The sequence below is a fragment of the Monodelphis domestica genome, chromosome 7 (genome assembly GCF_027887165.1).
Source record: "Monodelphis domestica isolate mMonDom1 chromosome 7, mMonDom1.pri, whole genome shotgun sequence".
Taxonomy (NCBI): Eukaryota; Metazoa; Chordata; class Mammalia; order Didelphimorphia; family Didelphidae; genus Monodelphis; species Monodelphis domestica.
In genome coordinates this window covers 119,825,525-119,897,613 of record NC_077233.1, presented here as the reverse complement: position 1 = coordinate 119,897,613, position 72,089 = coordinate 119,825,525, and positions in this window count along the sequence as shown.

Here is a 72,089-nt window from a genome sequence, read left to right as displayed (position 1 = left end):
CTAGGCTAAAATTTTGAGAAGTTCTCATCCAATCTAGCAGTTGCCATAACTGTAAAGATTAAAATTTAGGGGGAAACTGAGGCAGGGTAGAAATTAGTTTCTCTCTGCAAGGAATATTATATTTTTAGAGGTTTATTAAAGGTTAAGGATTAAAGAAAATACAGAATAAGAAAGCACGTGTATAGGCCCAGTGAGGCCTAGACAACCTCACCTACATTATGAAAAGAGATGTGTCTGCTTGGAAGAGGCAACAGGAAAAAGGAAAGAGAGTCCAGAAGCCTTTCCAATCAGGTTAAATACCCCATCTTGATCTCGGCCCAGGTGAGAATTCAGTGATATTAGAAAGCATTCTGGGGAAGTGGAACAAGGACTTCTGGGGATTGAAGTCCTGGATTCAAGTCTCCATTTTTACAAGACTCTACCTTAGAACATTTGGTTAAGGCTATTCCCCATTTAAACAATGGAGGTACTTCATCAGGAATGTATTGGGAACTCTATTACTCCATCCATACTTAGGCATACTTTAGGGGAAGATAAAGTTGTAAACTCCTGATGGAACAATGAGAAAAAGTCCCGAACCCATACCTATAGTGAGGCAAAAGCCCTTAAGCTAGGTCTATTTTTGGATCTAATACAAAATGCTGTTAAGTACCTATGAAGGTTAAATTAATCACTAAAAGGTCAGGCAACTTACAAAGGGCAAGCTTAGCAAGAGATACGAAGTTTTGGTCTGCTCAGGGAAGGTGATTAACAAAAGAAGGTGTGAATTAAGAATGGTCAGTCCTATGGAAAAAGTCTGCTGTGATTGGTAGATGTGAAAATTTAGGGGAGGTGACATAAGAGAAAATTCTCTTTAAAAGGAGCTGGCTCTCTCAACTTAGAGTTAGTTGGATCTCAGACTAGTTGGAGTAGCTGGGCCTCTGAACTTAGTTGGAGTTTTGCTTGGGACAAAAATCTTGTGGTGAGTGGATAAAAGACTGACTTAGTTTCTCTCCTAAAGACAAAGGCCTAGGCCATTTGGCCTAGGCTCTAGCCTTCCTACTATTTCCTTTTACTCTGTCTCTCTCCCTTCCCTTAATTCCTTCATTCCTATTAATTAAAATCTCCATAAAACCCAACTGACTTGGGTATTTCATATTTGGGAATTTTTCCCATGGAGACCACTTAATTTTGATTTAAAATCAAGACACTAAAAATTATCTTTGCAGTTTTGGCAATTCATAGTCTTGAAACCCATATTTTTGTGGTCACAGTGGGTATTTATCTATCCATCGCTCAATCCATCTATCTATCTATCTATCTATCTATCTATCTATCTATCAAACTATCCATTTTTGTCTATCTATATATACACAGAGAGACACCTATATATGTATGCATAAGAATAGTCATATGTGTATATAACATTTTATTAGTTATATTTATATGTGTACATATGTAGAAAATATTAACATGCTATATACATTTTCCTGATAAATTATTATCAAAACCTAGTAAAAGCAAAATAAGATAAAACCACTATTATGAAGGTCTTTTCATTGAGAGGACCAATAGCTTAAATACCTATTAGACTAAGTTTCTCATTTACCTTGCTCATTAGAAAGCTTTCAGAAACTTTGAGAACTAGTCGTTCTGCTGGTGCTGGAGTTTTACACTCAGATAAAAGGGATATATCTGTCAATATGTTTTCACAGTTCTTTGATCTCCATGTGGAAATTACTCCAAAGTTAATATGTGTGGTTGCAAATTTTTCTTTAGAGTGCTTCACAGATTGTTTTAAGAAAGTGAAAAATGTGTCTTATTGGACAAGAAATTTCTTTACACTCTATGCATATATTTTCCTTGTGGAAATGTATCAAGCCATAAAATATATGGCTATTGAATACCATAAAAAAGGAACTTGGGTTCATCATAGATATTTTCAAGGTTTAAATTTAACTCTTATTTAAATAAAAACATTGTTAAGCAGAGTTAGATTATATCAATCTAGGAATGCTAACTTTTGAGAGCTTATGGAAGCCCAAGTTTGATATAATTTAATAAAATATTGATATATGATTAATATAACATGTGCATATAGATCCTGCTTTTGCCTCCATTATGGTATTTTCTTCCATATATATGTATACATATTAATATTTCTATTAGATAAATCAGGATTATAAATTATGTTTCTGTTCTTCTAAATTAATGTATGAAAAACAGGAATAATGGATGGATTTATGTGTCCTTAGCTCCATACCAATGTATGCTGACTTTGTATTTCCATTGCTTTTTTTTAATTATAAAAAATACTTTGAAATTTCAAAATTACAGATTGTTGAACTTGAAAGAGTCATGAAAGCATTTGATTATTTTTTTCCAAATAAGGAAATGTAGGATCTGAGAATAAAAATGACCTTCCAAATTCATATGATTACCAAAAGGCAAATTTTCAAGTCAAAGGATCTTTCCATTTTTTTACTCCTGGGGCTTCTCTTTCTGAAGCTATTGCTCTTCTCCATGAAAACAAAATATTCAAATCCAATTTTTAGAAAATATCTAAATTAATTTCATCTTTCTAATTGGAGTGATAGTTTTCCTTTATCTTAGTGAATCCAGTGTTGACAATAATTGTGTTTGGATTCTCAAGCAAGACATAAAAAACATAATCATAGCTAAATGTTTGCAAATACAATACCTGGATTCTATGATTAGACTGCTCATGTCAACTTCTTCATAGTCCAGAAACACAGGCAATTGTAGGAAATCTCAATATTAAAGATAAAATGGGTTGAATGGCAATTGGAGTTTTAGATTCTCTTTTCTTTTTCTTAGTCAAACAAACATAACTAATATGACAATGTTAAAATATAACCCAAATCATAAAATTAATGCATTTCATGAGAAAAATGATTTAAATTTTAAATGCGCCTGAAGAATTGATATAAAAATAGATGATATATTGAGTTTTACTAGCAGTATAAAAACATTATTCCCTTTAGTAGCTATTTGACCTTATAAATGACAGAAGTGACATCAACAGAATGATAGCATATCTTGGGTTTGCAGATACTGAGGCTTCTCTGCAAAATTTTAAATGATCTATTCTTCTAATATACATTAATGCTGAAAGGTAAATAAAAAAAGAATCAATTACCATATGTATTCAAAAAAGTTGTCATTTAACATATCATCCATTATATTAGGTTATATGAGTTGTATGCACTCTATTTCTTCTCTATCATAACTCTCTATTACCATTTCATTTTAATTTGTCAATTCCTTTCCCATCACCACCAATCCCCAATGCACACAGTCTCTTCAATGACTACCACACAAGTCTAGTGTAAGAGGGGGAAAATATGAGGCATAGGGGTTTTACAAAGCTTGATATGATCTTTAGTATGGGTGGGGCTTCAAGAACCCTTTGCTAAGCCAAAGGATCTGGGCTATTTATGTCCAATATAAACTTCTTTAAGCAGGAGTTGTTTCATTTTTGTTCTTGTATGCCTAGCTTTTAGCAAAGTGCATGTCACATAGTAGGCACTTAATGACTATTTTAAAAATTAAATTAAAATTTATTTTATCAAGTATATTATATTTTATTTTTATATATAATATAAAATATTATAAATAATAAAATTTAAAAATAACTAGAATGAAAGTTTCAAAGTTGAGAAGACTTGAGTTTGATTATTGCCTCAAATGCTTACTGACTTGTTTGACCCTGAAGAAGTGATTTTACCTTTCTGTGTCTCAGTTTCCCTATCTTCTAAATATGGATTAGAATAACACCTATATGCTAGGGTTATTGGGAGTATCAAAAGAGTTAACACATGCAAAGTAATTTGAAAATCTTAAAGGAGTATGTAAATAAGGGCTGTTATAATTAGCTATATTATCGTTGCTATTCTAAATCTCCATTGTTGATTTCCCTGAGGTCTGAGGTTCTTTTTTGTGTTAGTGTCCCTTTGGCATTTGAGTGAAGCTTATGCATGTATTCTCAGAATAATGGTTAAAAATGCATAAAATAAAATGCATGGAATTACAAAGGAAACCAATTATAGTTAGAGTCATCAAAAATGTTAATTGAAAGATAATTTTAGACCCTCAGAAATGTATCTTCATACATCTTGGGTATCTGGGGATCCAAGATTAATGTCTCTTGTTTTATGACTTTTCTGCCCTTGAAAGGTAGAAGGTAGAGTATGGAAGATTAGAGGAAACATTTAAATTTTTCCAGTGGAACCATTCATGCCACTTTATTGTAACCATGGATATATATTTTTGGGGCAGGATTGCAACCACCTAAAATAAAATGCTAAATATCATGTGAAGAATAAGAATAAAAAAAATAGATTTTGATTCTAAGGATGCAAGTAAAACTACTAAGAAGGCACATACATAACCATTCTTCTCCCTTCTGGCCCCAAAGTGGGCCTGAATTAGGAAGGAACTTTGGGGTAGATTCAGAGCATGGAGAGGTCACTATAATGGGAAAGGGATTTAAAGTCAAGAACCATGCATTCTACTCCTGGCTCTGAAATTTATTTTCTTTTTTAATCAATCCAAACATCTGATTTTTTGAGTTTATCAGTGTAGAGTTGCCAGTGAGGAACTCCCTCTATCAATGCTGACTGGCATCCCTGCTGCAGCTTGAATTCTTCGTTTGCCAGATATGCTGAGAGACAATTCCTTGGTCATCCTACTTAGTATCTATAAGATCATGGATATTTTTACTTTCTTCAATGGGCTTCAGTTTATTCATGTGTAAAATGAAGATAATAATTCACAACCTAGTCCAGAGATTTGTTGTAAGAAAAATGCTTTGTGAAACCTGTAAAATCGCAAAAATAGACAGACATGCAAATATGTTGTTATATTCTTGTATAATGAGTCAAATATCAAATAAAATATGATGTCAAAAGCTGGTAATTGGCTGATTATGAACATCTCTTTTTGTATTAATCATTTGTGAATTCCTTTTCCTCAGTTTCAGTGATGGAGACAAGACTTGTAGTCATGTAGAGGAATGTTTGTATCCTACATCTAGTTCTTGGAGGCAGAGTCAAGATGGCAGCTTAGAGACAGCAAAAGTTCAGACCTTTGCAAACCCATCCTCACTGAATCTAAAACATAATGATTCCAAGACACTGAAAACCAAATCTAACAAACAGCAGGACAGAGCTAGGGAACCCTCCTGCTGAATTCAACTTAAAAGGTACATGCCCCCCAAAATCCTGAAGTCTAGAATATGAAAGTTTAGGGGGAGGAAGAAGGAAGGTCCCAGGACCCTTCCCCCATCTTCAGCACTGAGCCTCCAGTGGTGGCTGGAATTTCTGGGTGGAGAAAGGTGATCATCCTGAGGGAGTACCTTGCTGGTACAGCTGTGCCAGGCTCAGGACATTGAACACAAGTGGCATAGAGGAATCTGGAGGAGAAGCTCAGAGCAGGCAGCCTAGCCACAACCAAGACACTCCATCTTGCCCTCCCTCCCCCGTTCACAGGGTTTTGACCTTAGGGCATAGTCAGCTTTGCAGATCACTCCACCCTGGCTCAATCTCATCAATAGGGCAAATAAGAAGCCTTCAGAGGGAAGGGAAGTTCAGACTCCAACACCCATCCCCGACAGATTGATCTGAGAGCCTTGCTGACTAAGCTTCTAGGGCAAAGACTAAAATAAACTATAAGCAACAAACTTGATAACAGAGCAGGAATCCCAGCTCTTTTCCAGCTTCTGCTGTCAACTAGGGAAGACCTGACTAACCCAATCAATTAGCAGAACAGAGAAGAATCCCCTTCAAGACAGAACAGCCCAAACCCACAGAACCATCACATAATGAGAGGAGCAAGATTACAGACAACAACAGGGGGGAAAGAAGGGGAAAATATGAGTTAACAACAGAAAAAGAAAAATGAATTTGCAATTGACAACTTCTATCCAGGCAATGAACAAAGTGCAAATGGAAGAGAGGAGGATCAAGGAACACCTAGGGAAAAAAAAAAAAACCAGAAACTCCAGAGAATTGAATACATGCTTGGGAAGAGCTCAAAATAAATTCACAACATAATTAAGAGAGACTGAAGATAAATGGGAAAAGAACCTCAAAAGCAAGATAAGTCATCTGGAAACAGAGGCAATTGAACAAAAATGAGAAAATACCGTCTTGAAAGCCAAAATTAATCAGCTTGAAATTGAATCAAAGGAGATGAAAGATCATAAGGAAAAGGATGACCAAAAAGCCAGGGATGAAGTTCAGTCTTTAAAAACAAGAATAAAGCAATTAGAAGTGGGTGACTTCAAAAGGCAGCAGGAAATTATAAAACACAATCAAAAGAATGAAAAAACTGAGGAAAATATTAAACATCTCATCCACAAAACAGAATATTTAGAAAACAGATCTAGGAGAGACAACATAAGAATCATTGGTCTACCTGAATAACATGACAAAAGAAAAACCCTAGACATCATTATACAGGAAATTATCCAAAAAAACTGCCACAAAATTCTAGAACAAGAGGGAAAAATAGAGATGAAAAGAATCCACAGATCACGTCCTGTATTTAATCCCCAACTGACAACAACCATGAATGTTATAGCCAAATTCAAGAACTACCAGACCAAGGAAAAACTATTGCAAGCTGCTATGAAGAAGTCATTCAGTTATTATGGAACTTCAGGGAGGATAACACAGGATCTGGCTGCAAAAACACTGAAGGACCAAAAGACATAAAATATGATATCCCAGAAAGCAAAGGAACTAAGACTACAACCAAGAATCAACTACCTAGCAAAACTGACTATATTCTTATGTGGGAAAGTATGGCCATTTAATAAAATAGAAGAATTCCAAGCATTCATGAAGAAAAGACCAGACCTGAACAGAAAATTTGATGCCCAAACACAGAACTCAAGAAAATTATCAAAAGGTAATTAAGAAAGGGTGAAAAACAAAAACAAAACAAAACAAAAAACAAACAAACTCTTCTTAAGGAACCCAATAAGTTAAAAAGATATATATCCCTACAAGAAAAGAAGATATTGGTAACTCTTAAAAATTGTTATTATCACCTGGGTATCTAGAAGAATTATACTTAGAGGGAACAGTGACACACTGTATAGGATGAAATGCCAAGAAATAAATATGTATATAGATATAGGTATACATAAATATATATACATGTGTATAAACATACACATGTATATATATTTATGTATACCTATATCTATTTATTTATGTATTTATGCATGCACCTATATGTACATGCATGTACACTTTTAAAAAATAGGTTAGTACCAAGAGAAATGTGAAAAGAAACAAAATGGGGTAAATTTGTATGTCACAGAAGCACATGACAGGAGGGGGGGAGAATATCAATACACTAGAAGAGTAAAGAGGTTGGAGATGGGAAATACTCAATTCTTGAAATTGACTCAAAAAGGAAAGAAATTGAAATTGACTCATAGAGGGAAGAACAATCAAATACATTGGGACAGAGAACTGATTTGTGCCCAATAGTTAAGTAGAAAGGTAATAAACAGACTGGTGGGGAGGGAAGCAATACAAGAGACAGAGAGGGTGGGGAATAGCTTTAAAAGACTGTATAGAAAATGAAAGGGGAAGAGGGGGTAGAAAGAGAAGTAAAATAAGGGTAGGAATTAGGGGGACCAATTAAAATCCAAACACTGGTGTAGAAGTAAAGAGTGAAAGTAGAAATGGCAGGACTAGGAGTGGAAATCAAAATGCTGGGAAATAAACAGCTGGTAATCATAACTCTGAATGTGAATAGAATGAATTCATCAAAATGCAAACAAAAAGGAGAGTGGATTAGAAACCAAAACCCTACCATATGCTATCTACAAGAAACACACATGAGGAAGATCGACAGGTATTGGGTAAAAATAAGAGGACAGAGTCAAATCTATTGGGCATCAACTGATAAAAAGAAGGCAGGAGTCACAATCATGATATCTGAAAAAGACAAAGTAAAAATACATCTAGTTAGAAGAGATAGGGAAGATAATTGCATCCTGATAAAAAGCAGTATAGACAATGAGGAAATATCAGTACTCAACATATGAGCACAAAATGGCATAGCATCCAAATTTCTAAAGGAGAAACTAATAGAGCTCAAGAATGAAATAAATTAAAAAAAAAACTATACTGGTGGGAGACCTGAACTTTCATCTATCAGAAAGAGATAAATCAAACCAAAAAATAAATAAGAAAAAGATAAAATAATTGAATGAAATCTTAGAAAAATTAGAGTTAGTAGATATATGGAGAAAAATAAATGGGATCAAAAAAGAAATATACCTTCTTTTCAGCAGCACTTGGTACATTTACAAAGACTGACTATGTACTTGGGCATGAAAATTTTGTAAACAAGTGCAAAAGAGCAGAAATAATAAATGCAACCTTCTCAGATCACAATGCAATGAAAATAATAATCAGGAAGGGTATATGGAGAGTCAAATCAAAAATTAATTGGAAATTAAACAATATGATTCTTCAAAATCAGTTAAAGAACAAATCATAGAAACAATTTCATTGAAAAAATGACAATTATGAGATATCCTTTCTAAATCTGTGGGATGCAGTCAAAGCAGGACTCAGGGGGAAATTGATATCCTTGAGTTGATTAATTAACAAATTAGGGAGGGCAGAGGTCAATGAATTGGGCATGCAATTAAAAAAAATTGAAAGCAAACGAATTAAAAATCTTCAGATGAAGACTAAATTAGAAATCCTAAAATTCAAAGGAGAAATCAATAAAATTGAGTCAAAGAACTATTGATTTATTAAATAAGACTAGAAGCTGGACCTTTGGAAAAAAAAACCAAATAAAATACACAAAGTAGTGGTCAATATAATTGAAAAAAGGAAAGAAGAAAACCAAATTGACAATATCCAAGATGAAAAGGGAGACTTCACCTCTAATGAAGAGGAAATTAAGGCAATAATTAAAAATTATTATGCCCAATTATATGGCAGTAAATATGGCAATCTAAGTAATATGGATGAGTATTTAAAAAAGAAGGAAGGAATAGACTAGCTAAACAACCCCATATCAGAAAAAGAATTTGAACAAGACATTAAAGAACTCACTAAGAAAAAATCCCCAGGACTAGATAGATTTACAAATGAATTCTATCAAACATTCAAAGAACAACTACTCCCAGTATTATACAAACCATTTGACAGAATAAGCAAAGAGGGAGCTCTACCAAATTCCTTTTACAACAAAGATATGGTACTGATTCCAAAACCAAGCAGGTAAAACTAGAGAAAGAAAACTATAGACCAAACTCCCTAATGAATATAGACACAAAAATCTTAAAAAGCATACTTTAACTTAAAAAGCATAGAAAAAGACTCCAGCAAGTGATTATGGGGGTTATTCATTATGATCAGGTAGGATTTACACCAGGAATATAAGGATAGTTCAATATTAGGAAAACAATTCACATAATTGACTATATCAACAAGTAAACTATCAAAAATCATATGATTATCTGTATAGATGCTGAAAAGTATTTGACAAAATACAACACTCATTCCTATTGAAAACACTAGGAATCATAAGAATAGACAGGCCTTTCCTAAAAATAATAAACAGTATATACACATCAGCAAACATCATCTGCAATGGGGACAAACTAGAAGTTTCCCAGTGAGATCAGGAGTAAAACAAGGATGCCCATCATCACCTCTTATTTAGCATTATACTAGAAACACTAGAATTAGCAATTAGAGAAGAAAAAGAAATTGAAGATGTTAAAATAGGCAATGAGGAGACCAAACTATCAATCTTTGTAGGTGATATGATGGTTGTAAACCTTAAAATTTCTTAGACTTATAAATGTTGGAAATTTCACCATTGGGAAATTTCATACTTTAAAAATTTCCTATTGAGAGTGGGAACTCTATTGGAATGTGAACCCCATTGGCATGGGAGGTTCCTCCTCCTCCCTTCTTAAGATTACTTTAGGACAGAAACCTTTTGCTGAACAATGGAAAGGGCTTTGACCTATGCTTAAGCATAGAACAGGAATTTCTTTGAGTCATGATTGATTTTAGAATTGATACAATGGAGATACTTGGAATGACAGAACCAGGTCTTGGAAATTGCAATCTCCACCCTACTCAGTCCTAACAGGATTTAGGAAGGGCTGTAGCATAGATCAAAATTTAATTATTCCAATCTCTACCCTACTCAGGGTAACAGGATTTAGGAAGGGCTGTAGCAAAAGATCAAGATTTAATTATTTGAGAATATGACCTTCAACAGACATGTGCAAAGCCACAGACCTCTGGGAGGTCCTGGGTTAAGCTAGAGCCACCATTGGCACAGGGAAAATGATGGACAGTGATTGGTAGATGTGAGAACTGAGGGGAGGGAACTTGGATGGTTTCCTTAAAGATAGAGGAGTCTGAGGACTGAGGGTTGGTTGGAGAGTTTTGGCTCTGAATGGTTGGGGAGGTGCTCTGAGAAGCTTGCTCTGAAGGAAGCTGGAGGTGGAGGCCCTTGAGACTGTTTCTCCATTTTGGTCACGTGAGTAATAGGGACTGATCTCCTTTCTTTGCCCCAGCTATCTAAGGGCTTGGGCCTTTTGGCCCAGCCTAAACAGAAGGGGTATTTAAGCCCTATTCCCTTCTCTCCCCTTTCTCTCTCCCTCTCTCTCTCTATCTCTAATTCCTTTCTTCCTCCTGTTTGTAATTAAACTCTATAAAAGGTTGAAGGCTGACTTGAGTTTTCATTTAGGAATTACATAGCTGAATTCCTTGGCGACCTTAAATTAATATATATCAGACTTTTAAAGTGATTTCCTTGTCACATGGTCTACTTAAAGAATCCTAGAGAATCAAGTAAAAAGCTAGTTTAAATTATCAACAAATTTAGCAAAGTTGCAGAATACAAATAAACCCATATAAATCATCAGCATTTCTACATATTTCCAACACATCTCAGCAGGAAGAATTAGAAAGAGAAATTCCATTTAAAATCATCCTCGACAATATAAAATACTTAGAAATCTATCTGCCAAGACAAACATAGGAACTATATGAACAAAACTATAAAACGCTCTCCACACAACTAAAATTATATCAAAACAGTTGGAAAAACATTGATTGCTCATGGGTAGGATGAGTTAACATAATAAAAATGATAATACCACCCAAATTAATTTACTTATTTAGTGCCATACCCATTGAACTACCAAAAACCTTTTTTACTGAATTAGAAAAAAAAAACATAACAAAGGTCATTTGGAAGAAGAAAAGATCAAGGATATCCAGGGAAATAGTGAAAAAAATGTGAAGGAAGGGGGCCTTGCATTCTCAAAATATACTATAAAGCAGGGGTCATTGTGAATCTTAAAAACTACTCAGACTATACTATAGAAGATTTTATTTAGCTATTTCCTTATTGTAACAATGGAGATACTTGGTCTAACAAGAATCAGGAATGTGTTGGGAACTTTACATTACTCCACCCATACTTAGACATACTTTGGGGGAAGATAAAGCTGTAAACTCCTGATTAAACAATGAAGGTACTTAAGTCATACCTTATAGTAAAGCTAGAACCTTAAACTAAATCTATTTTTAGATCTAATACAAAAAGGTGTTAAGTACCTGTAATGGTTAAATTAATCAGAAAAAGGTCAAGTAACTCACAAAAGGCAAAGCTTAACAAAGAAGTGTGAAATAATCAGAAGATATAATCTCACCAGAGAAGGTGAGAACTAAAGAATGATGAGAACTAAGAGTGGGTAGTCTTGGAAAAAAAGTGTCTACTGTGATTTAGGGGAGGAGACATAAGAGAAAATTTATTTTAAAGGAAGGGGTAAAAAGTCAGTTGAGGGAATTCAGTTCTGAGTAGAATTCAGTTCTGAACTCAGTTCAGGAGATTGAGTTCAGTGGAGGACTGAAGCTTCATTGGAGATGGTCTCAAGGTGAATGATAAGACTGACTCCCTTTCCTTTAGACTCAGGAAGGCCATTTTGGCCAAGGCCTTTAACTACTGCCTGGCTCAATCTGAGCCACAGCAGTTTAAATTAATTCTCTCTCTCTCTCTCTCTCTCTCTCTCTCTCTTTTCCCTTAATTCCTTCTCTGTATACTAATTCAAATCTCCATAATTCCCAGCTGACTTGGGTATTTTATTATTTGGGAATCATCTCTGGTGACCAAATTATTTAGACATAAGTCAGAAAACTAAAATTATCCTTACATCATCAAAACAATTGGGTACTGGCTAAGAGACAGAAAGGAGGATCAGTGGAATACACTTGGAGTCAGTGACCACAGAAATACAGTCTATGATAAGCACAAAGTTCTCAGCTTTGGGGACCAAAATCCACCATTTGATAAAAACTGCTGGGAAAATTGGAAGACAGTGTGGGATAGATTAGGTTTAGATCAATATCTCACACCCTACACCAAGATAAACTCAGAATGGGTGAATGACTTGAATATAAAGAAGGAAACTATAAACCAATTAGGTGAACACAGAAGAGTATACTTGTCAGACCTTTGTGAAAGGAAAGACTTTAAAACCAAGCAAGGGCTAGAAAAAAATCACAAAATGTAAAATCAATAATTTTGATTATATCAAATTAAAAAGTTTCTGTAGAAACAAAAACAATGCAACAAAAATTAGAAGGGAAGAACAAATTGGGATACAATCTTCATAACAAAAACCTCTGACAAAGGTCTAATTACTCAAATTTATAAAGAGCTAAACCAATTGTACAAAAAAAAAAAACCCAAGCCATTCTCCAGTTGATATTTGGGCAAGGTACATGAATAGGCACTTTTCAGTTAAAGAAATCAAAACTATTAATAAGTATATGAAAAAATGTTCTAAATCACTTATAATCTGAGAGATGCAAATAAAAACAACTTTGAGGTATCACCTCACACCTAGCAGATTGGCTATCATGACAGCAACAGAAAGCAATGAATGCAGGAGGGGATCTGGCAAAGTCAGGACATTAATGCACTGCTGATGGAGTTGTGAATCGATCCAACCATTTTGGAGGGCAATTTGGAACTATGCCCAAAGGGCACTAAAAGATCGTCTATTCTTTCATCCAGCCATGGCACTTCTGGGTTTATACCCCAAAGAAATAATAAGGAAAAAGACCTGCCCAAGAATATCCATAGATGTGCTCTTTGTGTTTGCCAAAAATTGGAAAATGAGTGTATGACCTTCAATTGGGGAATGGCTGAACAAATTGTGGTATATGTTGGTAATGGAATACTATTGTGCTCAAATGAATAATAAAGAGGAAGAATTCAATTGGAAATGGAACAACCTCCAGGAACTGATGCAGAGTCAAAGGAGCAGAACCAGAACACTGTACACAGAAACTTATAAACTGGTACAACAGAATATAATGGATTTCTCCTTTAGTGGCAATGCAGTGATCCTGAACAATTTGGTGAGATCTACAAGAAAGAATACTATCCACATTCAGAGGAAAAAAATATGGGAGTAAAAATACCAAAGAAAACAACTACTTGGTTACATGGGTAAAATCCAGTGAAATTGCCTCTTGGCTACAGAAAGGTATTGTGGAAGGGCAGGAAGAGAAAGAATATGATTCTTTTAACCAAGGAATAATGTTCTAAATTGACTAAATGATATTAAAATAAACAATTAAAAGAGGCTTAAGACAACTGGGAAAAGAACTTAAAAAGAAAAATAAGTCATCTGGAAACATGTCTTGAAAGTCAAAATAAATCAGGTTGAAAATCAGGTAATGCAGATGAAAGATCAGAATAAGGATGACCAAAAATCCAGGGATGAAATTCAGGTTTTCAAAACTAGAATTCAATAACTAGAAGCAAATGACTTCCCAAGGCAGAAGGAAGCTATAAAACTAAATTAAAAGAATGAAAAAAAATGAGGAAAATATGAAATACTTCCTCCACAAAACAGAGGATCTAGAAAACAGGTACAGGGGAGACAACTTAATAATTATTGATCTATCAAATCATTGGTCTATACAAAAAAAAATGATTCCTGAACATCGTTCTACAGGAAATCATCTAAGATAACTGTCCTGACATTTTAGAGCAAGATGGAAAAGTGGAGATTGAAAGAATCCACAGATCACCCCCTGTACTTAATCCTCAATTGACAATACACAGGAACGTCATAGCCAAATTCAAGAGCTACCAGACCAAGGAAAAAATATTACAAGCTGCTAAGAAGAAGTCACTCAGATACCATGTAACTACAGTTAGGATGGAAATGGGTTTTGATCAAGGACTCATAAAATCATGTGGAATTGCGCATTAGTTACGGAAAGGGGTGGGGTAAGGAGAGGGAAAGGATTTGATTCTTATAACTGAGGAATAATGTTCTAAATTGACTAAATACAATTTTAAACAAAAAAAAAACTGACTATAATCTTGCAGGGGAAAGTATGGTCATTTAATTAAATAGGAGACTTCCAAGCATTCATAAAGAAAAAACCAGACTTGAACAGAAAATTTGATACCCAAGAGAATTACCAAACAGTAATTAAAAAGGGGGAAAAAACAACAAGAAAGAAACCTTTTTTTAGGGACTCAATAAGTTAAAATTATTTGTATTCCTTCAAGAAAAGAGGATATTGGTAACTTTTTTTTTAGATCCTTACCTTCCTTCTTGAAGTCAATGCTATGTATTGGCTCCAAGGCAGAAGAGTGGTAAGGGCTAGGGAATGGTGGTCAAATGACTTGACCAGGGTCACATAGCTGATATTGGTAACTCTTAAAACTTGTTATTATCACCTGGGTAGCTAGAACAGTGTATCCTTCATCTAACACATATTACCATGGACACATATTAAATCACTCTGAACTTCACCTCTCTCATCTATAATTATTTCTAATGTCTATATAGCACTTAATATCTGCCTGGTACTCTGCTAAGCACTTTTCATTTATCATCTCATTTGATCCTCACAACAGCCCAATAAGATGTGCTATTATTATCTCCATTTTACAATTGAAGAAACTGACACAAACAGATTAAGTGACTTGCTCAGGGTCACAAAGCTAGTCAGTATGTGAGGCCGAATTTGAATTCAGGTATTCCTGATTTAAGGACTGATGTTTTGACCACTATGCTACTCCCTCACAGAGTTGTAGTGACTCTCATATGACCATATTATAAATGAGGAATTTCAATTATTATTCATTGGAAAATCACAAATTTGTGACATCACAAGTATTGGCATTAATATCTTTCATTACCTGTCGTAGTTATAACCTGTGGAATTTGGGAGATACAGTCTATGAACTGGCTTGCTTTTCTGTCTTTGTTTTTAAGTTATTTCTTTCTTTACTCTGTTTCTAAATGGCTTCAACTACCATTATACCATCCCCATTTTGGAGATTGCCTCCATCTGTTGCTGAGCAGATTATGGCTTTCTAACCAAGCATTTAACTAAAAACAGTAGCTTTTCTTGGCTATGTACTATCACCTCCTAAAGAGCTAGGGGCCTGATTAGCAATTCAGTTGTTAAATGCTCAGGCATTAAGTCTTTGCTAAAGCAATCTTTAATCTTGTTATGTTTAAGAAGTGGCTTAATTTCCCAATATCATTGCTTTCCAGAAAATAACTCTTTGGCTTTGTCTTACAAATTGTCCTTCTATTAGAAATGTAGGAAAGTTTTGGTGTCAGTCCATTTCCAAACAGATGTTCACAATTGCAAAGTATACCCTCTTTGGCAGCACTATCATAAGGGGCAAGGGATGAAAGGAGGATAAATTGTTCCTAGCTCTTTCTTTATCAGCATTCTAATACAAACAATGTGGAAATAAAACTTCTTAGGGCAAGATTATACAATAAGACAATCATAACAACTCCTCATATTAAGACATCTTTCCTCAAAATTAATCTGGGTAGTATAAGAATAATAAATCCAATTTTATAATTTAGAGAGTTATAGAAAAGATAATTCAATTGATGTACCAATTAGAATTCAACTAATAACTATAAGAATTGGAATTTTAATACTAATCTTCTGGCAAATTCATTATTCTTGCCATTCTTACATGGTGCTTACAGATCATTTTGTGTTGTCATTTTCCTCTAATGAATGAATGAATGAATTAAGGGATTAAATCATTGATTAAATTATTAAGCCCTGAGCTAAGTATTAGGTACACAAACAAATATAGAAGGAAAACAGTTTTTTGTTTTGTTTTATTTTTACTTCAAGGAGCTTACATTTTAATGGGAGAGACAATGCATATAGAGAGAAAGGTCAAAGAAGAAAGTTGTGGTCCAGGAAGTCAGAGATGGTAAATGGAATAATAAGGCAATTGAGGCAATGTCATGTTGATTTCATGATGATAGAGAGCCTGTACATTACACTGGTATCTTTGTGAGCTAAAAAAGAGCAGGAGTGCATGCAGTCTGAAGGTTGATTAGTGAATATCCTATGGCACACAAGGGATCTTAAGAAGATAGTCACATAGGGCAGACAGGTATGTGTGATATGCATATTTGAAAGGAACACCAATAGCAGCAAGATTACAGGATCATTGGAATATTGAAAATATTGAATACCAGGCTCTCAACCCATATTGTTTTTTGGAAACTATTGTCAGTTTGTCATTTTGCTTTTACTAATTCACATAAAAAACTATAAAAGAGATTATTGATAAACTTACCCAAATAGTAAGATGTTTTGTTGTTATTGTTGTGTGTGTGTTTTTTTCGATCTTGAGAAAAAAATATTATGTTCACTATAATTATGTTTTCCCATCTTACACAGTGGAGAGTCAGTTTTGAACAGGTGAAAATTATATTTCATCTCTTCAAATGATTTGTTTCTATTTCTGACATCAAAAAAAGATGTTGTTAATGTTGAAATAAAGGAACTGGCCAGGAGGGGGAAAATAGAATCTAGGCATAATTTATAAAATCCATGTTGTTTGAAAACAAAAGTGGCAAAGATTAAAATGAATATGTTTATTATTATAATGTGTATATCTTTCTATTTTTTTTTCTTGAACTGTTTTCAAATCATCAAAAACAGCAAAAAAAAATGTGAATCCTTACAGAAAAATTGATAGAGAATTTTTATCTTAAGGGTATTTAAATCCTGATTACCAACATGATATAATGGAATGTGACAGACCCAGAAGGAGAAAATGTAAGTTTCAATTCTGGCTCAGTCAGGTGGTAGTCTGGTAGCCTAGGAAAATTCTGTAAGTTCCTTAAATCTTTGTTTTCTCATATGTAAATCAGAAATAAATCTAGAAGCTCATTGAAAGGGTTGTCAAAAGGTGAGTTTTTTATAATCTTTACAGCATTATAAAAACATTTTCCATTTTCATCAGACAGTTGTTCTCAGTAGTTTAAAGAATTCACTATAGACACACTGATTTGAAAGATTTACTTCCTACTTTATTAGATACTGATATAAATTTAATATAATAAAAGATATGGTTCCATCCTTGAACAATTTACATCCCAATAGGAAGATGATTCATTCATAAATATAGTATATATGATTTACATGATGAATGAATGTTTCAATTTATGGATGGATTAATGAAAAAAAGCTGTTAAACATTTCTTGCGTGCAAAACATTGTTTTAAAAAATTGGGCATACAAATTAAAAAGGAAAACATTTCCTGCTTTCAGGAATCTTGAATTCCATTAGGAAGAGACAAGAAATTTGAGATTTCAACTGAATATCAGATGTAAAGTCACTGAGGTTGTTAGGATAACAGAAAGTTAATTGGTAAATTATCTCCTTTTATACATAAAAACTATATCCCTTTCATATTTCATTTGATGTAGTGGAGCCATTTGGCAATGCCAAGTATTTTATTGGAAAAAATCTTCTTTTCCAGCTCTTCTGTAGCAGTGGTAGGAATAGAAGAGAGTTTTAGCACCTGCTGAAACATTTGACAAGTCAAGTCTTCTAGGGTCTACTTTCCTGGACCATAGTTACAAAGGATTTAGAAATGTGAAAATGTTATTTGTGTTCTCTCTGAGAAAATAGATGCTGATTGGGAATGCCAGGGAATTTAGAGAATTGGTAATCATCACTGTTTTACTAATAGCGGTAGCATTTATATAATGCCTCATGGCATTGTGAAGGAACATTTTGGTGGAAATATTCAATTTGACAAAGGAGACATTCATATGAGTTGGTTTACAAATGATGTATTTATAAGAAATTTAGATCAAATTCAGGCCTCTGCATAGTATCTAGTAATTTTACCAATTTCACGTAAGATATATGTTTAGGAGCACAACATTTCTGTGATAACAAACTTTATTAAAATCACCAAACTTTATCATGAAAGGCAAGGAGAAATATATAGGTCCTCAGGCCTACTATAAAAATGGAATTAGGGGGAATTCCCTACTTAAGGTAAAGAATTGAAGTAAGTCATTTGTTTTCTTGCATAATACAAATACTTTTTTTCAATTATCTTTCACTAATATAACCCTTTGGTGGAGACACTTAGAAAAATGGCTTACAAAAATAGAATATAGTGTCCTTTTCTCCATTAAAAAAATCTCCAATATTTATTCTCCCTACTATTTAAATCAGTTGTACTCTCCTAAGTTGGCAAAATTATCACAAAAGTCTAGACTCACATTAGATTTAAATATGTGCATGAAAACCAGATATTTTTAAAAAGCTAATAGATGACTTATTAAAAATTATGGATATTTACTTAGTGATTTTCTTTAAGGAATCAAAGTACTTCAGAAAGTATAAACTAATAATTTTTCCAATGTGTAGTAGTGTGACTGAGAGGGCCTAAAGTATTGAATTAAGGCTTCAGTCTCCTCAAGGGCATGGATTCATATCCTACTGTTGCCATTCAAAACTTTTTTGGGGGGTCAGCTATGTGGTGCAAAGGAAAGAGTGCTAGGCCTGGAGTAGGAAAGACTCATCCTGCATTCAAATCTCACCTCAGATATTTACTAGCTGCATGACCTCAGGCAAGTCACTTAATTGCAGTTTGTCTGAGTTTTCTTATCTGTAAAATGCGGACACACTGAAATGAAAAACTATTTCAGTATCTCCACCAAGAAAACCCCAAATGGGGTCATAAAGTGTCAGACATAACTGAAAATGCCAACAATAAGAATGAAAATTGTAAGTTTTTGAAAAGTATAATTTTTAACTTTTTTTATTCCTTCCATTTTTAGTGCTTATGAAATAAAAATGGAGATCTTATTCTTGATTGAATTCTGTCATGTTTCCAAACATACAAATTCTGTTAAATTAATCTTTTATAATAGTCATCTTTGTTCTTCACACAAATGGAAGCTAGTGGTCTTAAAGGGCAAAACAATAGTATACTAATGTCTCAGAACACACACACACACAAAAAAAATAAACAAGCCAACAAAAGACCTTCCACTGAAAGAATCATCAAAATGAATATCATACTGAAGGTGTGGTATATTTGTAGAAAATTTTCTGAATTTTTTCTCTCAATTTTTATTTGGATTAGCCACCTGGGTTCCTAGAAGGCACCTTTTATTTTTCCTTAGGATATTAGGTTTAACACGAAAAGGGTGAGGAAGAAATTTTATTTATTTTTTCTTTTTTTTTTTCCTTTGGAATATTTTCCCATGGTTATGTGATTCATCATCCTCCCCCCCCCCCCCCATTTTCCCCTCTTCCCTCACAGAGTTGAAAAGCAGTTCCACTGGGTTATGTATGTATCACTGTTCAAAGCCAAGTTCCATATTAGTCATATTCACAGTAGAGTGATTTTTTACCATTAAAACCCCAATCATATCTCTATTGAAGTACGTGATCTATCATGTTTTTCCTTCTGTGTTTCTGCTCCTAATGTTCTTTCTCTAGATGTGTATAGTATTCTTTCTCATAAGTCCCTCAGAATTGTCCTGAGTCATTGCATTGCTGCTAGTAGAGAAGTCCATTACATTTGATTGTACCACAGTGTATCAATCTCTGTGTACAATGTTCTCCTGGTTCTGCTCCTTTCACTCTGCATCAATTCCTAGAGGTCATTCCAGTTCACATGGAATTCCTTCATCTTTCCTTTCAGCACAAGAGTATTCCATCACCATTAGATACCACAATTTGCTCAGTCATTCCTCAATCAATGGACACTCCCTCATTTTCCAATTTTTTGCCAGCACAAAAATCACAGCTATAAATATTCTTATAGAAGTCTTTTTCCTTATTATGTCTTTGGGGTACAAACCCAGCAGTGCTATGGCTGGATTAAAGGGCAGACAGTCTTTTAAAGCCCTTTTAGCATAATTCCAAATTGCCCTCCAGAATGGTTGGAGCAATTCACAACTCCACCAGCAGTGTATTAGTGTCCCAATTTTGCCACATCCCCCAGGACAGGATTTTCTAATATTATACCCTAGGAGCTTCCATTGGCATGTTTCTTCCATTGGTTATTATGTATTATCAAATGGTCAGTCAGACAATATTAGCTTTTAGAAAGAAATATTTGCCAAGATGGTAGAACTAGAAAATCTAGTACAAAATATTTCCTCCCAACTCACTATTGTCATACATTCCCCTTTAGTATATGCAGAATCTTGGGGAAATTGTATTCAGGAAGATTCCTCTAAGATTTCTGAAATTGACTTTACTAAATGCCTGATTGTAATTGTCTCCTGAAACAGATACTGTTGCTCTCCACTACTATTCAAGAAACTCTCTTAGGACACCTATAAGAATTTCCTTATAATCTCTCCACCTTAAATTCAGAAGGTCATTCACTGAGTGGGAAGAGAAAACAAGTCTCATTCTGATATTCCACAATGTTTCCTTTCCAACAGCTTTGTTTGGTAATTATCATTTAGCTTGCAATTTTATCCAAAATAACTGACTCAAACATCCTGAATATACTTTAGGTGAAGTATCACTCCTTTTCATTCAATGGCTTTCAAGGACTTCAAAATTGTTTAAGAACTTTCCCCACACAATTTAAGTCTATATTGATTTATTGGTTATCTAGGCTTTATCCCTATCTACTCTAGACCTCTTATTGATTTAATTGACAGGGTTATTTTTTTTTCTTAACAAAAGCATCAGAACCTTGAAGGTTATTTTGGATGGGTTAGGGATGATTTGAATAACTGATTCAATCAACCTCTCCAACATCCCTAAATTTTTATTTCTATAAAAATGACAGAGAATGAGTGAATGGCTATTTTTCATAATGTACCTGATAAATAGCAAGGGGCTTCCTAATACTATATCAGTGCCCACATAATAGCCTTCCACGTGAGTGAGGAGTAACAATTCTTTTTTTCACTAGATGTAGCTACAAAGACTAATAACAGCAAAGTTTCGTAATATAATATATTATAGCTAATTTTTATAATATAATGGAACCCACACTTAATGCACAATTCTCCTCAGTGTCACAGTCACTTGCTTTTTCCTTGGTATGAAAATGAGATTATTAAAAAGGTATATAAATTCATATACTTAGAGGATATCATTATACCATTTACTGTTGCTTTTGAAATAAGCATACAACATGCCTATTAGATACTAGATACTGTTCTGAAGATACAAAGACAAAATTTAAGGAAAAATAGTTCCAGCCCTCACAACATTTTGTTTCTACTGAAATATTATGCTAATACCAAATGGCAGGCAATGGGGAAACAGAAGGCATTAAGTTGTTTTTTTTTTGGTATGTATTCATATAAACACTTAAAAAAAAAAGGAAGTAGTCAATATTATTAAGTATTAGAGCAGTGACCTGGGAGGTAGGAAGACTTGGTTTAGATCCAGCTCCTAATATTTATTAGTTGTGTTCCATTGCAAAGGCACTTAATTTCTCCATGCTTCAGATTCTTTACATGTACAATGGGGACAATAATTGAAGTACCTACCCTTCAGAGCTCTTAGAAGGCTCAAATAAATTAATGTATCCAAACAAATTTGTCAGATTCTTTTTTTTTTCTTTAAAAAAGTTTATTTTCAACACTCCTCAATGCTTTCTTATTCAGGCTACTACCAAAAAAAAATATCCTATAATAAAATATAGAATAAGAAGTTAAAAGAAAGAAAGAGAAGCTAAAAATAACTAATACACTGATTAATTCAGTATATTATGCTGTTTTCCTAATCTCCACTATTTCAAAGAACAGAAGGAGATGTATTGCTCACGTGTCTTCAAAGGGGCATAACTTTATTACAATTGCTGAATTTCAATTTCTTGTTCTTATTATGGTTTCTTTTTTAAATTTAAAATACTTTTACACATTGATACAACTTTTAATAATTGTTTTTCAACATTTTGTTATCAGTATTCTCTCCCTCCTTCCCTTCTCTCCAAGAAAGCAGGTAATATGGTATGGGTTATACATGGATTATCATGCAATACATACTTCTGTTCTCAACACATGGTGAAAAAAATCACATATCACTTACTCTAGAGTAAAATTAATGGAGAAAATAAAGTGAAGAATGGTATGTTTCAATTCTTGTTATTTGTTTCCATTAACCTTGTTGGATAATTTTGAACATTGTTCTGTATACTTTAATTTATATCCATTCCCTTAAATCCCTCAATGCCTCCCTCTACTCTCATATTCATTGTTTATGACCTGTAATATTCTATCATATTCCTGTGAAGTTTCAACCAATAAATCAGCATTTATTAAGCAACTTCTATGTGTCAGGCATCATACAAAGCTCTGAAGATACAAAGATAAAATGCACTTATATTGTTTGACCATTCTTCAATCAATGAGCATCTCTTTTGTTTCCTGTTCTCTGCTAGTACAAAAGCCAAAGCACTTTGTCAGCCTTAAAACACTGAATAAATGTCTGTTGTTATTGTTATATGCATTCTTGAACTTGGAAGTAGATTTACATCAAATATCATTTTGTCTAAAGGTTTCAAATACTCAAATGTGAACTAATCAGTCATTCTAAGTGCTTAAACTTTCAAATGTGCTTTTAAAAAACTGTGGAGGGGTGAGTTCAGGGGGAACTATATAATATGTGATAAATGTTCATGGTCATAAACAATCTGGTGTAGGTCCTTGAAGATGAAATGGATCTTTTCATTAGTTCTATTATGGTTTCAACTTGTAACTTCTCTATTCTTAGTCATGTAAAAGGCCAGACTTCCTTCTTCACATTGGGATCATAATCTAACCTCTAGCTTCTTCTTCCCACTAGAGAATTTAGTGTGTCTTCTAGTCAAGATTATTATTATGCTATTGATATGGTTTCCCTTTTCTTATTTAGTTGCTAATGATATAGGAAGTGTTTAGCTGACATTAGATAATAGAGATGAAAGATGGCAATGACAGAGTTGGGATTAAAATTGCAATTCTATACCTCTCATTTTATCACTGAATAATACTTTGTCAGTTGGGTTTCATTTAATTTGTGTCATGGGTAGGTTTTATTTCCACAATAAGCAATCCCTTTCTGATGACAAGGATTTTTTTTTACTTATCTTCTCCAACCCTCTTTTATAGTAAGCATATCCTGAGTCCAGAGGAAATAGCTACATTCTGGTACTCTTCCTTTCCCTTCTTGCAATCAAAACATAAAATTCACTAGAGACCAAGGAGGGTAACAAATACATACTATCTGTATTCATTTCATTTGTTGATCCAGAATATAATGCATCCCATAGAGAAGGAAGCAGAGGTCTATGGGTAACCCAGCTAAAAGCATGACTGAATTGTATTTCTTCAGCTTTCTTTGAGGGAACTACTAAGATTTTGCTTAATAGTGAATATCCTTATATTAAATATATCCTACCATATATTCTGAATGACCTATAGATCTTCCTTCAAGGTGATGCTAAAACTTATTAATGGCTACTGGGAACAGTTACTAGAACTGAGATTTAGCTTAATTAATACAAGAATTTGGAATAGATGATTGGACAAATGGAATGTAATGACCTTGGAATTGCATTTTTCCAGAAGGAAATGTTTGAAGTTCAATGATTAGAAAGAAATTTGAGGTCAGTCAGTGAGAGGAATATGTAAGGAGAACAAACAAGTTAGGTAGTCCTAGAGAGAAGTACACTTAGAGAATGGAAAAGAGAAATAATCTTTCTCCCCTAAGCCTCATTCTTATGATTTTATGGAGAACATTGATGGGAATGGGTGATAAAGAAGTAGTGAGGGAGACTTATATCAATAGAATCACAGGGAAATGTATAAGATTCCTGGTGCAAATCCCCTAAAGATAACTAAATTTCATCTTTTCATATAATGCCTAGGGTAATCCCATGATAAATTAGGAAAATATGTATTTTACTTCTTAAACTATTTTACTATTAAATAAGTTGCTATCTTTTCAGAACAGCACAGAATTTCAGAGGTGGAAGGAAATTGAGAGGTCATCTATTTCAATTCATACCTGAGATTTCTTTCTACAATATTCCTAACAAATGATGACCTATCCCAGTCTTTATCTGAGAACCTGCAGTAAGAGTTCATACTTACTTCGGAGAGGGATGGAGCCAAGATGAGGGCTTAGTAGCACTGACTGCCTAAAACTACTCTGAATAGCCTTGCAAACCCACCTTTAAAAGGCACCTCAAAAGGACAGGAGTCAAAGCAGGATGAGTGAGGGGGCTCTCCTACTGAATACAATATGAAAAGTAGACAGAGAGTGGATTTCCACAAAATATGGAGGAATTGAGAGCAAAACTGAAAACAGAAATGGGCAGGTGTACCACTCCCCTATCTAAGGTGCCAGACTCAGAACCAGTGTGTAGGCAACTTCAGGATCCCAGGTGGAAGGCTATACCAACAAAGGAGCTCCTCAGATCTGCCCCTCAAAGTCCCAGGCCATGGCACTGAGATCTGGAGGTCCATAGCACTGGGCACTTTCAAGTCTCTGCTGCTGAAGTAAATACAGTCATAGGGAAAAACCCTGTATACCAGAAGCTATGACAGGAATGGCCAACAATGTGTCTATTTCCCAGTGCATTGGCAGGAAAATGAGCAAACAGCAGCAAAAACAAACAAATTCAACCCTCCAAAAGTTTCTATAGGGAAAAAGAACAAAGAACACAAGTAACAGGAGATGGTAAGATCCAAGAAAACACATAAAAAATCTCTAAAAAAAATGGGCAATTGGTCACAAACTCTGGAAGAATTCAAAAAGGAATTAAAAAATCAAATAATACTAGTTGATAAAAAATGGTAAAAAGAAATGAAAGTAATGCAAAAATAAAATAACAGCTTAAAAAGCAAAAATGGTCAAATGGAAAAAGAGGCACAAATAGCCAATAAAGAAATTAGCTATCTAAAAATATGAATTGGCCTACTAGAAAAAGAGTGCATAACATATCTGTCAAGAAAGCACTTATTAGGACACCTCTGATTTCTTCATATCTAGACATAATTTTCCTCTTTTCAAATGTCTATTACTTCTTGCAAAAAAATCATTTAGATAACTGAGGAAAGTTATCAAGAAGGAGAAGGGGAGACAGATAACCTTAGTTTAAAAAAAAAGTAGGAATAGTAATAGAAGTCTCTATAACAATCAGATGAGAATTGGTTGGAAGTTTTTTGAATATGGAGATAAATATTTATAATATTGCTATAATCATTTTATGAAAACATTTTACTATATTATTAGAAAATACTAGATAATGTATTTTCTTAGACTTGGGAAGAAAAGGATGTTAATCATTAAAATATAGATTTAGAGTTTGAAGTTAAATTAAGAGAACATGGAGTCAATTCCTTTTGCTTTACAGGAGAAGAAGAAAACTATGGAAGAGATATCCTTACCTAGGGGATATACAAAAAATGATCTTACTATTTATTTCAAACAATTGATAAAGTTTAATTCTGAGATGTTTCAGATTTATTTTTTCTCAATAAGTTTCCTATCTAGTAAAACCAAATAACTAATAATAAATTGTGAATCTTAAAAATTTTCAGACCCTACTTCAGAACACTTGGTTAAGACCATTCCCCATTTTAAACAATGAAGGGACTTAGATCAGGAATGTGGGAACTCTACTTGACCCATACTTAAGCATGCCTTAGGGGAAGATAAAGTTGTAAACTTCTTGCTTAACAATGAAAAAGTACTTAACTTATACTTATAGTAAAGCAAAAGCCTTAAACTAAGTCTATTTTTAGGAAGGTGCTAAGTACCCATGAAGGTCAGGCAACTTGTAAACTTACAAGTGGCAAAGAGGTGAGAACTTACTCAGAGGTTTTTTCAGGTGTGAATTACTCAAAAGTTAAGTCTACTCAGGTGTGAATTAAGAATGGTCTGTCATTTGGAAAATGTCTACTGTGATTGGTAGATGTGAGTACTTGGGGGAGGTGACATAGGAGAAAATTCTCTTTAAAAGGAGATGAGAAGCTGAGAGCAAGGAACTCTCTCAGAGAACTCTCTCTGGAGATTGAGCTGGCCAAAGCTGAACTGGTGGGTCTCTGAACACTAGAGTCTTGCTTGGACAAATCTTGTGGTGAGTTGATAAAAGACTGACTGATCTCTCTCTTAAGGCTTAAGCCTTAAGGCTGGACTATGCTGGTCTAGCCCTTTTCCTACTATTCCCTCTTACTCTGTTTCTCTCCCTTTTCTTTAATTCCTTCATTTGTATTAATTAAATCTCCATAAAATCCAGCTGATTTGGGTATATTTCATATTTGGAAATTTTTCCCTGGCGACCACTTTATATTTGATTTAATTCAAGACAATATCTTGAAACTATATTTCTGTGGTCACAATTTAAGACAACAACTCATAAACTTACGGCTTATGGCTCCACTATTTTAATTGTTACAAAATCCTCTACTTACTAAAAAAAAAAACTCAAAATTCATCATTGATCATTTCACTATCTAAAGGTTTGTAGGACAGGGTTTCTGAATATTGATTTAAATGAATGAGATTGAGCATGAATTTGTCATTCCATAGCCCTTTTTATACTATTATTGAAACACAATGAACATATTTTGATGGTGGTTAAACTGTATTTAACAGGGGGAATCTACAATATTATATATAGAAATGTATACTTTTCTTTTCCAACCTTCAGCTTCCCTTTTCTAAAATCCCAAAGTTAACCAACACATGGACCAGCAGCTTTTACTGCCACAGAGAACTCAGTAACTGACAGAGCAAGAGTACTGCTGACAATTGACCTGTATTCCTATCACCTGGAGATTCCTTGGAGGAGTTCCCCAATCATATGACTTATACAGACAGCACTGCTGTTAGACCAGTATTTATGGACTTTCAAAATGATAACTAAATCTAAGTTCCATATGCCAAGTATAACCCAGTACCAGCTGGTATTAAATCTGTTTGCATCCCTCTTGGGATGTTCTGGTTAAAATTCATGGTTTAAAGAATTACTTGTACAGGACTTATTTCATTCTATTTTAAAGGAAAGAATAGTTTGGGGTTGGATGGAAAGAAAGTCACATCAAGCATAGGATACATTTTTTCTTAAAAATGTAAACTTTCATATTTGACTTTTTAAATATCAGGAAGCATTCTATGCAACATAAGGTCTCCTCATTACCTATGCTTTGCTTATATCATCAAGTTTCATTTCTTCTAGTCAGAGATACATGAATATGCAATTTTTAAAAATAAGATCATGTTCAGTGACTTTATTGTATTCGTCTTTGTGAGATGACTTGCTGTAGAGGAATTATATGAGCAGATAGAATTGCTTCAACATATATTTGTGGTTTTGAAAAAAAATCAAAACTTCCTCTTATAATATAGTAACATTCTTTAAAAAGTGAAAATTGAATCTAAAAAACTGGACTTTGAGGATATTTTAAAATTAATTAAAATAACTCTTCTTCCAGAAATATTACTTAAAATGTTTATGAAAAGTACTAGACTTCCTTAAAAAATATCAGTAGTGCAAAATGCAAATATTGATATAGAAATATAGTGACTAAAATGGGCTTAACTTGTAAAATTTAAAGTTTGATTATGCCTATCCTGTATGATTTTTTTTAAATTAAAGCCTACCCCAAATCTAATAGTTGTGATGTCTATTTATGTCTATACTGAAGAGTTGTTTTATATCCTGAGTTATGGTTACAATGTCTTTTAATTTCTGATTCCTCCTGTTAGTAGTGCCTTCTTCAACTACTTTGCATTCATTTTTTTATGAATCTTGTATATACTTATCTGTAAATAGCATGTATTCTCCCAGCAGAATGGAAGGTCCTTGAAAACAAAGACTTTTCACTTTTTTATTTAGCACCACTTAGCACAATTGCTGATATATGAGAGGATCTTAGTAGTAATATAAATGCTTGTAGTAGTGGTGGTGATTGTTGCTATAATACTCTATAAGTTGCAACCTTATTTATGATCTATATGAAATGTCTTCAAAATTGGAGCCTTTAGCTTTAACTACTCTCCCAATTCTTTACTCACAATTTTTTTGGACTATAAAATTTCTATAGACCTGACGCCTGGGCCTCAATCATTTTAATAGCCCCCACACTGGTCTTGCTACCTTCAAACTCTCCTTTCCATATAAACCATCATAGCATTTCAGCCATAGCATTTTTTTCCTGCTCAAATGTCCTTATTATTGTCAGATTAAGATAAAAATTATATATTGTTTTACTTATATGCCTTGATGTACTGATTCCAAGACACTAATTCAGTTCCCCATAATTCTTCAGATATCCACTCTTCTCTTCCTATACTCCCTACATATATACAAACAAAATTTGATTTCCTTTACTCTGTCAAACAAATCTCATAGTTCCTTCTCTTTTTATTTCGACTCAGGTTAGCCCTTCTATATGAAATATCCTTCCTTGCCATATCTGACTATTGTTTTTGTGGTCATTCATGAACAATGTCAAATGTTACCTTCTTCATAAAGCCTTTCATCATCCTTATTAATAAAATTAGTATTCTTCCTGCATTTCTATGGCACTTGGTAGTTTTCTGTTTTCACTTGTCAGGATATTTCCTACAACATAGCAACTCTTGACTATTTAAGAAAGTGGAGAGGGGTTGCTTTCTGTATTGATGGATATAATAACCACAATAATCCTTAAACTATCAAATATTTTATCTGTAACTATTTGAGTTCACATCTATTCTCTACTTTAACACTATGAGATCCTCGAGGAAAACTAAAATGAATAACAATATGCTCTTTTGAGCATGTGACACAATAGTCTTCTTTCTTCTCTCTTGTGTTCTTATCATATTATTTTGTAGTTATTTGCATTTTCCAAATCATCATATCAGATTTCAACTACCTTAAGACCAAGGAGAGGGTCTTATATTTCTATCTTGTCCAGTTATAATCCAAATGCATTTATTGAACTCTTGCTATGTGTAAGCTACTTGTACAAGGTCCTGGGAATACAAAGTCAAACTAGAAAGAAAACAATGGAGCACCTAACCTCAGGAGTTTCCTAAATGTACATTGTTGGAAAGCTTTTAAAATTAATAATATCAATAATGAAAACAATTAAAATTTCTATACCACTTTCAGTTTTAGAAAGCACTTTTTGTACAACTATATAAGATATTTCCTACAAGTGTTACTATACACATTTTATTTAGGCAAGGGACTTAATCGCATTTGCCTCAGTTTCCTCATCTGTAAAATGAGCTGGAGTAGTAAATGGCATACTACTCTAATATGTTTGCCAAGAAAACTTCAAGTGGGGTTATGAAAAGCCAGACACTATTAAAATGACTTAATAATAGCAGATCTAATGATGAAACAACTGAGACTCACAGAGATAAAATTACTTGCTCAATGGTTCTATGGATAGGAGACAATCAATCAATCAGCAAGCATTTATTAAGCTACTCATTTTTACTGGGTCCTGTGATAAACTTTAAAACAATTTAGTTCCTGATCTCAAAGAGCTTATGTTTTAGTCAACGTTAATTTTAATAGACCCTCAAATATTTTTTTATTTGAATTATAAGGAAATTGAAGGATGTGGATAGTTTTCTATGCCCCCACCACAATCTTTTGAATGATTTCTTCTTCCATAAAAGAAAACACAATGTAACAATCTACCACTAATCCACTTGGATTCCACGGAGTCTCATTCAGCTGAAGGTTTACAGATTATACATCAGAATCCTCTCAATTTCTCACTGCATCAAGTTGAAAGAGAATTGTTTGTTTTTCTCTTTAAATGGCAGGTGCCTTTATGGTTGTTTGCTTGGGTAAATCACTGAAGAGATTTTATTCTTGCTGTTTTGCAAAATTCCCTTGAGAGAGAAAGTGATGAGGTTTTTCTTTTCTCTCTCAAAATATCAAAGTAGTCCAGAAGACACAAAAATATTACCTTTGCACCCAAGTACCACCTGGTGTTATGTATTTTTCCAGTTCTCAGTCTCTGGCTGCATTAGTTCCGTGCCCTGATGTCATGTATTTGACTAGCTGCCTGCATAGCCCTCCTTTTGCTGTCTTCAACAAATCTTTTCCTTTTCCCATGTGGGCTTCTTTGGTTAATAACACCCTCTAAGTACTTAATGTGGCATTATGATTTGTTGCAAAGAGGCAGACTGAACAGTGCTTGACCTCACATGGTCCTGTAGATCACTATTGATTTAAAGTGGCAGTCTAAATTCTGCACATTAGTCTGCAGCACAACATTTTTAATATACCAATAAAACAGAATTACTCCAAAGGAAACAATTTTGTCAGTGGCACTGAAAGCACTATGCAGAATACAAATGGAAGGGTAGTTTTTTAAAGTTATGTTGCAAATACTTTTAAAAGTCACACTGTGGATCACCAAAAGGCATGATATCGCCTAATATTTTATGGAAAAGCCAGGCCATTAACTGTCACATCAGGAAAATAGTCAAGGCTGACAAATAAATCTGTTATTTTTAATCAATCAGAAATAAGAATCTTAGTATAAAATGAAGGGCAGAGAAGGGGGAAGGGGCTGACTGATTCTGTGATCTACATTTCATAGGAAGTTCTCATCTTTGAAAATGCCTAAAAGACTCTGCATGAGTTTGTTGCGCTAGCTACAACTATTTTCATGTTTAATATGAAAGAACACCTAACACAAATGTAAGTCATGTTTGTTGCCTTCCATATATATACAAGAAATACAAGAAAATGGTTATACAGGAGGAAGACAATGTCACTTCTCCTCGGGGATTAATCTTTCTTTTACCTTTGTGTCCTCAAGGCAGCACAGTGAGAAGTCTGGAGCAAATGTTTAATAAATGCTGATTAATTGATTATTCCTCTTCCTTTCTTCTTTCCTAATTACTTTCATGGAAAAGCAAATGAATTTTAGAATTGAGTAAATGGGAGCCTTCAGTCTCTAAGAGTGTTTGATCTTTTTATGGAAGATTAAATCAGGGGTTCTTAACCTGAATCCATAGATATTGAGGATAGGGGGTTAGAAATTTCAGGGACTCCATGAAGTTGGGTGGGAAAACAATTACATCCTTATTTTCACTCACTTGGGTTTCCTTTGTAGTCCTTTGTGTTTCATTTTATGCATTTAAAGACATTATTCTGAACAAGGGTTCATAGGTTTTGCCAGACTATTTAAGGGGTCCATGGCATGCCCCCCAAAAGGTGAAGAATATATAATGGAATTTAAATATTTTCATTTCATTTTATTAATATTTGTAGCTCAAGGCCATTCCTTTTGCAACTTTTGATTAAAAGAAAGCCTCTCTTCTATTAGTATTGATATTACCTGACTAAAAACTGTTCCCTGCATTGGGTATGAACATTTACTGAAGATGTTAAACATTCTTAAATGAGAAAACAAATGAAGACTACCATCTTTATCTTTGTCAATATCAAGTTGTCTTTGACTACATGAAACATTTAAATCTTCCCTTTCAAATAGCCTATTTCTGAACTTTCTAAATAAAGTTTGACTTATAATCTGACAATTTACCTATAAAGGCTATTTAAGAAGGTTTGTTTATGTATGAGGTTATGATTCCATTTAATTAAGACTATTCAACTTTTATGACATTGAAGGAAGAATGGGATTGATAGACTGTCTTTTCTTTATTTCTTATGGACTAAGAAGAATGTACAAGATAGCAGTATGTAAAAGAATCATTTTTATCACTATGATGTAATTTTGCCAATAGCCAACATCATTAGAATTCTAAGGATTGATCAGTTTTACCCTTTTCCCTGGTTTCTAAAACTAAACTAAAACCTTGGTTCCTATCACTATAATTTCCATGTTGTGGAAATTTTATTTTGGCAGGAGTTATCTACTATATGAACTCAGAGAGGAAATGTTTCTCCCATAACAAATCCCTGCTCTAAGTGGAAACTGATAGCAATTTATCACCTAGAAATTAAACTTTGAGTTCCTTGAGCTTTCTGAGCCTATGAATGAAAGAAACATTACAAAGATTCAACCATGGCAAAAGGAAGTAGGTGTACAAGTAGAAACTGAGGACATAAATGGTAGTTCTGACTGTTCCAAAGAACTTGGTTTTAGGTGAGAAATGTGATTTGACAGAGGGAATACCTTTCTGAACCTAGATTCAGAGAAATAGACAAATGTTCTTACAGGGACAATCCGCTAAAGGATGTTTTGATATATTTTGTTTTCTATTGCCTAATCTGATTAGATGAGTTGAGTTGTATGGCTTTCTAAAAGACCTGCCTGAGACACATCAGAGGTTTAAAGAGTAAAATGGAACCCTAAATGAGTTTCCAATATTAGAAACAGAGAGAAACTTGAAAATCTTATGTCTAATTACTCTTCAACCCCACTTGTAGTCATCAAAGTCGTCCTGGGAATAGCAGCTATGTGACACTAGCAGACAAGATTGTCCAACTGAGACTAGATCAGGAAAAGTCTAGAAACTACATAATTAATAGAGACCAAATACCTTGGGAGACTAGTGTGGAGTAAACCCAAGGAAATACTATTGCCAGAAAATATTGGTAGTTTTGCACCTCATCATCAGAGGTGAATAGCCCTTTCACACCCATAAGACTTGGTCACTTATACTCTCTAAATGCATGCCTCTTCAAGAATGGCACCCTAACTAGATTGTAGCTCACATATATTTATCAGCCACAAGGGTTTTTTATATGCACTCATTTCTACATCTGTTCCCTACCTGTGTTCACTCTTTCCAGCAATGTACATTTATTTGTGAAAGGTTTAACCTAAGATTGGGAAGAAATACACCTTTGCTACTTTTGTTCCTTTTATGTTTCTAAATATTTTTTTCTTACATGTTGCCTTATGAGTAAAAGTAGATATATGGTTTGGGGGCTTGGAAGCTATGATTTTGAGTGACAACATATCCTAAACCGGGCAGCTAGTAGGTGCAGCAGTGGATAGAATACCAAGTCTGGAATCAGGAGGACTCATTTTCCTGACTTCAAATCTGGTCTCAGACCCTTACTAGTCATGTCACTCTGGTCAAGTTACTTAATCTTCTTGGTCTCAGTTCCTTACCTGTAAAATGAGCTGGAGAAAGAAATGATGAATTACTCAGTGTCTTTGCCAAGAAAACCCCAAATGGAGGAGTCAGACATGACTGAAATGACTGAATAGAAATAACGTAGACTAAAGTAGAGAATAATGGTAAGGTTAGTTAGAGAGATTATTCTCATTTGTAGTGTTTATCATAGATAAGATGGTAACTAATCAACTATTTAGAATTTTAATAATTAAACAAGTATTTTTGAAACTTAGCATGACTGACCCAGGCTTTCAATGTGATAATTTGATATGTGCTAACACTATATTTTTGCAGGTTTCACACTGTGTTTTTGTTGGAAGTGGAGTAAACCATAAAAATTTTCATGAATATAGAGTCTATGTAAGCAAGCAGAATTTGTAATCTTCATTAGAGGAGACATTGCCTGAACTGATAAAATTACAGATGTTTTGAAATAAAAAGTGTATATTATATTATATATGAAAATGATATATTTTGGTCCCTTATCACATGATTCCCCAAAAGATGTCCCCCTCTACCCCTTTACTTCCCAGGAAGCCATCTTCTTGAATAAAGTATATAAAAAATAAAAATATATAATTCACTAAAACCAATCAAAATGTTGACTAAACCTGGCAACATAAGCAATATTCCACATCCACAGTGCCGCACTTCTGCAAAGAAGGCAGAGAAATGATTTGTTCTTCTCTTCTTCAAAGTCAAGCTTAGTTATTACAATTATTCAGTGCTATTTCCCTTTTTTATTAGAACTACACATTTTCAAAGTACCAGAAGTTTATCCAAAGAGTATATTTTTTCTAGAAAGCCTGTGCAGAAGTTAAAATTTAAAATACCTTTTAGACTTAAAGACTATTTCTAAAACACTATAGTATATTAGATGGTGAAATTTTTTCCCAAATGAAATGGTGAACGATTCGCAGCTGGATTCATTTAAAAATAGATGAGTGCAGCAGGGAAGAAAACTTGCATTGGCAGAAGGTGTCCATCATGACCCAATTCAATGCCTAACATCCATAATACTTATGCATAAGAAAGAACACGACATGAAATATTTGTTTACTACAAGGAGATCTAATGCAGCTTATTCTGATGAAAACAGACATTTTCACTTGTTTTGTAATGTTATCTCTGCAAGATATAGATAAGTATATTTACATTTCTGAAAGCATCATAAAGCATTCCATCTCATATCTGAGGTCAGAGAGAGTGTTAAAAAGATGAGACTCCAAATGCCTCAATAACTTCAGAAATATTTTCTTATTCTATTAGACTTTTCTACTATGCTATATATGGAATATACTAAGCAGTATATTGAAATACCAGAAAAAGGTATCCATACTTACATATCATATCCAAAGTGTCACTATTTACAAATTAATACATTTTTCTGTAAATTACTAATTCTTTTTTTTTTGTTTCTTCCTATGCTTATAATTCTCAGGGATAGCACTGACTATATAACTTCTATGAATATTGTTACCAATTAATATGAAACACAGCAATATGCAAAGAATTTGAGATTTCATCAGTGAAAAGACCAACCAGTCAGAGAACTCAACCCATCAATTTAGATAAGCAAATATTAATTCCTTCTGTCTCTAACATCCTTAAATATCCTATAATAAATAATCTTGCATTGATCTTGTATTTGTTCTTTATAAAAGTGTGTATATATACATATATTGTCTTCTCTGATGGAATGAAAATCTCTTGAGTGTAAGAATTAATTCAATTTTTGTAATAATATCTATCTTATCTGTAACATATTATTATTTTATATTTTAACTAATAATAATTATTATAATCAAAAGTATTTTTATTATTACCATCATAGGCACCATGATTTTGTGGCTAGAGAAATAAATTTAGTATCTAGAAGATTTTGTTCAAATTGTTCCCTTGACATTTACTAATTGTGTCCCTGGGCAATTCATTTAATCACATTTGTCCTAGCAAATTCAGCAAGATTTACTGTATTCAGTATATAATATATGTGTGTGTGTATATATATATATATGTACATATACATATATATATATATATTATAAAATAGAGAGAGGGCGAGAGAGTAGTATGAGAGTATGATTCTTCAAGAAGTACTATTATCTCTGGTGTGAAGGCATTGTATTCAGGGCATTTCTCAAACCCTGGAAGGTCCTCTTCTGTACCAATTCTAATGGAGTGTAGAAAATTAAGAAGGCAGATCACTATAAAAAGCTTGCAATCTGGCTGGGATGCTATAGAGGTTAGAAACTCAGATAAACACAATGAATCAGTCAAAGACCAGTGAACAGAAGGGTGCCTATGCTATGCTACTTATTATAATTTCAGATAAATTATTTAAGAGAATGTTATTTAATTAACAAGAAACTCAAAACTACTTGAATAGACGTATTCTTGCATTTGTAGGCATATAGCTTCACTGAGAGTCAGTGTTTCTTGCAAACTAGTCAATAGAATCATTATTGCTACCCTAATGTCTTTTGGTCAAATTTTCTGAACAAAGTATAGTCAAAGGACAAGAACAGGAATTTTCATATGAAGAAATTAAAACTACCTTTAGTCATATGAAAAAATATGAAAAAAATTATCTAAATCACTATTAATTAGATCAATATAAATTAAAACAACTCTGAGCTACCACCTCACACCTCTTACTTTGGCTACTATGACAAAAAAAGGAAAATTATAAATGTTGGATGGGATATGGAAATATTGTGACAGTAATACACTTAGGGGAGCTGTGAATTGATAAAACCATTTTGAAGAGGAATTTGGAACTATACCCCAACAGTCATAAAACTGTACATATCCTTTGATTCAGTAACACCATTCTAGATCTGTATCCCAAAGAGATCAAATACAGGGGTAAAAGACCTACTTGTACAAAAATATTTGTTTTGGGTCTTTTTGTGGCAAAGAACTAGAATCTGAAGAAATATTCTTCAAATGGGGAATGTCTGAACAAGCTGTGATATATGATTGTAATGGAATTTATCCTCAGAATATCCTCAGAAATGACAAAGAAGATGATCACAAAAAACCTGGAAAGACTTATATGAAGTTATGTAAAATGAAGTGAGCAGAACAGAACTTTATAACCAATAATAAAAATAAAGCACAATGATCAACTGTGAATGACAACTGTTTTCAGCAATCCAGGACAACTCAAGGAACTCATGAAGAAAAAAGGCTATACCATAGAAGGAACTGATGGACACTGAATTCAAATTGAAGCATACCATTCTTCATTTTATTTCTTCTGTGAATTTTTCTGTAGTGTAAATGATATATGTCTCCTTTCACAATATGACAAACATGGAAATATGTACTCTATGATAACACATGTACAACCTATATAATTTTACCTGCAGGTAATATGGAAAGGCATGGGAGATAGGGAGAGAACAAGAATAACAAAATTTTAGGAAACAGTTATCAAAATTTTTAACAATATTAAATCCGGAAAAAATAGAAAATATATAATAATTTCAATAGCAACAACATTGTCACATTTCTTCAGCTTTCAAAAGCTTACCCTTTCAGCAATCCCAGGAGGTAGTTATTATAGGTAGTCTCTTTTCCTTCCTATTGATCATAGTCTATAGAACTGGAGGGAGTTCTAAGGATTATTTCTGGTCTAATCTATACAATTTAAAGAAGAGGGAACTGAGAGCCAGAAAGGGCAAGTGTCTTCAACAACTCCAATGCAGTAAGTAGCAAAGTTAAAAGTCAAGCCTGTGTTCTTTTGATTCTAAATTGAGAGGATAAGAGCTTGTTAAGGATGATTTAACTTTTAAGCTTCAGGGCCAGAACTCAAAACCAGGTTTTCTAAATTTGACCTTTCTACCTTTGGGACTTTGGACAAAATACTTCATTATGGCTCATTAGTCTCATCTGTAAAAATGAAGAGGTTGGACTAAATGATCTTCAGTGATTCTTCCAAGATCTAAATTCTTTGATTTTTCATTTTAGATCCCCACACCTTCTCTGCACCAGGCCAAAGATACAAGATACAGCTTTAAAGATACAGAGAAGAGAAGCATAACAACCTACAGGAGGAATGAAGACAAAAGTGGAAACCATAATAAAGCTAGTTTGGAGTAACTGAAAAATATTTGTGTTACCCTTTATATATGTATATGACAATAGAATATAAAATATGAATCAATTAATCAGAAAGCACAATAAAGATTACAAACCAAAGCAGAATATTTATTTTTAGTGATTAATTTCAGTTATGAATTATATGGAAATGAGTAACTGTTTACATCTCTGTTCTGACTGCCAGTTGCCTTATCTATCACACCTGATTCAGTCTCTTGTTCCTTCCCAATTTTGGTCCTTTTGACTTTTTTTCTATTTTTTCAAACCCTTACCTTACATATTAGAAGAATAAATACTATGTATTGGTTTCAAGACAGAAGAATAGTAAGGACTAGTCAATGAGGGTTAAGCAACTTATCCAGAGTCACATAGCTGGGAAGTGTCTCAGGTCAGATTTTAACCCAGGATCTCTTGTCTCTGGACCTGGGTCAATCTCCTGAGTCACCTCACTCCTCCTGCTCCTTTCAATTACATATTTTTTTCTTATCTTCAATTTCCTTCTCCCTTCTCCATGCCTTTGCAAGACTCTCTCTTCCTTTCATTCTAACAATATACTTTCTCCTCATTTCCATCTCTCAGCTTCTCTTATTTAACTCATATACTAATATATACAACATATCTTAGATAACTTCACCTATTGGGACTTCCATGTATTTATTTTATATGCATTTTACATATACTTCTATATGTCCATATATCTTCTCATGAAAAAAGTTTCTTTAGGGAAAAGACCCTCTTTTATATCCTTTATACTTCATACATATCTGTTGATTGTCTGATCAATTCTACAGCTATTCTCAACCTACCTTTCCTCCAACCTATTTGTCTACTTATCTCCATCTTCTTCGCTGCTGCCAAATATTTTAGATGGATGACATGCACTTGAGTCCACTTCAAAATTCATGTTGACTAATATTGACAGGACACTGTTGCATAGCAATCTTTTTTTTTAATTTTTTACTATGTCATATTTCTATCATAGTCACCACATCATCTATTACAATCATATTCTAGTGTCCTCAAAATCACTTCAAAGCCATCCCTCATTCTCCACATAATTTCATATCATCCCACTTATTATCTATGGTCTTCTTCTACTGCTTCTTAGTTGTTTCCCATAGTCATCCTTTCATATTACTGTTCTAAGTATCCAAACAAGCCTTTATGATTGCTTAAGTTTTCCTCTTCCCTTGTCCCTGCCTCTTTGAAAAGTCATTGTATCCAGGAATAGAGAGGGCTGATCCCCAAATACTCTGCCTTTGCCAGAGCTCTCTTAGTATGTTTGATTCTGGATTGCACAGTTTAAGAAGGTAATTGAGTGTCCAGATGAAAAGGTACCTGGGATGATAGCAAGCTTTGAGTCTTTAATATAAAAAAACCCATTCAAGGAAATGGGAGCATTTAGCCTGGAGAAAACATGATTTAGTAGGGATATAAAAGCTATATTCAAGTTTTTGAAGTGCTGTCATATGGACGGTGGGTTAGATTGTTTGCCGCTAGTGAACAGAGCCAGAAGTAACAGGTAAGAGTTACAAAGAGCTCAATTTGGTCTCAACGTAATGAGAAGTAGCATGGTACAACTGAAAGAACTTACGTCTTTTAACCAATAATAGAATGTAATGGGAAAATGAAGGAATCTCTCTTTAATAAGCTGCCCTGTGGAAGAGGGATTGAGTTGGTTTTGTCTGAGGCCAGAAGACAGACCTGGAATCCATGAATAGAAACAGCAATGAGGGAAGTTTAAGCTTGATATCAGAAAAAAAATAGAACAATTTTATCGCAGCTAAAACCATTCAGAAATTGAATAACTTCAAGAGATCAATCAATCAAAACACGTTTATTAAGCACTTACTATATGCCAGGCACTCTGCCAAGCACTGAGAATACAAAAAGAGGCAAAAGACAGTCCCTGAACTCAAATCCTTATGATCTAATAGAGAGATAAAATGCAAAAAAAATTACACAATGAAAACTATATACAGAAAAAATGAAAATAATTAAGAGTAGGCATTAGAATTAAGAGTGGTCAGGGAAGACTTTTCTTCAAAGCTGAGTTTTTTTTTTTTAATGGGACTTAAAGGAAACCAGGGAGTTCAGTAGTCCTTCTCCCACTAGAGAGTGGAGGAAAGAGAATGTTCCAGATAATGGGGAGATCTAGGGAAAATTCTATAGCTAAGAAATATAGTGTCCTATTCATAAAACAGCCAAAAGACCAAAGGTGCTAAATCAGAGAATACATTTGGTGAGTAAAATGTAAGAAGTCTGGAAAATCTAGATTATAATGAGCTTTGACTGCCAAGTAGAGTATTTTCTACTTTATCTCAAAGTCACTGGAAGTAATTGAATTTTAATAGTTAAAGGGATGATATTTTTATGCTGAATGTATGTGGCTGAATGGAGTGGAGAGAGACTTGAGACCAGAAAACTATTGCAATAATCTAGCCATAAGGTATTGATATCTCACCTAGAGTAGTATCTATATTAAAGGTGAGAAAAAAAGTATATAGGAGAGATAATGGATTCTCATACTTTAGAGATGTCCCAGCAGCACCTTGATATTTGTTGGTTATATTATAATGGGGATTCCTTTGTCTATGCACTAGATATTCACTGAGACTTTACAACTTTGAAATTCTGGGATCTTTTGAATTAAAAATGTTTTTTCATAATTAAATTTTATCTTAGTTTGTTTTTCTCCAATTATGTGTAACTATAGTTTCAAACATTTTAAAAGAATATTGAGTTTCAAATTCTCACCCTTCCTCCCTCTTCTACCATCCCCAACACCAATGTTGAAATGATATTTGTTCATAGATATTTAACATGTACATTCATATAAAACATTTTCCCATATTAATATTTTTGTTGAAGGAACCAAAAAATAAAATAAGAAAGACTATTCCACAAAAGATTCTAAAATTACTACTTGTGGAAATAATAAATAGCATCATAAACTATATCCCTGTTCATATCTCAAAAGTCAGGAAACTGAAAAGTATGATAAACAAACTAAGTTTGATAATGCTCTGATTATGAAAATAAAACAAGGCCTGAAATAGTCACCAAAATGTTAGACATTTGCATTAAAGATATCAAATGGATAAGGTAAAGTAGAAGAGACATTATCTATAGATATTGAAGTCTCTCAGATCGGCCTCCTCATTAGCTGATGATATTCTAATTTTATCAAAAAAATGTATAATCACTCAAAACAGTTAGACCTATATATCCACATAAGAGGTTGCAGGATGGGGAAAAGGGTGGAAATTCTATTCTGCAAAATTGTATACATAGTTAAGGGATAGTCTATAGAACTAATTCTTTGGGACATAATTTCAAACATACATTGCAAATTTCTAATACTCTTAATTCTGAAATGTGCATGTAAATCTATGAGTTCATTGATTTGGAAGTTTTCTTAGTGATATAAATTGAAATTATGTAGCCAGTCATGCCTGTCCATCATCTGAAACTATATATATATATGTCAGTCCATAAGTAATTTACATTGTAGCTACCCAATATTCTAGAAACCTTCTTGTTTTCTCATGGCATTAGAAGAACATCAAGAGAGTATGACAACATTCCATTTCTCGTCTCTTACTCTCAACAAAAATATAGTTCATCTCACCACACCCCTAACTACCTGTATGGCATCATTTATTTGTGTTATTCTAAGATCCTCATTGATTATATATTGTAGCCTCATATCTACAATTTATAATTCTGTGGAATACTCAGTTTTACAACTCCAGTTTTAAACTGTGTATTATATTCAGAATGTTAGCAATTAAAAAAACAAACAAACAAACAATGTTCCCCTGGGAAGAATGAAATCAATCAAGAAACATTTATTAAACACACTATATGCTAGAGTATACCATATAGTTGGTCAGTAATGGTAAAACTTTTAGAGACAGATTGCTTGGCCCTGCCCCCAACCCACCACCCAGTCTGAGTGCTTTGCCCACTCCCACCCCCTCAGAGACAAAGTGCCATGTACCTCCCCTCCACCAAGTACCTGGGTATGCCCTTCCTGCTCCCCCTCCTGTTACCTCACACCAGGGTGCAAGAAAGCATTCCCATGGGCTGCTGGGTGGAGGGGTGGGTGAAATGAGGAATGTCCTTAGCAAGTGGCCCTAATGCTCTGCTCATCTCCAGTTCTGCTGCCTGTGAGCCACCCATCTTACCCCCTGTGTGTTCCCATTGGTCTACTGGGCAGAGGGGCGGAGGATATGAAAAAAATGTCATCAGGCACAGTGGAGAGAGGGAAGGGAGGAGCTCCACCTGAGTCCCTTTGCTTCTCTAGTAACAAACTTAGGGGAGTTGGAGTGGGGGAAAGAGGGTCACCACATGTCCACCAAGAACACTTTATGTGTCATCTTTGGCACCCGTGCCATAGGTTCCTCATTACTGTGCTAGATATTGAGGAAAAAGATAGTCACTGCCCTTTGTTGTGAAATAGAAACCCACAGACCCCATATAGACAATTTAGGTAAATAAAGTCAAAAAGCCAAATTTCTCCAAGTGAAGGTAGAAAGTTATATTTTATTGGAAGAGGGCCAAGTCCTCCAATAAAAGCATTCTCTTGCATGTATTACATTGTTGGACCCCGGCAAGAGACCATGCCCAGAGGTTGAGACCTGGTTTTTATAACAAAATGAATACTTCCGTACAAGATCACAAGACATAACATCATATAGACCTTATTTTAGAAACAGTTATCCAATTACAAAGCTGATTGGTTACTTCATTTCGGAAAGCCCATATTAATCCTTTGACTAATTACTTAGTCAAGTCAAGTGACCGTTACCCCTCTCTCATATGATCTAGGTGAAGAGATGACTATTTCCAAACAGGAAAGGGGGCATGCTATTTGTGCCATCTTTGGACATGAGATCCGAATAGTCAGCATCTTATGATAAAGGGAATACAATCTTAGGGAGGGGTTAGATATCCTGTTAGAAGCAGCTTTTATGCGTTAGTTAGAAATCCTTGTAAAATTATGAATTTTACTGATTGTATTAAGATTATAATGGAATTTATACTAATCACTTTAGAATCACAATACTGATTATCTTAAACCTATCATATCATTAAAATCCAATGAAGTATAAGGAGGTAGGGGTCTTTATTCCCCACACCTTAAAGAGTTCACAATCTAATGTGAGAGACAACATGAAAACAAGCGAATAGTAAGAATCTCTATATATAGGATAAATAGGAAATAATTAATAAAGAAAGTCACTAGAACTAAGAGAGGTTAGCATATATTAGAAATTTTACAATTTCCTGAAGGGAAACCAGCCTTCTCCTTTTCTCAGTTTTAGGTTCATTTAAACCTTCCATCTATATTATCTGTTGCAGATATGCATACTTGATCAAGGTCTATAAATTTAACATCCAAATTTCAGCAATAAAATTATTTCACTTATGTGGTCTATATAGCCCTTTTGATGTTCCAGAGAAATTCTTTGAATGTTTTTTTCGAGGGGTTCTTTGTCATTGCAATATTCTGGGACTTAATATAATTACTATCATATCATCTATAAGTAGGAGTATTTTGACTAATATCCACAGAGAATCCTTCTTTTACATGAATTTTATGTTGCACCCTCAGTTGTCTCTCCTCTCTGGATAGTTGGAGGGAGGAGTCATAAATTCTCAAAAGCTCCATTTTATTAAGAGCTCAGAATATTTCAATTAACTTCCTTTTCTATCAGCACCTCCTCTTGATTTGGGTTCCATGACTTCATGCCCTCTGGCCAGATACTCTCACCCCACTTCTATTTCCCTTTTGTCTATTGTCTTCCCCCTTTAGAGAGTACAATCCTTGAATACAGGAGTAATATTTTTTCTTATATGTACCCCTACAATCTAGCATGATATCTGGTCATTGTAAATGCCTAATAAATTTTTGAATGAATAACTGATAATGCTCCTCCAATTTTTTCTATACAATTTCTATATGTTGTATACTTATTTATCAATTTATATGATGTTTTCCCACATTAAAATGTAGAATCCTTTCATTTGAGAATATATTTATATTTGTTTTTGTAATCCCTTTGGACCAATGACAATAATATAGCAAGCACTTTATAAATACCATTGTATTTTGTTTGTTTCTTAAGGGAAAAAATTGAGAAAAACTGATACATAAAAATCATATAATATTATAACAAACATTTATTTCTAACTATGCTTCATCAAATAAATCATAACAGGCAGTATAAATAATCATCAGTCAGTTCAAACACCCACCTTACCACTACGAAGCTCAGGACAGCAAGTAAAAAGGTGGGACTCTCAAAAAGAATTTAAACTTTGCAACTTAAAATAATTATACATTCCCTCCTGAAGAGGGTGTTGAAAAACACAGGGATCCCATAGAAATGCATGGCTAAGTTATGAGGTGTATCAATTCATTAGCAAGTGAAATCAAAAACATCCAAAAAATCCAAATTAAAAAAAGGTAATTTCTGGATGAAATATAGACCATCAAAGTCTTATGTGTAAAAATTCTAAGTAAAGGAAAAATAAATCTATAACAGGTCCTTGAATCAGGGCCCAATTAAAGTGATTTAAGCAATTATGCATTTACCCAATCAATAGCCAGGACTATAGAAAGTTTGCCACATCATGAAAGATAGAAAATGGACTAGATTATAGGAGCTAGGTAGGAGCCAAATTTGAGATACTTGGTAGAATGTGGGACAAGGAAGATCTTCCTTTAACACATGTTAAACAGCCACAACCTTCAACCTCAAACAAGTTCAAGTCCTCTTGTCTTGGCTCAAAATTGTCTTCAATTTCTTTAGGCTGCCATCAATGTAAAAGTTAAAATTAAATAGCAATAATAAAAATATTATACTTTAAGAGATTTATTAATGATCATTAGAAATCAATGAATAAAGAAGATACAAATTAAAGACCACATGCCCATGGCTGATTAGTCAGTTCAAACACCTGCCTTACCACCACCAAGCTCAGGCCCGGAAATAAAGAGGTGGGACCCTTCACATCTTTGCCTAATATCCCCTGTCTACAGGAAGAATGTAAGGACAGGAAGTCAGTAGGCTCCTAGGAAATATAGTTCTTTTTTTTTAGGGTAACAAATTTTCTATTGTACAGTATCAAGTAAGATAAAACATGGAAAATACTATGTAAATGTTGATAATTAATATTTATATATCACTTTAATGTTAACAAAAATGGCTATAATTTAATATACTGAATGTGCATTTATGTAAACAAATATTTATATACAGAGTTCTTCCATAATTTTGGCTTATATCAAAATCTCATTTTGACTTATGTTCAAGTATCTCAATTTATTAGATATTTTATTAAAATATTATTTTCTGATAAAATATTTTTCTTTCTTCTGAAAATGATTAGCTATTGTGGGTGCCTAACATTTCCTTCTTTTTTTATTTGCTGTTTCATCTTTTTTCTCTGCTCAACAAATATGCTTTCATTCCTACAATATCTTGGCAAAATAATTTTCCTTGGTGGAATAGTTTCTGTAATCTGAAAATATGGACAGAGATTTAAGACAAAGGGAAAAAAATAGAAAATATACTCCAGGGCATTAAAGTATGCCTGCATGATTCTAATATACATAGCTCTTTTAAGCTGTATTGATAGAATAGTATGCCCATGTTTCCTTGAAGATCATATAGAACAGTTTTAATCCTTTGCTTTACAGAATCTGACTTCCAGATCACAACAATATGGATAACCAAATTGCCCAAGACATGGGCCATTCCTCTCATCTTCACAAGAGAGCATGATTTGATCATTTAAAGTAAAATCTGATCTAGATTAATTATTTGATAGGATGGTCAAAATGACTGTATTTTAAAGTCTACCCCCAATGTAATAAGCCTGCAGAAGTTACTTTCTGTTTGCCTCTCTTTTTATCTATTACATAAGAGTAATAACACCTATCTTCAAAGATTATTTTGAGGACAAAATTAGAATAATTATAAAATTCTTACCCCAGAATAAACACTACATAAATGTTGTTATTATTAAAAAGTTTGAAAGAATGAGAGTCGAATGTGTCAGAGATTAAATCACCAATTTTAGTCCTATCATCTTCATTTTTGTTGTATTTATCATTTTGAAGAATTCATTGTACAATTTCTAAAAATATTGAAATATCAACTTTTCTGCCTTATCCTTGAGCATCACAGAAAAGTAAGTGCTTTTTTCATGCATACATCTTTCACATTTGACTTTAGATGATATAACACTAACCTGATTAATTTCACTGATTAGTGGAAAGTAATGAAGAAAAATTTCATAGTTAAATATTAATTTTATGCCATGAAGAAGTTTTAAGTGACTTTTAAAAATATTTATTCTTTCTTCTTCTACCTATTGGCTAGCACTAAATACAAATTACCATTCAATTTGAATAAATAGTACAGGATCCTTAAACCATGAATCCTATTTTTCATGATTTTCCTAAGATCCCAGGAAAGCATCTGGATACCTTAACAGAAATGCACAGTCATCAATTTTCCAAATCAGAATAAAATTCTACCTCTGACTGATGAGAATCTAAGCTACATGACATTTTCTAAATGGCCTCAACCTAGCTAATTTAGGTCACATAGTCTTCCAAACAGCTGAATGGAATTTTAAGGAATGAAAAATTCATGTCCTTTAATATTGGTTTGGGGACTTTGGGGAGAAAGCATATCATGGAGCTTTGTTAAAGTAGAAGGCAATTTAATTAAGCAAGTGGAGCCCTTATGTAATGTCCTCTCAGAAGAAAATGAAAACATTTTGTGGTTCCTTCCATTTAATGTATTCATTGGTTGTATGTGTTTTCCACTGGGAACTGAAATAAAATAGTTTTTAAGGGGTCACTGGGATTAACAATTTTGAGCTTGACTGAACTGCACTTTGTTTGAGGATTTCGTATTAACTAGAATGGATATAACAATAGCTAAAATCAAGACATATAAATGGGCCTTTTCTATAATACATTTTAATTGCCTAAAGGAGAAAGCTTGACCAAATGTTGATTTATGTTTCTGTGTGAAGCACAAACATATTATGTGTACCAACACACAGATACATAAACTTCAAGTTTCAGGTTTGTCCCAGTGATGAACTGATAAGGACCCAGACATAGTAAACAATGTAGCACTTGAGAATAATAATAACTCAGCATGGAATAGTGGGTACAGAACCAACCTTAGAATCAGGAAAAAAAAATTAGTTACGTTAAAGTCCAATGTTTGCAGTATATAGAAGGTGTCATTCTGTGCAAATTATTTAATCTATCAGTGTCCAAGGAAACTTTTAAGATTATATTTGCAGAACAATTACTGACCTGTATTAGTAGAGGGAATTTCCTTACTGGGAGTTCCCTATATTATTTAATCAACCAAAAAGTATTTATTGAGATCTACTCTGGGATCATGCATGGAGAGAAATCAAAACATCCATATGGATATGATGACATAACAATTAATAATAATTATAATAGATAAAAGACTTGATAGTATATCTCATTTATATAGCATTTTCATTTTTTAAAAGTGCTATTTATATATCTATGTAGATATCATTTAATACTGATAAAAATCCTAGAAAATAGGCAATAACTTTGATCCAAATTGATATATGACATTCAAAAAAATTAAATAACTTGTATAGCATCCCATAACTGGCAAGTATAAGGTAGAATTTGGATTTAAGTCTTTTTCACTTCAAGTTCCAGATTTGATCCAGTATATCATACTATCTGTCCAAAAGAAAGCAATTCTAATAATTTTCTGTCATTGTTTCTATGTTTAATTAATTAACACTAGAGGAAAAAGAAGTTAGAAAGATATAGTAAAAGATAATTCATTTAAATAACCACAGATTAAATAAAATCAAAGGAGTATATCTACAAAAACAAACCCAGAAACTAAATGAACAGATTTATATAACTTTTTTGTGTAAAGTCTGATTTAAATATGAGTTTTTTTCTTTTCTAATTTATATAACCTTTTTTTATTGCTAGCTTCCCTCATTAAACCATCACTACCTACATGGCTTTGGGTTTCGGTTTTGGATCAATTCAGCTATCTTTATCATTTCTTTTATATGGATGAATTCATCCCATTCACATTCTAAGTTAGGAATATTTGTAGTGTATTTCCTTCATTCTTTTTTCTCTGTTTGTCCTATCGTTTTTTATTATATTCCTCCTCATATCTTTAATTTTCTTTTAACTACTATCTCCCTGATTTTTACTCTTTCTTCACTCTATTCTTTATTTGCTTCATCTATCCACTTAATTTTATTTTATTTTTTTAAACTATCCACTTAATTTTAAATCAACATCCTTCTGAGGTTCCTTCCCTAGTCTTTATCTCTTATTCTTGTCATAGTTGTTACTTTATTAACTCTTAAGATTATCTCCCTTATCCATCCTCTTTTCCTCTTATTTCTTAAAATAAATGATTCCTCCCTTATCTTATATCTTTGCTCTTTTTTCTTAATTTATATGCTCTTCTAAGAAGCTCTCTAATTTTTATCCCTCACTCTCCTATCTCCTTGTATATAAAAAAATTACTTTTTGATAGGTATGTATTATTCTCTTTTACCCAGATCTGATTAGAATAAGGCATAGTATTACCATGCCTCCTCCAACTCTTCCTTCCCATCATTAGAACATTTCTTTAATTTATTTCTCTTCTATGTGAGATAATGATTCCATTTTATCCCTTCTCATCCAATTTTATTTAATTTTTGACTCATTCAATTACATTAGACTGGCTTTCAAAACTTCTATTTGAATATGTCCTTTCAAACAAGAAAGTTAATGATATCACTTATAAGGTTATATATATATATATATATATATATATACATATATATATATATATATATATACTTTTTCTATATGAAAAGTAGACATTTGGTTGTCACCAAATCCTTTAAAATTATTTTTTTCATGTTATCTTCTTTTGTTTCTTCTCATTCTTGTAGATCAAATTTCCCATTCAGTTCTGGTCTTTTCTTCAAGAATATTGAAAGTCTTTTATTTCATTAAATGACTATTTTTTCTTTCGTGAAGATACTCATACCTACTGTGAAGATGAGATTAGCTCTCCCATGCCCCTTTTTAGATTCAATCACCAGAAGCATATATACTCCACTTACACTTGAGTGGGGGAGGTCTGTGACCCATATGTGCAACAGTGGGTGACATATCAGAATTGACTGACTGCCCCCTGGGCAGTCCTAAGCAAAGCTTTAGCTGTAATCTGTACATGTAAAGTGGAAGGAAGTCACAGGAAGTGAAGAAAAGTTATGGTCTTTAAAAATGCCAAGAACTTCCTGTGAAGAGGTCTTTCACCTTGAATTTGACCTTGAAGGAACTCCAGCGTGAGACCTTGGACTGCTCTTGGATTACTCTCTTTGAAATATCACATGGGTGAGAGAAAAAGGCTGACTTCTTTCCTGGATCTTCTAAAAGGACTAGTCTCAGGAGAGGCCTCCCCTCTTGAGAGAGGCTTTGTGACTGAAGCTCTTCCTTTCATTCATCCCTGGGCCCTGGGCTCAAGGCTGAGGCCCCTCCAGCTGAGGACTAATTAGCCCTGCCTGGGTTGGGCCAGGGGCTGGAGCAAAATACTTAGTGTGTTAGGTTAGATATCTTACCTATCCTCTCTCTAATTTTCTTACTTTCACTCTTTCTATATTTTATAAATAAATTGCTAAAAATCATTTGAAATTTAATTAAATTCCTGGCAACCACACTCTGATCAATTTATTTGAACCATTTATAATTTTACCTCTTACATTCTGGCCCTTATACTACCCAGAAAAATAGGCATCATTCCCTCAGCCAATAGTGTACTGAGATATAGAATTATATATATTTTAAACCCTTGATACAGTACAGACATGATAAGTGAACCAGCATATAGCGAGGGATGACTGTACTACTATTTGGCCTCTAACCTGAAGAGTTTAAAGAAAGAAGAAAGAGATTCTTATGGGGTAATGGGTAAGCACTTACAGAAGCTCTCTGCTGTTTTGAAGAACTATAAATTAAAGGTGTTCACATCCTTAATGGAAAAGTTTGAAAAATTATTTTATAAGAATATAATGAAATATTATCTTGCTCTAAATCGGTGATGGCAAACCTTTTAGAGAATGAGTACCCAAACTGTGACCCTCACACTCATGTGTGTCTTGACATTAATAAAAACCCTAGAAAATAAAATAACTGGGAATCTACCTGCCAAGACAAACCCAGGAACTATGTGATTTTAACTAAAAAAAAAAAACACTTTCTCACTAGTATTTTGTTTAAAAATTTTACACCAATATTCATTAGGGACATTGTTCTATAGTTTTATTTCTCTGTTTTTATTCTTTCTGATTTAGGGATAAGCATCACATTTATGTAATGAGAGAAAAATGGGAGAGTTTCTTATTTTTTATATAGTTTATGTAGCTTTTGAATTAATTATTCCTTAAGTGTTTGGTAGAATTTACTTGTGAATCCATTTGGCTCAAGGGATTATGTCTTAGGGAGTTCATTAATGCCTTACTCAATTTCTTTTTTTTTTTAGAGAATTGTTTAAATATTACATTTCATCTCCTTTTTATCTGGCAAATTAATATTTATTTAAATATTCATTGATTTCATTTTGGTTTTCTGATTTATTGTCATATAATTGGACAAAATAATTCCTGATGATTGTTTTAATTTCCTCTTCATTGGTTATTTTACCTTTTAAATTTTTAATACTTGTAATTTAGCTTTCTTCTTTATATTTTGATCAAATGAATGAATTTTTTTCTTTTTATTGATTTTTTTCATTAAATTAATTCCTTCCCTTATTCATTAGTTCAAAATTTTTCTTACTTTCAGTTTTATTCATCTCTCCTTTGATTTTCAAGGTTCTCATTTGGTATTTAATTAGGAGGTTTTAATTTGTTCCTTCTTTTTAGTTGCACACCCAATTCACTGATATGGTATTGATGGAAGAAATTTTTTTTCTCCATTATGTCACTTTGTATTACCTGGAGGTCAAAAAGAACCACTGACTAATTTGGGTAAAGACAGGCCCTCAAAGAAAGGAAGTTAGAAAACCAGAGAACCAATGAGACAGGAAGCTGATCCCCTAGGCACTGCCCCCTCTTGGGTGGCTGAGGAAATTTACAAAATTCTGGTTAGTTCCTGAGATGTGATGTGTGAGAGCTAGTGGGTGGAGAAAAGAACTTATAAGTGGAAGACCAGGAGGTCTTCTGGGTCTTCTGGCTGGGGTGTGGAACATGAAGGAACCCTTGTTGGTGGAGAGTTTCAATCCATCATGGAGGCCAATAGAGTAGTGAGCTAAATAACTCTACCTCGTTTCTACAGTTCCCTCTCTTTACTATTACTACATTGATGCAATAAAGTTATTAAAGCTACTGGCTGGCTCATAATTTAATTTTAATTATTATACTCTTTTCTTTATTGAAATAAGCATTTAGAATTTTAAATTATTCCCTGAGTACTGCTTTGCCTACATCCCATGCTTTAAGATTTTTGAAGCATGGTCCTCATAAGATCATAGTGAAAATGAATAGTTTATGTAGTCATAATATACATTGCATTGAAAGTTGTGGAATAATTGTGAAAATAATGACAATAGTAATAATTAAAGCATTAAAATATTTTACATTTTTTCATGCAGGTTTTTAATGAGAACTAATTTTAAGAAAATGAAGATAAAAAGAGAGGTAGAATTTCATATGGACCTTCCAAAAGGTTTGTTTTTGTTGGTCTAAATTTCAAAGGCTTTAGAGATTAATAGAATGTCATTATATATTATTTCCCTTAAAGAATTTATGAAAAAATGTGGATTATATATATATATGTATATATATATATATAGAGAGAGAGAATTAGCACTCTTGTGTTTATGAATCATAAATAGGATTATACTTTTTGGTTCACAAATGGAACAAGGAAAGTGATAGAAAAATTTAATATATATTAAAATTTTTTGGTTGTTAAAAGTTAAATGTTACAAGAGAGAAGGAAGTATATATTATGGAAAATCTTCCAATAGATACAATTAAATGATCTCCTTGAGAAAGAAGAAAAGAAGTGCTAGTGATATTATTCCTTATATAGCCCTCCATAACATCAACTAAATGATATCATTGATGAGATTATTTTGGATGATACTTATAGTAATGAGAACAAAAATCACGAATTTATAGGCACCCGTGTATTATGGGTATGTTAAGTACAATTTAAATTTCAAATGAGTGTTCCTGGGACTTCTTATGCTATACATTTAAACAAAATAGGGCATTCTAAAAGGAAATGTGATATTCAAATATAGCATCTGAAGTAATTTTAATATATCTGAAGTTACTTCAGATGACAAAATTTAGAACACCAGGACACTGTAGGAGTATGAGGGAAGGAAAAATGCAGTTGTGACTTACATGAAACAACAAGGTTATACAATTTTTAAAGATAAAATTATGTTAGCATGTCACTGACCTTTTCTTATGTGGACTTCTGTGTTTTTTTTTTATTAAAAAGGGAACAAATAGATTTATTCAACGTATTTGATTTCTATCTTCTATACTAAGGAGAATGAACTTTGGTTGGGAAAGACAGGACAAAAATGATAGCCAAGGAAATTGAAAGGAAATTGAAAAAGATAAAAACAAGTTAGACCTTGCACAAAGAGTAATCAGCAACATCAACAAGTCCAAATCACGTAACCCTGGCAAACTATATCCCAGGGTACTTAAATATCTTATAGAAGAATTTCTGAACTTCATTTAAAAAATAAATTAGTTATTTATTTTAAATATACATTTAGAAAATAATCATTAAGAATCCTCTCTGTAGCTCTGCAGTCATTCTACCACCTACTAAGAAGACAAAGAATGTGACATCAATTATATGTCCCAAATCACACAAAATATATTTATATATTAGTACTGTTGCCAAAAGAGCAAGAAAAATAAAGTGGAAAATTATGCTTTGATTTGCATTCAAGACTCTCTCTGGAGGTATATAGCATTTTTCTTCATAAGTCCTTTAAATTAACTTGGATCATTGTATTTATCAGGATAACTTATGTCATTCAAAATTGATCATTGTAAAAAAGTGTTCTTACTGTGTCCAGTGCTCTATTTTTTCTATTCTTCACTTTTCATTGGTTCATATAAGATTTGCCAGGTTTTGCTGAAACATCTTGCTTGTTGATTCTTTTATTTTTACTGCATCTTAATTACTTTTATTTTTATTAGATTTTTTTATTTAAATAAAAAATTTCCACATAAGTTTTCTGCAGTTATATGATTCATATCGTCTCCCTCCTTTCTTCTTTCCTTCATCCCAGAGCCAACATTGCTTGTCATTTCTTTTAGCAATATAGTATTTCATCACAATCACTTACAGTATCTTGTTCAGTCATTCCCAGTATATGTTAGGTCCTCAATTTCAAATTTTTTTCCACTAAAAATAGTAAGTATACATATTTTTGCACATATAAATCTTTTTCCTTTTTCCCTGATCTCTTTGGGATATATTCCTAGTAGTGGTATTCAGGTCTGAAAAGGTATGTATAGTTGTATATCACTATGTGCATGGTTTCAAATTGTTATCAAGGATAGTTGAATCAGTTCACAGCTCCACCAAAGGTGCATTAATGTTCCAGTTTTTGCACAGTGCATCAATATTTTCATTTTCATTTTCTGTCATAATAGGAAATCTGATAGATACGAGTTAAGAATGTCAGAGTTGTGACATTTTACATTAATCACCTTGCTATTTAATGTAAATTTTGCATAAATATGCATTAGAGAAATTGTTGCATAGCTTTTTTTTTCTCTGTTTTTGCTCTTCTAAGGTTAGGTATCATAACCATATTTTTATCACAAAATAAATCTCATTTTTGCCTATTTTTCCAAATATTTTATAGTAATGTAATTAATTAATGGTTCTTTAAATTTTTGGGGAGAATTCATTTGTAAATCCATCTCATTCTAGGGATTTTTTCTTAAGAAGCTCATTTGTGGCTTGTTCAATTTCCTTTTCGAAGATAGGGCTATTTCAGCATTCTATTTCCTCTTCAGTCAATCAGGGCAATTCATATTTTTCTAAACATTCATCCATTTCACTTAGATTGTTTGATTTAATGGCATATGACTTGGCAAAATAACTCACTACAATTTCCTTAATTTAATCTCACTGATATTGTATCCACTCTTTTATTTCTGATACTGGTAATTTGATTATCTTCTTTCTTTTTTGGGCCCCTTATTTTAACTATGGATGTATCTGCTTCATGTATGTTACGTGTTGGATTTGTGTTTTAATCTACTGTACTATCTGATTTTGTTTTGTGAGTGAGCTCACATTCCTATTCACAGTTGTTATTACTGAGGATATCTCTCCATCTTATTTTTTCCCCCTCTTTATACTTCTCTCTCTCTTTTTTCCCCCTTATTCTCTTAAAAATTTTCTTTTGCTTCTACAAACTGCTTTTCTTAATTTGCCTTCTTTTATACCTTTTCCTCTCCCCAACCTGCTCTTATTTTTCCCCCTCCTAATTCCCTATATGGCAGGATAGGTGTTTATTTAAAAAAACCTATATATGTTATTATATATTTGAATCATCTATCCCATCACAATCAACTCACACTAATGTTATCTATGAATACTCCTTTGAACTGCCCTAATAATGATAAAGTTCATCAGAGTTACAACTAACATCTTTGCATATAGGTATTTCAACAGTTTAACCATATTAAGGCCCTTATGAATTTCCTTTCATGTTTACCTTTTTATGCATCTCTTAAATCTTGTGCTTGAATGTCAAATTTTCTATTCAGCTTTGCTTTTTTTTTCCCACCAAGAATGCTTGGAAAATATCTATTTTATTAAAGATCTACCCCATACTGCCAGGTTTATACTCAGTTGATTTTGTTTTTGTTTTAGTAGATGGTTGCTAGTTATGATCCTAGTTATTTTGCCTACTGATATTAAAAAATAAATAAACAAATAAACAAAAAAGCCTCTGATACTTTTACATAGAAATTGTCAAACTTTGTGTTATCATGATTGTGATTAGCCTCTGCTTATAGGTTAGAAGGGAAGTTTTACTTGATAATTATTTTTACATGATTTCTAGTCTATTTTTTATCTTTGTTTTCAGATAGTTCAATAACTCTTATTATTGTTATTTAAAATCTCTACATTCACTCTTAACATAAATACTATATATTGATTCTAAGGAAGAAGAACAGTAAAGTTTAGATGATGGCAATTAAGTGAAAGGCCCGGGATCACACAGTTAGGAAGTATGTGAGTGATTAGATTTGAACTCAGCACTTCCTGTCTCCAGGTCTAAGTCTCTAACCATTGAGTGCCAAAGCTGTTCCCCCCACCAATATCTTAAATTACTTCTTTTTGATCTCTTTTTCAGGTCATTTTTTTCTAATGATCCATTTCACATTTTCTTCTAGTTTTTAATTCTTTTGAATTTGTTTTATTGTTTCTTGATACTTAGAGGAGTCAGCTTTCACTTCCCTAATTCTAATTTTTTAAATAATTATTTTCTTCTGTGAGCTTGTGTACCTCTTTTTCCATCTGACTAATTCTACTTAACAGTTTTCTTCAGTCCCATTTTTTCCCCTTTACCATTTGGCCAATTTTGTTTTTTAAAGTGTCATTTTTTTTAGTATTTTAATATTTCCTGTCACCATAGAAACTTCCTATTATCAGGTTCTTTTTTGTTGTTGTTGTTTGCTCATTTTTCTGAACTTTTTGTTTTGTTTTGTTTTTTACTTTTTACTGTGTGTTAAAGTTGGGGGTTCTCTTCTTGAATGGGGAGGCCATTATCTCTAGCTTCCCTTTTGTGTCTGTGTGCTGCTGCTTTCAGAACTAATTCTGTTAGTTATTGGTGCTTCCAATATAGTATGATCAAAGAGAGGTTTGGTCACTGCTTTCCTAGCCTATCTTATGGTGTTTAACCAAGAAGAAACCAATGTCCCAAGTAGAAGCATTCCTCTTGGCCCCTGAAATGTCATAGCAGACAGAAAACATGAAAGATATTTGGGAAGAGAATTTCTGGTCACAAGTCCACATTATAAATACTATAATGGCTTTTGTGGCAATGATGGATTTTATGAATGGTATATTTGAGATTTTTTGTTTGCATTGATTTCTAAGTTTTTCCATGAACATATGTGGAAAGGGAAAAAAAATTACTACAACCAATAAAACAGAAAAATGTAGAAATTTAAATGATTTTCAAATTGACCTTTATAAAAGATATATCTTACTGGATCATGAGACATCATAATGCTAAGTTGGATTACATAATGATTCATTACATTAGGACTTCATAGAGAAAGAGATTTTTGAAATTATGAAAACAATTTAATATTAGGCAAGCTAATAGAACCTATAATAAAGGATTAGATTAGAATTTTTAAAATAAATATTACCTAAAGCTGGAAAGGAACTTAAGTCATATAATCCAATTCCTTTATTTTACAGATTAGGAAATCAAGACTCCAAATTGATAAAATGAAAATCTGAAAAAAAAATTTCTTCCATTTTATAGGAAGAAGGGTATAAATGGTTATAAAATGTTTACTATGTGTCAACCACAGTGCAAACTATTGTTGTTCTTCATTCATTTTGGTCATATCTGAGCTTTCTTGACTCCTTTTGTGAATTGAATGGTAGAGATATTGGAGTGGTTTGCCATTTCCTTCTCTAGCTCATTTTACAGATGAATAACTAAGGCAAATAGATACAGGACTTGCCTGGGATCGTAAAACAAGTAAATTTGTGAAGCTAGATTTGAACTAACAAAGATAAATCTCCCTGACTTAAAGTCTTGAACTATATCAATTGTGCCACTTAGCTACCCAAGTAGTACCCCAAATACTTTACCAATAATATTTCATTTGATCTTCACAACAATCTGTGAAGTAGGTGCTACTATTTTCTCTATTTTATAGTTGAGAAAACTGAGAACACTGAAAAAAGTAACTTGCAGGTTCATTTAACTAATAAGGGTCTAAAACTAAAACAAAATTTGAACTGAGATCTTCCTGTCTCTACATTGCATGTTCTATGCACTGTCCCAACAACTATTTTCATGGCACTTTATATGGATCCATTCTTTATTCTCATCATTTTCTATCATTTTTAAGTCTTACTCACTCCTTGATTGTGTTATTTTCTACTTTTGTGTACTCAGTCCTTAGAATAGTATTTTGATATTTTTATTAATGTAGTTGGGAGCAGGATGAGAAGAAAGAAAATCTTGTAATTTCATCAGAATAATAAGGTTCTCCTGTTTTGGAATATCTCTCTACCATTGGATATAAGCAAATTATCTATAACTTACATTATTCATATTGCTTGGAAACACAGAGAGATTAAGAAAATTGTCCAGCATCGCACAACTAGTCTCAATTAAATTAGACAAATATATGTATATGTATATATTCTCATCTATGTTAATATATTTATATAAATAGGTATGTGTGAAAACACAAATATATATATAACAAATGCATGCATATGTGTGTATATATGTACATATGTATATATGGGCATATTTGTATATATATATGTATATACAAGTATATAAATATACTTTTGCTTATATACATATAGAGTTATATTTATTTATACTTTCATATCACTCTCACTAGCATACACATATGAATTTGACCATCCAACTGGATAAATTCTCATTAAATCTATGCAATATTAGATGATTCCCTACCATTTTCTCATTAAAGTGTTTTCAGTTACTCTATATAAATAGAAATCAGAAAAAAATAGCACATAAAATAGACTTTAAATTTATTGAGGCTTTGATCAGATGTAAAAATAATTATTTAACCTCTAACATACATATATGTGTATATATTTTTCTACTTCTCCCTGCAGTCTATTCCATGAATGGCAGATCACACTGCAATATTTTGGTAATTTCACACCCATCCCATTGGGACATTCAAGCACATGACTTAAGGTCATATGAAAAGATATGATGTGCTGTGACAATTTAACAGAATGGAAACTCATGACCAGATTGGCCTCTCATTAATTGCCACTATCTGATCTGTAATCAAGCTGGAAAATTGAGAACCTGCAAATCCATGGTTCATCAACAATTCTAATTAATTTGAAGAGTTTGGCATACCTCTAGGAATCAATGGAACACCTCCTTTTGGCGAGACTTTCATTTATGTATCCAAATATCAAAAGTGACAGCTGATGGCATCAATATTTCTGTTTATATTGTTTATAACATTAGCATAATTAGCAGCAGCATTTATAATAAATAGGCCCAACATCAAATGGTGACATTTATGTCATTAAACATCAATTAGCGCATAATGTAACATTAGGCAAAACATGAAGAACTGAATATATAAAGGGGCTGTAAAGTCAAACAGAACTGTAAGCTTTTAGTCTGCACACCCTTGTAATGCATTTATAATACAACAAGACAGGGACACAGGGACAAAGCTCCTGCATCTGGCTCCATGATGTAGTATCCTATGTAGATTGATGGGAAGTTTCTGAATTACAATCAAAAGGAAAATTCAGTCTTATGTGATTTTACTGGAGAGCTTTATTGTTAAAGTTGGTCTAACTCACAGGCAGAAATATATGCTAGAAAGAACATTGGAATCAGAATCAGAGGATTTCTGTTCAAATCTCACTACCTCAACTTCCTGCCTATGTAACTGGGCAAATCACTTTAAAATCTGGACCTAAATACATCTATTTGTAAAATAAGGGCTGTGAACCAGACATTGTCTAAAGAAATGTTTTCTTCTTACCTTACATTTAAATTATAATTGAATATATATCAGGAAGGTCACCCTGACCCCAAATCTATTTTCTTCTGGTACCCCTAACATTCATCATTCACAACCACACAACCTATGGCATCTGAAATTCTATTTTTAGCAAACTATTATGTTAGTTTCAGCATTCTCTTTCCAGGAATCCTTACTTAACATAGTAATACTCCAGGGTGAAGACTCTTAGGTCACTTACTTCTTAAGGTGAGTTAATTAGATTTCTTTTCTCCTTTAGGAAGCTCCAGTCCATGGCACTGAAAACAATTTCAAAAATTATGCAAATTTGCATGACATCCATAAGTCTGACTGGCATATCAGACATAGTTAAATAGATATCCTCTTCTACTTCAAATTTCCTCATTGAACCCTAGCTTCAGATCCTAACTTCCATGGAATTTCTAAAAGCTTCCTCAGAGTGAGAAGGCAAACCTAGAACTTGGCTGCTAAAAGCCTTGGAATTAAAATTTAAAAAGCAAAAAGAGTCATCGATATGTTGCAGCATCCCTCTAGGATTACAATAAAACCTATTTCTGTATTCTTACTGATTGAAATTGCTTTACTAAAATCTCATTTTACCCTCATAATAGCCCTGTTAATGAATGAATGGAAAAAATTAAGTTCTTGAAATACAATTCATCAAACAATGTTGGGGATACAAATAAAAAAATGAAGACAATTCCTTCATTAATGGAAGTTACATACATTCCAGAGAGAAATGAAACACATATTCATAAAAAAAATCCTATTGCTAAGTACTTGCTGGCTGAGACAATGAGGAAGGTTTGACTAGGTTTCCACCAAGGATGAAAAGGTGACTTCAATATGAATGTGGCTAGACAAAATAACAGTCACTATGGTTTCCTAGTAGTGAAATACTGCAAGCACATAGCCTGTTCTCAGCCATTCAACTTCACTTAGCAACATATACCAAATTTTTTTGTTTGTAGACTAACAAGGAGTTGTGTTCCTGCCAACTCACTGTATGAGCTTGGGTTCCAATCTGTCAACCAAACATGAAGGTTGGAAAACATCAAAGTCTTTTTTTTCCCCCTCCTTGGACTCTGTGCTTCCTTCCTATGCCTATGCCTATGCCTATGTCTATGTCTATGCCTATGCCTATGCCTATGCCTATGCCTATATATATATATTTCTGAAAAGGGGTGACCAGGAAATGGTACTTATGTCCAGAAATTACTTGGTTGGTGAGTGAAGCCACTTGGGAATAAATCAATATATCCCATCCAGAAACATTAATTAGAAGTGATTTGATTATGGTCTATAGCAATGATGGTGAACCTTTTAGAGATAGTGTTCTGGGTCCCTTTCCCATTTCATCCCCAGACTAAGTACTATGCCATCCTCCCCCCAGAGATTGCATGCTATTCCCCTCTCCCCAACTGAGTATTAGGTGTGCTCTGTCCCCACCCTTATCCCACAAAGGGGAGGGAAGAAGAGCTCCCTTGGCTTCTGGGCATAGCGGTGGATGAAGTGAGGAATGTCTTCAGCTAGTATATAGCAGGGGAGGTCAATTGCCTGAATGCTCTGCTCCCTTCCACCTCTGCAGCCTGTGAGCTGCCCACCTTACCCCCATATGTTCCCATTGGACTGCTGGACAGAGAGGAGGGTTATGTGAAAATATGTCCTTAGGCACAATGAAGAGAGGCAGGGGAACAGCTCTGCCCAAGTGCTTTTTTAGTAATGAACTATGGGCAGGGGAGGGAGGTGATGTGCCCAAAGAGAACACTCTGTGTGCCATCTTTGGAGCCAGTGCCATAGGTTCACCATCATTGGTCTGTAGTTTGAGAAATGAATTGAGGGATGAGACTGGAACACAGATGAAAAGGGTGCCTGATGGAATCAATAATTAGCATATAGGGAATGAAAGAAAGCATGCAGTGGATTTTATAAGTTAATGTTATAGTAAAGATTTTCTGATACATTTGGCAATGGTCAGGGTCAGTGTACAATTTTCTCCAGAGTGGCAAGGCATTTTGTGAGGCTGTGAAGGAAATGGCCAGTCAAGCAGAATTACTATTATCTCTGTTTTAAAGATAAGAAGAACAAAGCTTAGAAAACTTCTATGGGTTATCCATGGTTATGTATATTGAAACAGGATTTGAATATCAGAAGTTGCTTTAATTATATCTGGAAATTAGGACCAGACAATTAATTTCATGATGACAGAAGTTGAGGATTAGGACTAGGCAGTTCTTCCCCCTAACCTACACTTCACTAACCTTTACTTCCACAAGGCTCTTTCCAAAATAAGTAATTTAGATATAGTCACCACTCAAGTCCTAAACCCCAGTTAAGTATTTGAAAGAATGCTGCCATTATAATGCATATCTAAAGCTATGTTTGATGTTTGTTTTCTTGAATAGCAAAGGCATTTCAAAAGTAGAATATTTACATTTCAAATAGAACTCTTCTATCCTCCAACTTTCTTAAGGCTTTTAAAATTCAATCAGCTGGTTCTGAAGGACTGATGCTGAAATGTGGGAACCCCAAATTTTCAGATAATTCTCTCAACTCAAAAAGTTACTAAATTAAATCTGATCCTGGTCAGTAATGAAAGCGCAGAATCCCTGAAGGCTGCCCACATGCAAAAAGAGGAGGAGTTTAGAATGGATTGATACATATAACAAAAGACAATATCAATTCCCTTAGCAGAAAAATGACTTTTTTTTTCCTTACCAACATTTGACTAAGAGATGTATCCACTTTCAGTGGTAGAATTGATGTGAAATATTGGGGAATAATGATATAGAATTTATCGATTTTTTTTCTTCTCAGTTATTCTGGGGAAAGGGAATTTTCCATTTTGTGAGCTGCCATTTACCACCTATAACAAAGAATAAAATTAGCTTAAAGTCAGACTCTACTACATGCTGCCTTATTGGTCATTTATCTGGGCCTTATTTTTCCTTATCTATAAAGTGAGTTACACTAAGTGATTATTCAAGTCCCCTTCTGCCCTAAAATCAGTAATATAGTGAAAAAAAGATATGAATTTTGAATTAAGGAATCTTTGCTTTAGAATCAAAGAATCCAGGTTTTAATTCTAACTCTACTACTTATTATCTTTGCAAATGAATGAATGAAAAATTATTTAACTAGCCTAATATGCCTAGCTACCAAGAATGACAATACAAACCTCAAAGTGAGACAATTCTTGCTTTCATAGAAATTCTAACAGGGTAAGTTGAAATGAAGAGTAGAGTGAAAGTCAGTAAAAGTGTTTTAATTTGGGAAATCACCATGATGGAGAACTGAACCTTAAGAAAGTTGAATGGTATGATCTTTTGAGGAGCAATGTCAGTAGCTGTTTCTGAGCTAGAGGTATGGTAGGGGGTGTATGCATATAATGTTGTATCACATTACAAAAAATGATCAGGGTGGTTTGGTAGGAACTTCTTAGTGCAGGTTCCATGAGTGCCTAGTGTGAATTTTAAAACTACTCCACCCTACTCAAGCCATACTTTATTAAATCTGATTTAGCTATTTCCTGATTAGTAACAATGGAGATACTTGGTTTTCAAGTCATGGGAACTATACATTTCTCCATCCTACTCAGTTTAACAAGGTCAGGATGCCTGCACCATACTCAGAGATTTAATTATCTGAGGAAATGGCCTCAACAGACATGCATAGAAAACGCAAATAGACCCCTGGGCTGTCCTAAGTCAAGCTAAGCTGTCATTGTTGCAGATGAGACTCAAGAAAGTGATGTAAAACCGTCTATATAAGGCACATTACTTGCTCTCTCTCCCTCTTTCCCTGGAGAGGCGACTCTGGCTGGCAGCAAGCTAGGCATTCCAACATCTTGGATTGGTGGCAGTTATTTGTCTGGGTTTGGTGGTGAGTTTGCCCTTGAGCTGATTCAGGTTTGGGCATCTTGGCTGAGTCCTTTTGGAGTTCAGGTTGATTCCTTCCTCTTTCACACTCCAAAACCTTACGTTCTAGATCTCCTAATCTTCCCACCCGGTACTAGCCAGGCTGGAGAAACCTACTCTTTTCCCTTCTTCCTTCTTCTTAGTCCCCTCCCCTATATCAATGAAATCACCATGAATTTCCAGCTGACTTGGGTATTTTATTATTTGGGATTTTCACTGGTAACCAATTAAATTTTAGATATTAAGTCACAATGCTAAAATTATCCTTTACACTAGGAAGAGTCACATTCATTATTAGATTTTCTTTTTTTATGTCCAATTTTTTTTATTATATACTTAATAACCACCAACAACAATAGAAAGGCCATTTAAATAAACAAATGCATAAAAAGGGCTACAAACTCCACACTGTTCATGATTTATTTTAAATATGTAAATTATATGTATATTTTAATATAAAAATCCTCTGCTTTTGAGTTATCTTTGGATTTGTTTTACTTGGATACTTTTTTCTCTTGAGTCTCATGTTTTTTGTGTTTTTTTTAAATGATATTATACTGTGTATTATTCCAACTCTCTTATCTTTTCATCTCTTCATATATATTCCCTTATTTTGTTTATATTTCCAATATTTGACATTACTAATGATATAATACAAAACATTACATTCAAATGTCATAATCTATTCTGCCATTTCTCTAAATCATTGCATTTGTGATGATTCTAGTTCTTTTGCCATTACAAATTTTCCATGAATATTTTGATACATATACAGATTTTTACACTCTCAATAATACCTTTTCATCTTAAGCCTAGTAATAAGATCTCTTGATTAATGAGCACAGATAATGTAGCAACTCTTACTGCATAATTCCATCTTGGTTTCTAAAAAAGAAATTATAACTCTTCTAGAAGTATATTAGTCCTTTTTTTCCATGTTCCTATCAGCATTTAATTTGAACAATTCATTCCACCTGGTTGTCATTTTTTTTTACTTTTATTTTTATAAATTTGATGTAGCACTCTACATGTTTGATAAATGAGGCCTTTATCAGAGACAATTGCTATATTTTTTGTTTCCTATTTTTTTTTTGCTAATCTTGGCAGCATTGATTTTGTTAATACAAATCAATTTTAATTTAATGTAATAATCAACATTCTCTATTTTATATCCTGAAATACTCTATCTTGTTTGTTCATAAAATTTTCTCTTATCAATAGATCTATCTATAATTATATTTTAATAGCTTTTGGGATTGCTCGTCATAAAATCAATTCAATAGCATTCCATGGCAGAAATAAAATGAAGGACTTTCTATTTTTATCCTTCCTTGCTTTTTTCTTCCTTCTTTCCTTGTTTCTTTCTTTCCTTCCTTTCTTCCTTCTTTCTCAAATAGTTATTTTATCAAATAGCACAGCAATATAATGTGTAAAGAGTATTGTAATCAAAGACATGATGATCAGCTTTTCATCATTGATCTGATTCTTGATAAAAAGCTATACATGATCTTGGAAAATTCCTTTCAACTTTAACATCGTATGATTAATTGCTAACACTGTGCCATAAATTAACTAGAAGTATTTTTGCTTTTTTTATGATATAATATTATCATGCATTTGTTTGAATTAGTTTAGCAGTAGAAGACAGGAGAAATGACTGGTCTCAGCAAAAAGAAAAAAATTTGGCTAAATAAAAATAAATAAATATATATATATATATATATAATTCTTCAGGGTGGTGAGTTTCCTGTAACTTGATTGCTCCTAGGAAATATTAGAAAAAGCAGGAAACTTTGAAAGAAATTAGGCATTGAAATATACCATCAGTTCTGTAACATTAAGTGAGCCGATAAAATTATCTACAGTGAGCTTTTTGGTTTTGATTATATTGTAGATTGTGAGCAGTTTGTTGAGCTTTTTTACAAATAGCAATTGATTTCCCCTCCTACCAACTAGCCTAATTTATGGTGCAAGTAGCAGAGGAAGTTATGTCAGAGCAGACTTCAGAGCAGAATCAGAAAACTAGCATCAACACATCTGCCTCAGCTATCTTAGACTGGTCATTTGACCAAAAAAAAAATAGCCAATTGAAATGAAATGAAATCTTACCTACCTTTTGGCAGGGAGGCTCTTTTAGGTTCTGGAAATTTTGAGAGGAAAATTTAACCTCATCATAGTATCTTAATTAATTCTTCATATTTATGAAGCAAATTGTACAAAGCAATTTCTTCACAACAGTACTGTGACATATATGTATATACATAATGGAAGTATCTGTAAATCACATATATGTATGCCTTTTGGTATATATATATACATATATATGTGTGCATATATATATATATATATATATTACCTAAATATGTTATGTGCATATCTACATGGATTTGTTTACTTTGGCTTAAAGAAGGCAGGAATAGATTGCTTGGAATACCATCTATTCCTCTCTCCTTGCTGCTCTGATATCTATGAACCAGAATTATATTTATATGTTCCCCTAAATATTACTAGTCTGAGGCAATTGATTTAATTCTTAGATTCAAGCTAGTCTCTTTTTCACAACTTTTTTTTTTAATTTTACCTTTTTTTACAGTAATTTTCTGATATTTTGTGATCTTTTCTTCCTCCCTCTTTGCCTTCCCCCTTCCCAAAACAGAAGGTAATTGTACACATGCTATCATACAATACATGTTTCCATTTTCATCCCATCTTGAAAGACATTCATCACTTAAACTAGAGAAGAAGTCATGGAGGAAATAAAGCAAAGAAGAGGTTCTTAAATCAGAATCTTAGTTCTTTCTATGGTCTATTCTTCATGAGACTCTTGGAGTTGTCCTGAATCCTTGCATTGCTGATAATAGTTACTCATTTGCAATTGATCATTGTCCATTATTGTTGTTACTGTGTGCCTGGTTGTCCTGGTTCTGGTTCAGCTCAGTTCTTATTGTATCACTTCATATAAAACTTTTTAGGGTTTTTTTTGTGATCATTTTTTGTCATTTCTCATGATACAACAATATTCCATTACAATCACATGCCAAACCTTGTTTAGCCATTTTCCAATTCATGGACATTCCTTCAGTTTCCATTGTTTTCCCATCACAAAAAGAGCTGCTATAAATATTTATAAATATTTTAGTGGGTTGGTAACTATTTTTTAATTCATTTTTTTTATTATCATGAAAAACACAGATTCATATTGAACATTGTTGTAGGAGCACACATTCAAAAACAAAACCTGAAACAAAGCTGTAAATACACTGATGTGAAAGACAATATGCTTCTGTCTGCATCCATCTGATTCCAAAAGTTCTTTCTCTGGAGATGGATAGTATTTCCTGGCATGTTTTTCAAGATTGTCCAAGATCATTATATTGCTGAGAGTATCCAAGTTTTCACAGTTGGTCATTGTACAGTATTATTGTTACTGAGTATAATGTTCTTCTGGTTCTACATTTTTTTTTTTTGCTCTGCATCAGTTTATGCAAATTCTTTCTACCTTTTTTCTGAAATCATCTTTTTTTTTTTATCATTTCTTATAGCACAATAGCATTCCATCATCATTATGTACTACGATGTATCAAGCCATCTCCCAGTTAATGAACATCCCTTCAATTTTTAATTCTTTGTCACCACAAAAGGAGTTATAAATATTTTTATAAAAGTTGGTCTTTTCCTCTTTTTATGATCTCTTTGTGATACAGATCCAGTAGTGATACTACAGGATCAAAAGGTATGCACAATTATATAATCCTTTAAAAATAGTTCCAAATTGCCTTGTAGAGTGGTTAATTAGTTCACAACTCCATCAACAATACATGTGTCCTAATTTTGCCACATCCACTATAACATTTATTGCTTTCCTTTACTGTAATCTTGGTTGATCTTATAGGTAGGAGGTGGTACCTCAGAATTGTTTTAATTTGTATTTCCATAATCAAACATTTTTATATAATTGTTGATAGCTTTGAGTTCTTCATCTGAAAATTACTTGTTCGTATCCTTTGATCGTTTGTCTTTTTAGGAATACCTTGTATTCTTATAAATTTGACATAGTTTTCTCTAGATGTGAGAAATTATACCATTATCAGAGAAACTTGTTATGAGAAAAGAATTTTCCCCATTTTAAAAATTTACCTCTTAATCTTGGTCACATTAGTTTTATTTATACAAAAGCTTTTTTAAAAAATTAATATAAGAAAAATACTCATTTTATGTCTTGTAATGTTTTCTATCTTTTGTTTGATCACAAATTCTGGGTTGTACATGTATTATCATGCAAAACGTTTTTCCTTATTATGCAATTTTATAAGTGAATAATTTTATAGAACCACAACCCCTATAACACATACCCAAATAAACAAGTGACAAATCATACATTTTCATCAGCATTTATACTCTAATGGTTCTTTCTCTGGAGGTATATAGCATTCTTTTTTTCATAAGTCCTCAAAATTGTCCTGGAATCATTGTATTACTATTAATAGCAAAGTCTACAATTGATTGTTCCACATAGGATATGTGTGTATGTATATAGATATAGATATAGATATAGATATAGATATAGATATAGATATAGATATAGACATAGACATAGACATAGATATATACACACACACCTATTCTGCTATTTTTCATCTTGCATTGCTTTCATTTCTCTACTCCATTTTTCCTCTAACTGTCTTACTTGATTTTTGAAATCTTTTTGGAGTTCTTCCAGAGGCTGAAACCAATTCAAATTTTTCTCTGAAGTTACTGTCCTTTTCTGTGTCTGTGGCTTGCTCATCTTTAGATCCACAGTTTAATTATTATAATGTTTTTCTTTCAACTGATCTGAAATCTTTTTTCTCTGCAACTTCCACTTCTATCTTGTGACATGGAAATCACTTTAAAAGACTGATATATATTAATTTAAGGTCACCAAGGAATTCAGCTATGTAGTTCCTAAATGAAAACTCAAGTCAGCAGTCAACCTTTTGGAGTTTTTAATTACAAACAGGAGGAAGAAAGGTATTAGAGAGAGAGAGAGAAAGAGAGAGAGAGAGAGAGAGAGAGAGAGAGAGAGAGAGAGAGAGAGAGAGAGAGAGAGAGAGAGAGAGAGAGAGAGAGAGAAAGGGGAGAAAAGGGAATAGGACTTAAATACCCCTCTCCTTAGGCTGGGCCAAAGGCCCAAGCCCTTAGATAGCTGAGGCAAAGAAAAAGAGATCAGTCCCTATCACTCAGGTGACCAAAATGGAGAAACAGTCTCAGGGGCCTCCATTTCCAGACTCCTTCAGAGCAAAACCTCTCAGAGCAAAACCTCCTCAGAGCAAAACCTCCTCAGAGCAAAACCTCTCAGAGCCAAAAAACTCTCCTCCCTCTGTCCTCAGACCCCGCTATCTTTAAGGAAACCATCTATATTCCCTCCCCTCAGTTCTCACATCTATCAATCAATGTCGATGTCTCCCCTGTGCCAATGGTGGCTCTAGTTTAACCCAGGGCCACCCAGAGGTCTGTAGCTTTGCACATGTCTGTTGAAGGTCATATTCTCAAATAATTAAATCTTGATCTTTGCTGCAGCCCTTCCTAAATCCTGTTACTCTAAGTAGGATGGAGATTGTATTTTCCAAGACTGGTTCTGTCATTCCAAGTATCTCTATTGTATCAATTCTAAAATCTATCATGACTCAAAGAACTTCCTGTTCTATGCTTAAGCATAGGTCAAAACCCTTTCCATTGTTTAGCAAAAGGTTTCTGTCCTAAAGTAGTCTTAAGTAGGGAGGAGAAGGATCCTCCCATGCCAAGGGGTTTCACATTCCAATAGAGTTCTTACTATCAGTAGGAAATTTTTTCCAGTATGAAATTTCCCAATGGGGAAATTTCCAACATTCATAAGTCTAAGAAATTTAAAGGTTTAAAATCTCCAACATCTTGCATTAAGGAGTCAATTAGGGAAAGATACAATCCTTCCATAAGATAAATTGTTAAATATTTGAAAATTATTATCAAGATTCCTATCAAGTTTTTCCTAATTGGGGGTAAATATCCTCAGGTGGTTGAGAAAGTGGATGAAATAGCAATCTTGGAATTAAAAAGATGTAGGTTTAAATCATATTCTTAATTATAAATGAAATAATATTCTTAATATTAATTCCACCTGGTCAGAGTGTATGATCCTGGTGACATATCACTGTAATCTCTTTTGTAGTGTTTTATTTAAAATTTGTGCATCAATTTTTGTGAAGGAAATTGGTATGTAGTTTTCTTTTTCTGATTTTTTTCCCTGGTTTAGGTATCAGCACCATATTTATGTCATAAAAGGAACATTGTAGGAATACTTCTTTACCTATTTTTCCAGGTAGTTTATATATTATTGGGATTCATTTTTCTTTAAATGTTTGGTAGCATTCACTTCTTAATCCATTTGGCTCTGTTTTTTTTTGTTTTTTTTTGTTTGTTGTTGTTTGTTTGTTATTGTTTTTTTCCTTAGAGAGTTCATTGATTGCTTCTCTCATTTTTTTCCCATGATGATATTAAGTATTCTCTTCCCTTTTGTATTCATCTCAACAGTTTACATTTTTGTAAATGTTCCTCTATTTCACTTATATTATCAAAGTTTTGGGTATGTATTTGGATAAAATAATTCCTTATATTTACTTTAATTTTGCCTTCATCTGTGGTGAATTCACCTGTTTCATTTTTTGATACCAGCAATCTGATTTTCCTCTTTCCCTTTTTAATCAAATTAACCAATCCTTATCCATTTTATTGCTTCCCTCCTCCCCCCATAAAAGCAACAGCTTTAAGTTTTATTTTGACACTGTTTCCTTCTATGTTTATCCTCCTTGTGACTATAACAACATTGTATCATTAGTCTTTTTTTAATTTGGTTTTGTTTTCTGCTCATTTTTCCAGTTTATTCTGTAACTTGGAGAAAGTACTGTCCCACAGCTTGTTCTGGTGCTCAAGTCTTTGTGTCTGGTTTACAGGGCTGGTGGCCAACCTGCTGGCTTTCACCCATAATGAGGCCTCACCCCTAATTTGTACCATGTAGGGTCTTAGTTGTTGTTTTGCACAGTGTGTAGGAGCTCAGTTAGTGGCTTGGGACAGTTCTGGGTCCCTGCTGACTAAGCTCAGGGTCACATTGGTAGCTTGTGCAGGGTACAGGCCTTGCTGCTGGCCTTTATTGGGGTTTAAACCTCACTCTAGACCTTTCCCAGGTCCAGGGTCTCATAGAGGAGTGCTTTGGGGGGGGGTGAGATCAATCTGTGGTGGGGGAGGGGCATTACCCTTCCCCCACTGGGGTGTGGCCTGCCTTGCTCTGACTGGATGCCTCAGGCTATGCTCTGTTCCAAAGTTAGGGAGTCAGACTTTTCCCTGCTTTCTCCCCAAGGTATCCTGGGAAGGAAGACAAATTCACTGCTCCAAAATTGGGTAAAATAATTTTTTTTAAAGTGTTTGGGAAGGGAATTTGGAGGAAATCAGGGAGATTCCTTCCTTACCCTGCCATCTTGGCGTGCATAAACTTCACTTTCTTACTTTAATTATAATTTGATGAATATAGTTGTTCAAAAACCATATAGTTTGGAAGCAAAGTATATTTTCAATTACTTCACCCTTAGCTAACAAAATACAAAGAGTTTTAAAGTTAAACTTAGCTAATTAATATGAAAGATGTCCTGGAATAGTGGGCAGGAGCCTGGCCTCAGAGTCAGCAAGGCCTAAACTCCATTCCCACCATTGACAGGAGAGATGGCTTGACAGGGAACTCTCAGAGCCTAAAGCAACTGATTCCCCTGCCAGAGCAGTTGCTAAAATGATTTGGTGAAGGGGATTTCTATACTTGGACTTTACTGTAGCAATAAAGTCATATAATTAGACCAAAACATACACAAGAATTTATCTTGAACAAAAATGAAAGAAAGCTTATTTGAAATCTCTCATTTAGAATAATATTCTGATTCTTAGTAAATAGTTTGGGAAATTAACATTCGTGGCTTAATACCTATTGACAGGTAAATAGATTAGATTAGAGGGTGTCTACGACTTTTTAAATGATATAGCCTGCATATAAGCACATTTTTCTTTTCAGTACTACAAAGGGGTTTATCAGGTGACAGTTTCTCAAGAATACTTTGACTAGATTTGTCATTGGACATCATTTAATGATTTTGAGATTAAGTTTCTTGACCTATAAAAGGAGGGATTTCAACTATAAGATATGCAGAAAATCTTTATTCTGGAATTAAAAATAATTAAATAAGTTTATAACGAATTACCTTGTAGCAGGTAATTGGCTAATGAGATCACTCTCTCTGAGTATACTCAGAGTGCCACTGATGCAATTTCCCCACGTGAAAGAGATTGGATAGTTTGCTTCTTTCTGGAAGAATCATTATGATAAGAAATTGGAAGGATCTTGGAAAAGCTTTAGTGCACAGGCAAATAGTCTGTGACTAGTACCTAGTGGCTAAAGAATTATTCATAATTGTATAGAGAATTTTTTGCCTCAGAAAAACGAGTTTTCAGATGTTGTCTTCTTTAATGGTTAAGAGTTATAGAGCTGAAGTTTCTAGCAGATTTTGTTAATTATATTTAGCTTAATATACAGTTAACTGAGTAACAATTACAGTTTTTAGTGAGAGAAATATTTGAAAGTACCTTCATTATTTTAGTACATGCCTCATAAACAAGTCCTAAACATAGTAAGAAGAGGAGACCCAAATAGAATGGAAGTAGGCCATAATAAAAATTTTATGATATATTACTTTTGTAAGGTGGAAAAGGGGTTTAATTTTCAAAGGATTGGACTTGATTATTTGAGTGTAGTTGCCAAAAATTAAATTAATTCCAAAGAGATCTATATTTACAATTTATTTACAAAATGTAGAAGAGTGAAGCAAGAAATCACAGAGAAGATAAGGTAAGATATCTAGCCTGTTCACTAAGTATTTTACTCCTGGCCCTTCCAGGCAGGGAGAATTAGTTTCAACCACCCTCAGCAAAGCCAGGAACTGGGCAGTTTCTCAAGAGGATAGGCCTTTACTGAGGCAGGTCTCTTCAGAGAAAAGCCAGAAGTTAAGAGTTAGCTTTTTCATTCACCATGTGTCATTCCAGTCAGCAGATCCTTCTGCCACTCTTCACCAGCCTCAACTTGAAAGCATGAAGAATAGCCCTCCAGCAGAAATGGAAGTCCAAGTTGAACTCTGCTCCAAGAACCCACCCAAACTCTGTGTAGCACTCACTCTTTTAAAGGCATTTTCTTTTGCATCACTTCCCCTAATTCCATGTCTACTGATCACAGCCAATGCTCTACTCTAGTACTGCCCAGAAGGCAGTTAGTCAATTCTGATTCATTACGCACTATTGCACACATGGGTCACAGACCTCCCACTTCCTGATTAAGTGAGATATCCACACTTTTGGTGATTAGATCTAAATGGGCATTTCTTCATACTTAACTTTTAAGTGACGTGTTTGCACTTTCTGTGATTGAATCTAAAAATAGGCAGGTTTCCATATTTAACTTTTAAGTAGGGTGTTTACACTTATGGGGATTAAAATCTAAAAATAGACATGAGTTACAATTTAAATCTTCACAATCTGGGAAGAGCTAAGTACCTTCATTGTTATAATCAGGAGAGAGCCAAATCCAATCTAAACACATTACAGAAACAGAAAGATAGAAAAAGAGATTATGGAGTCCATTCTAATTCATTTAAAGACGAGGAAGCAGAGACCTAGAGAGGTTATTATTTATTTGGAGTGATAGAATTTTTTTAAAAATGTAGAACTGAAACTTGAAAGCAACACTCA